Source organism: Somniosus microcephalus, chromosome 8 (genome assembly GCF_052327205.1).
Source record: "Somniosus microcephalus isolate GS21.2 chromosome 8, FLI_Smic_1.0, whole genome shotgun sequence".
NCBI lineage: Eukaryota > Metazoa > Chordata > Chondrichthyes > Squaliformes > Somniosidae > Somniosus > Somniosus microcephalus.
Window position 1 is genome coordinate 253,459,925 of NC_140994.1, and position 72,089 is coordinate 253,532,013.

The following is a 72,089-nucleotide window of genomic DNA, read 5'->3' on the forward strand; positions in this document are numbered from 1 at the left end:
TGCCACCACCTGCAGGGCACACTGCTTCCAGCCATGCTCAGATCAAGCAGCCTACGTCCGCACCCTCCAAGACCAGAGGTCGGCCAGGCCGTCCCTCAGGGGCTTCTGCGCTTCCACACAGTCAGCAGGCGTCCCCCAGCCTTGACCCCGCCACTGGGGTTCAATTACGTAGGAGCAGCAGGGAGGGAAGGGGCCGACCGCGAAAGAGAAGTCGTTCTCCATCAAGCGGCCAGCAGTAGAGGGAGGTGCAGAGACATTTCTTTGGTCAAATTCAAGGACTCCCTCACCTGTTGTGATTGTTGGAAATGGTTTGTTTAGTTTTGCGGCTTTGCCGAAGAGTTAACTGTTATTTTGTTAGTTATGGTTTCTGTTGACATGACGTTGTTATGCTGGAAGGAAGGACTTTTGTGACAATAAAGAAAAGTTTTAATTTGCAATGGTACACGTTACTATTTACAGTCATGCTGGCCTTCAGAGGCTTTCAAAGATCCGAAGTGCGCAGGACAAATGACACCCATCATTCTGCCAGAGGGGCCTCGAACCGAGTCCTGATGAGTCTCTGACGGATGGCCCTTCCACTTTCAGGAGCCCTCCCATCTTCCTCCTCCTCCTCCTGCTCCTCGTCCGCATGCTCCTCCTCCTCCTCCTCCTCCGCATGCTCCTCCTCCTCCTCCTCGTCCGCCTGCTCGTCCTCCTCCTCCTCCTCCTCGTCCGCCTGCTCTGCTGGACCTTGAGGGACAGCTGGCATTGGCTGGGTGCATCGAATCGCCAAGTTGTGGAGCATGCAGCAGACGACGACGATGTGACCCACTTGCTCCAGCAAGTACTGCAGGGCTCCCCCCGAATGGTCCAGACAGCGGAAACGCTGTTTGAGCACACCAATAGTGTGCTCTACAATGTTCCTGGTCGCCTGATGGCTGCTGTTGTACAGCTCTTCTGCTGGGGTGGTGGCCAAACGGAGTGGTGTCATGAGCCATGGGCAGAGAGGATAGCCCTTGTCCCCAAGAAGCCAGCCTCGTGGGCGAGCCGGCCCCTCAAAAAGGTCATAAACTGAGGTCTGCCGCAGGATGAAGGCATCGTGGCTGCTCCCTGGGAATTGGGCGTTGACTGCCATGATCATTTGACGGTGGTCACAGACCAGCTGCACATTGAGGGAGTGGAACCCCTTACGGTTGCGGAAGTCCTCAGGATTCAGTAATGGCGCCCTCAAAGCCACGTGTGTGCAATCAATCACCCCCTGCACCATGGGGAAGTCCGCAATAGCAGCGAAGCCCTGCGCGCGCTCCGCCTGCTTCTCCAGGGTCAGAGGGAAGGTGATGAATTGACGCCTTCGTCTATAAAGGGCAGCTGTAACTTGCCGGATGCAACAATGGATTGCCAACTGAGAGATATTCGCAATGTCCCCAGTGGCTGACTGAAAGGATCCGATGGCAACGATCACAATGAACAGGCCAAGTGGCTGCAGCTTTTATACTAGAGCTGTCCCCTTTAAATAGCGCCCCCCGACTCCGAGAAGGGCCTGGTAACGTTCCATCGAACTGTCGCTAATAGCGCTCGGCGCAAAGGTTCCGGGCACCACCGAATATCCGGTCAGGGGCGCCTAAAAGGCGTTGCACACTGAAATGACGTCATGATCTGCCTGCGCACGCGGGCGCGCGATAACACTTAGCGCAGGTGTTAAATGTATAGTCAATATGGGAGGTGTCGCTATCTTCATTGCGCCCGCCCGAACATTGGGTAACGCCCCAATTCTCGGGCTCGTTAGGCGCTAATCGCTGGTGCTACCAACCGAATTTCTAGGCCAAAGTTTTTAAATCTAAGGTAAACAGAAAAAGTGGATTTCTATTTCACTTCAGAGGTTTGCGGTCAGTCCACAGGCTCTGATTCCTTTAAGTTTCTTTTCATTTATTGCCCAGCCCTGAGAAGGTGCCGATGGGTCACCTCCTTGAATCGCTGTTGTTCCTGTGCCGATGATACTCCCCACAATGGTGCTTGATAGGAGAGTCCAGGCTTGCAGCGTGGTGATGGTGCAGGAATGGCACTGGATGTCCAAATCAGGATGGTGTGACATAGAGAGGAACTTGAAGATGATGGTGGCTTCAGTCTGTTTAGAAGGTCATTATAATACTTCACAGCAGAATGTTTAGCCTATGGAGTGAATTTCTAGAGGGATAGACTTGAAAAGCAGCGAAGTTATGTTAAACTTGTATCGAACCTTGTTTCGTCCACGCTTGGAGTTATTGTGAACAGTTCTGGTCTCCGTATTATAAAAAGGATATAGAGGCACCGGAGGAGGTGAAGAAAAAGAAAGATTTGTAAGGGTGATACCAGAACTGCAAGTTTATACATATCAGGAAAGACTGAACAGGCAGGAGCTCTTTTCTCCATAAAGGAGAAAGCTGAGAGTTGACCTGATAGAGGTCTTTAAGATTATGAAAGGGTTTGACAGGGTAGACGTAGAGAAGATGGCCTAGAAATTCCCTTGGGTTTGCGCCCATTTAGGGGCGCAAGAGTGGGTTGCGCCGGAAGTTGCGTCGCCGCTGAAATTAGGTGGGCCTTTAAATCGGCGTAAGCGGGTAGCGCTGCGCCGGCACCGATGACGTCATCGGTGTGCGCAGTGCCCCGGTACCGACCGAAACCACGCCGATCCCCATCTTCAGTAGCGGCCGCCTCTTCCCTGGCGGCCGCTAACAACGTTTTGAAAACCTGGCCGTGCTGCAGCCTTAGAGGCGCTATTTAAAGCGGAGGTGCGGCCGGCCGCTTTTTCGGCGGCCGCCTGTCCGCACCTCCTTCCCCGGCCTCCTCCACCCCCCCCCCCGCGGCATTGCCGGCTGGTTTCCGTGGAGCCCGGCACTTCGCCGTTGTGCCGGGCTCTTTTGCCGGCACTTTCAACGGGGCTCCGGCCGTTGCAGGCACCTCCCCCTTAAGAGAAGGGGGAGGCCTGCAGTACAGCAGCCTGCCGCACCGCATCGGGTGGCGCAGCGGGACCGGCAGCGCTGAAATTCACTTTCAGCGCCCCAAGCGGGGCGGGCACACCCTGTACCAGCGCCCGCTTCCGCTTTGGGGCGCTGAAAGTAAATTTGGGGCGGGCACAACTGGCTCGGCGGTGGGCGCTAAATTTCCGGCGCAAACGTGCTGGCGGGGCGTCACCGAATTTATAGGCCGATGTCTCCACTTGTGGGAGAGACCAAAACTAGGGCCCATTAATATAAGATAATCACTAGTCGAGCCAATAGTGAATTCAAGAGAAACTTCTTTACCCAGAGAGTGGTGAGAATGTGGAACTCGCTACCACAGGGAGTGGTTGAGGTGAATAGCACAGATGCATTCAAGGGGAAGCTAGATAAACACACGAGGAAGAAAGGAATACAAGTATTATGCTGATAGGGTGAGATGAAGATAGGTGGGAGGAGGATCATTTGTAGCATAAACACCGGCAATGGACCTGCTGAGCCGAATGGCTTGTTTCTCTGCTGTACATTCTATGGAAAAACAAGAAAGAACTTGCATTTCTATAGCGCATTTCACTACCTCAGGACGTCCCAAAGCGATTTACAGCCAATGAAGTACTTTTGAAGTGGAGTCACTGTTGTAATGTAGGAAACACAGCAGCCAATTTGCACACAGCAAGCTCCCACAAACAGCAATGTTACAATGGCCAGATAATCTGTTTTATTCATGATGTTGGTTGAGGGATAAATATTGGCCAGGGCATCGTGGAGAACTCCCCAGCTCTTTTTTGAAACAGTTTCTGCAGGGGTCTTCTACGTCCAATTGAGGGGGTAGATGGGGCCTCGGTATAATGTCTCATCCGAAGGGTGAGATGTGCCGGCATCTGGGAATTAGAGCACACAGCGATAGTTGAGTTACTCAATTAAACTGAAGTCTCTTATTCCTACCACCGAATCAGTGCAACCTCCTATATTAAAAACCATCAGTAGCTTGCTCAGTGCTCAAACCATTAAAAACACAAGGCACGTCTGAAGTTTAAATTAAGTATTTTGAATACAGGATTCTGTTGGGAATCAGTAACTCCCCACTCACCAACCAATCAGATAAAATTAGTTTAACAACAAATGAGATATAAATTATGAATGATTTGTTGCTATGAGCAGATTACACAGGTGAGCACTCAATGAAGATGGTGACAACTTCTAATTAAACACAGTGGATCTTCATCCAGCGAGTAGCTGAGTCCTAGCGACCACAAAGATGTTGGTTCAATCACCAATCTGTGCTGGGTGATCCTAGAGACTGCTAGAATGAGCCTCCGGAGCCCTTAGGTTCAACGGCAGAGGAAGATTTTCCAGGGTTGCTGCTCTTGATCACCATCTAGCAACCCCTGCTGGTGTGGACATCAGATGAAGACAGGATCGCGCTCAACTGTGTGAAGCCTCCCCTCAGTCAAAGAGCCTCCTGATTTTCACCTCAAAGGTTCATGCATGAACATAGGAACGTAGGAACAGGAGGAGGCCATCCAGCCCCGCGAGCCTGCTCCACCATTCAATGAGATCATGGCTGATCTGCGATCTAACTCCATATACCCGCCTTTGGCCCATATCCCTTAATATTTTTGGTTAACAAAAAGCTATCAGTCTCCGATTTAAAATTAACAATTGATCTAGCACCAATTGTCTTTTGCGGAAGAGTGTTCCAAACTTCTACCACCCTTTGTGTGTAGACGTATTTCCTAATTTCACTCTTGAAAGGTCTGGTTCTAATTTTTAGACTATGCCCCCTAGCCCTAGAATCCCCAAACAGCAGAAATAGTTTCTCTCTAATGAATGATGGAAAATAGGGCAAGGCCTCCATAGAATCATCGCCCAGCAGAGATTCAATGTCTTCAGGAGAGACGAAAGAAGTGGAAGCGGGTGGGGGAGAACATCTATATTATATTGAAAATCTTGTCTGCGCGTACATTTCCTGTCCAGGAACCACACTTCTCATCAGAATTTTTCATCACGCTTTTAATGTCAAGGTTTAGCATTGAAAATGCCTATATAATCTGATAAGATGGGAATTCCTTATGTAAACAGGTACCAGTGACACTGCAGTTGCAGGCTGCGGTCATGAGGTGGCGTTGCAGCACCACTGCATCCTCTGATACACCTCGAACAAGGCCACAGGGAAGCTACCAGTTGGCAACGAGAGGCTACTTTAATGAATGGTAACGGTGAGATTATTTTGTTGCCGCAGTCAAACATCAGTATTTTGTTCCTTTTTCACAAGCTGAAAGAGCATTGGATGTCCTGTAGTTGTTATGGTGAGGATAGCATAACATGACTCGCATAGAGATGTGGGCTCCTGCCCATTCGAAGCTGGACTGAGACCACCCAAGTTTATGACATGTAGGATCCCTCACAGGTCTTACATTTCATCAGCCTGAGTTGGAACCAGCGTTGAAAAGCCATCATGGGCAAATTATTTCTGTGATGTAATTTAATATTACAGTCCCGTCTTGGCTCCTGATAACTCCTTTTCTGCTGCAGTATCTTGCTTGTACTGCTGATAAATTACCTCCGCAGACGACCCAAAGCTACAGGAAATTCATGTAACTACTAGTCATTCAGAACAGGTAAGAGAGACCAGCAGCCTGGATAGGGCTGCCATCTCTGGCTGGGCATATTCTGGGGAGGTTTGATCACGTGACACCTGATCATGTTTTTTAAAATTTATTCCTGGGATGTGGGCGTCGCTGGCAAGGCCAGCATTTATTGCCCATCCCTAATTGCCCTTGAGGAGGTGGTGGTGAGCCGCCTTCTTGAACTGCTGCAGTCCGTGTGGTGAAGGTACTCCCACAGTGTTGTTAGGGAGGGAGTTCCAGGATTTTGACCCAGCGACGATGAAGGATCGGCGATATATTTCCAAGTCAGGATGGTGTGTGACTTGGAGGGGAACTTGGAGGTGGTGGTGTTCCCATGCACCTGCTGCCCTTGTCCTTCTAGGTGGAAGAGGTCACGGGTTTGGGAGGTGCTGCCGAAGAAGCCTTGGCGAGTTTCTGCAGTGCATCTTGTAGATGGTACACACTGCAGCCATGGTACGCCGGTGGTGGAGGGAGTGAATGTTTAAGGTGGTGGATGGGGTGCCATTCAAGTGCGCTGCTTTGTCCTGGATGGTGTTGCGCTTCTTGAGTGTTGTTGGTGCTGCACTCATCCAGGCAATGTGATGTCTGATCGTGCACCACTTTCCCGCAGTTTGCAAATGTTACTGCCTTTAGCTTATAAAGGTTGGGTCACCCGTGATTGGGTGTCTTTGCTTGTGATCGTGGCCATCAAAGGAGGAAAGAAAGACTTGCATTTATATAGCACCCTTCACAATCACCGGACGGCTCAAAGCATTTTACAGCCAATTAAGTGTTTTTGAAGTGTAGTCACTGTTGTAATGTAGGAAATGCAGCAGCCAATTTACGCACAACAAGATCCAACTAATGTGATAAGGACCAGATAATCTGTTTTTAGTGATGTTGATTGAGGGATAAATATTGGCCAGGCGGCCGGGGAGAACTCTTCTTCGAAATACTGCCATGGGATCTTTTACGTCCACCTGAGAGAGCAGACAGGGCCTTGGTTTGACGTCTCATCCGAAAGACGGCACCTCCGACAGTGCAGCGCTCCCACAGCACTGCACTGGAGTGTCAGCATAGATTTATGTGCTCAAGTCCCTAGAGTGGGATTATGAACCCACAACCTACATGACTCACAGGCGAGTGTGCTACCCACTGAGCCGCGGCTGACCAAGGTTCATTCAGGAAGTACCAAGAACCAGGAGGCCATCCGTGAGCAGGCAAAGGAAGTACGCAGGCGCCAACCACAGGCGCGAAGCTCGACTTTTCTCCTGGGTTGCTAGCAGCAAGGCCTGGGAGATTCATCTTCCATTCCGGAGACTCCTGGACAATCAGGGAAGGTTGTCAACTCTATTTCCTACTGAGGGATCATTTCATTGTTGGAGGTGCCGTCTTTCCAACATCTACAAGGCACAAGTCAGGAGTGTGATGGAATACTCTCCACTTGCCTGGATGAGTGCAGCTCAAACAACACTCAAGAAGCTCGACACCATCCAGGACAAAGCAGCCCACTTGATTGGCACCCCATCCACCACCTTAAACATTCACTCCCTCCACCACCGGCGTACCGTGGCTGCAGTGTGTACCATCTACAAGATGCACTGCAGCAACTCGCCAAGGCTTCTTCGGCAGCAACTCCCAAACCCGCAACCTCTTCCACCTAGAAGGACAAGGGTAGCAGGCACATGGGACCACCACCACCTCCAAGTTCCCCTCCAAGTCCCCATCCTGACTTGGAAGTATATCGGCTGATTCTTCATCATCGCTGGGTCAAAATCCTGGAACTCCCTCCCTAACAGCACTGTGGGAGTGTCCTCACCACACGGACATCAGCGGTTCAAGAAGGCGGCTCACCACCACCTTCTCAAGGGCAACTCAGGATGGGCAATAAATGCTGGCCTTGCCAGTGATGCCCACATCCCACAAATGAACGAATGAATAAAAAAAAAATTAAAGCAAGGCCTGTCTGCCTTTTCAGGTGGATGTAAAAGATCCCATGGCACTATGTGAAGCGGAGCAGAGGTTGTCACAGTGTCCTTCACAATAATTATCCCTCAACAAACACCATCGAAACAGATGATCTGGACATTTATCTCATTGCTGTTTGTGCGACTTTGCTGTCTGCAAATTGGCTGTGTGCTGCATCCGTAACCGCGACTGCACTTCAAAAATAATTCAAAAGACAGCCAAAGAGCTTTGGGATCTCCTGAGGGTATGAAAGGTGCTATATAAATGCAAGTTGTTTTATTTGTTCTTAAGTCTCTTACAAGTAAAAGATGTTGAAAGGCAGAGCTGAAGACCTTTATACCATAGCTAGTCTCTCCTCTAGTCAAGCTGTACCAAGACAGCTATAAAATGGCATCTACCTGACAATATGGAAGGCTACCCAGGTACATCTTATCCACAAGAAACAGGGTCAATCTAACCTGGCTAATTACTGCCGTATCAGCCTCTTCCCAATAAGAAAGAATTTGAGGGATATATATTGACGAGGACCCTGGGGTGAATGGTGGCAAGGCCGCACTTTTATTGCCCATATTCCAGTTACCCCGAGATGCTGTTGAGGGCAGAGGGCTCTCTCTTCTCCTCTGGCATTTGGCTAGCATGAGCGCGTCCGAAACAAGGCTGAGATGAAGTCCGCAATCCCCTGCTCTTCAACGAAATAGTGCCTGTGGGACCTTTAGCATCCACTGAGAGAGCAGGCGGGGCCTCGGTCTAACGTCTCATCTGAATGACGGCACCTCCGACAATGCAGCACTCCCTCAGTACTGCCCTTGGGAGTGTCAGCCTAGAGTTTGTGCGCTCAAGTCCCTGGAGTGGGACTGTGAACGCACAACCTTCTGACTCAGAGACGAGAGAACGCTACCCACTGAGCCACGGCTGACACCCATCACAAATGAAGTGATAAGTAAGAGTCTTCAATAATGACATCAAGGAACAACTAATCAATGATAAATTGCTCGCCGACACTTAGGGGGAAAAATTCAGTTGTTTGCGCCTCCTGTTAGCGCCTTAAGAGGGCGCTAATGGGGCGCAAAGCAATTAGCGCCCGGGCGCGGCGATGTTTGCACCACTCGCGAAATTAACTAGACATTGTCACGGGGCCGTGCATTCACGGGGCCGTTTTGCTAGGGTTTCGGTAGTAGACCCAAGTGCAGGAAACCTATCCAAGGACTCGAGACCAGGTAGAACTTGAAAGATGCTTCCTTGAGACTCGAGAACATAGAAACAGGGTAACACTCGAAAGGAGATTCACTTGAGACTCGAAAACACAGAGACATAGTAACACTCGAAAGGAGATTCAGTTGAGACTCGAGAACGCCAGAGACACAGCAAGAGCTGTTACTTGAAGACAGGCGAACCCAGGACTGAGCAAAGAGGACAGGAAACAGGAAGCTTAAATATAGGCCAGAGTGGTCACGTGACATAATCATTCAAATGAGACAGGAGACAAATACTTTAACAACACACAGGTGAGGCCAGAGGCACAGAGACAAAAAACCGAACAACTTTATTAACTAGCCTAATTACTCTGAAGAGATCAATTACTCGAGAAACAGGTGAGGAGAGGGGCCCAAAGGCACGGCAGCAGTGCACCGAGGCCTCAAAAAACACCCTCAGGCGGCGAGCAGAAGGAAGTGCCGCTGAAGCCGTTACAGACATTTTGCGGTGGCGCTAAACACTACCGCCACGATCTCCTGCGCCGGCAGATCGTGATGTCAGTCGAGTGCGCAACGCCCCGGACCGGATATTGAGTGGCGCCCCCCCCTGCCTTACCGCCTGCCGCTAGCAATGACAGGTTGAGGGGAATAACAACAGAAAATGCTGGAAAAACTCAGCAGGCCAGGCAACATCCGTGGAGAGAAAAATAGAGTCAACGTTTCAGGTCGATACCCTTCGTCGGGACTGAAGAAACACAGGAAATGAAACAGATTAAAAGGCCAGTTTGGGGGCTGGGGAATGGGGGAGGAAAGAACAAAAGACAGCTCAGATTAGGTGTGAACTGCGCTGGCAGAATGAGAGGCAGCTGCCATGTGGGAGAGAAAAAAAAGGGGGAAGGGCACAAAACAAAGGTGTGGATAAAAAATATATATAAAAATGTAATAGGGGCCGAGGTTATGATCTGAAATTATATGAGGTTATATTTTGCTATCGACAGGTTTAGGGGAGCGTTTTGCAGTCAGAAAGGGACTCAGGGAAGCGCTATTTAAAGGCGAACGCTTCATGCCTTTTTTTGTTGGTGATATTTTTACACCACGCATGCTGAGAGAGAGAGAGAGAGACTTCTGGAGAGATTCAACGCTGTGTGAAGGAGTTTTGGGTACTGAGCAGCACTTTGCAGGTCCATTTTGATTTGCCCTTCCTTGCTTTGCCAGCGCTCTGAGGTAGCGCCTCGCTCCTCGGCCTTTGCGCCTTAAGACAGGTGTGAAGCGCCTGATTGAGCGCTCCAATCACCTCCAGGGGCGATAAAAGCCAAGTTTGTCGTCTGAGGCGATAATTAGCGCCAGGCGCTAAACTTTGCACACGGCCGATAATGGCGCCCCAAACGAGGCGATACCGAATTTTTCCCCCTTAGTTTGCGTTCCACCCAAACCCTCAATTGCGGACTTCATCTCAGCCTTGTTTCAGACGCGCTCACGCTAGTCAAATGCCAGAGAAGAGAGAGCCCTGTGCTCTCAGCTGCAACTCGGGGTAACCAGGATATGGGCAATAAAAATGCAGCCTTGCCATCATTGTTCACAACCCAGGAGCAAATAAAAAGGGCCAACAATGTGAAAATAATACACAGAACTGCAGCGGGAAGCTGAAATCAATGGGACGTTAGTGCCCCTGGGCAACCCAAAACTTCTTACAGGTCCTGTACAAATATTTACACGACTGGTTAGTGTTCAGGATGAACAAGCAGCTCTAGTGGAGTGCCTGCTGTTAATTCTGACAAGTGATATTTATGTTTTCTATCTTACTCATGAATAAATAGCATCAAAGTAATGTCTATACATATTTCGAATATCAGTATGCCAACAATGTTTACCAAAGTCTTGCAAATTCTCCATTTTGTTTTTAACTCGTTCTTGGGATACGAGCATCACTGGCAAGGGTGGTGTTTATTGCCCATCCCTTGGCACGACATGAGTAATAGCTAGAGCATTTCATAATATCAATGGGGAGGCCTCAATACCATGTCCTGTGTCTGCAGTCATCATTTATCTTTCAAATAAATAAATGAATGAATTATTCTGCACCTTCTGAAATATTCATCGTGTAAAACAATCACAGTTTATGCATTGCTCAATGTCCACCATTGGCAGTAATGGTGTCAACCGTGGCTACGAAGGAAAGAAAGACTTGCATTTATATAGCGCCTTTCACGACCACCGGACGTCTCAAAGCGCTTTACAGCCAATGAAGTACTTTTGAAGTGTAGTCACTGTTGTAATGTGGGAAACGCGGCAGCCAATATGCGCACAGCAAGGTTCCACAAACAGCAATGTGATAATGACCAGATAATCTGTTTTTGTTATGTTGGTTGAGGGATAAATATTGGCCGGGACCAACACTACCTGTGCACAGGTATCAAAAGGGTAGAACTCTTGCCTGGGAGTCAGGAGGTTGTGTGGGTTCAAGCCCTTACTCCACAAGACTTGAGCACTCCACGAGGCTGACACTCCAGTGTAGTACTGAGGGAGTGCTGCACTGTTGGAGGTGCCGTCTTTCAGACGAGGAGATAAACTGTGGACTCATCTGCCTCTCAGGTGGATGTAAATGATTCCACAGCTCTATTTTGAAGAAGAGATGGGAAGTTCTTCCTGGTGTCCTAACCAATAGTTATCCATCAAACCAACATCATTAAAATAAAAAATATGTTCATTATCACATTGCTGTTTGTTGGAGCTTGCTGTGCGCAAATTGGCTGCCGTGTTTCCGACAAATGTGACGACACTTCAAAAGTACTTCATTGGCTGTAAAGCGCTTTGGGACATCCTGAGGATGAGAAAGGTGCTATAGAAATGCAAGCTGAGATGCTGCAATTGGCCTCTGTATTGCAGAGGGGGAAAAGTGGATTGAATGCCCAGTGGCTACTATTGGACAACGTGCACATGTGAACATCAGGTGACTGTTTTACTTCGATATCTTAAAGGGATCACAGGCTGTTTTTCAAATGAGAGGAACTTACATCACAGTTGGGTGTCTCACTAATTCCTCACCGGCTCCAAAATCACGGGTGCCGTAAACATGCACAGGTAAAGATAGGCTCAGCCCGTGCACAGGTAGTGCTGCTCCTAGAATCTATAGCTAAGCTATGGCCCAGAAATTAGGTTCGGGGGCTTGCCGCGCGTGCAAGCCCCCGATGTGCACTTACCCGACGCGCAGACATTTCAATCCAGGACCGCATTGCATTTCCTGTCACTGGCCCGCTTCAGGTCCTGCCGCGCTGTGCGTGCGTGACCCAGCGGCGTACTTAGTGCGATGAGCCAGCTGGGATCACGTGAGCACTGGGCAACCAATGGGAGGTTGCAAAAGTTCATTCATAAGTTTGACAGTAAGAACTGTCAAACTCATGAAAACTCCTGGCCCCAAAACATTACTTAAACTTGAAAGAAAATTTAAAAAAACATCGCACTACTTAAATAAACTATAAATAACTGTAAATAACTATTTTAAACAATAATTTTAAATTTTGAAAAAAATTATTATATAAAAAATCGGGGCTAAAAATACACTGACCTTACTGTAAAGTCTTCAAAAATAATGAACCTGTGGAAAAAAATTCTAATTTTACTTAATAGACCACTTACCTGTTAAAAGTAAGTGCTTATGGCTGCTTTTTCCACGCGTAAAAACCAGAGTCTTTTCCCCACGGGCAACTCTTCAAAAAAAAAGGGAAGTTCAGCCCGCACGCGCTACCTGAAACCTCGCACGTGTTCCGCCTCTTAACCCCTTGGGTCAGAGGAGAGGAAATGCCGGTTTTCCCCGCATACGCTGTGCATGCTGAAAACCGGCAACTCCTCCGGGCCCACGCATGAGTACCCTGTCTGTACTCACACGTTGGGACAGGAATTACTGGCCCATTAGCTGCATTAGCACATCAATTGGCTTTGCTACGAGAGGGACAGCAAGTAGCTTGGTGCCTTCCACAGTCAAACAGCCCAACTTCACTTTAAGGGCTGACACGTAAATCATAGAATGATACAGCACAGAAGCAGACCATTCGGCCCATCAATGCCTGTGTCAACTCTTTGATAGCTGTTCAATTATTTCCAATCCCCCTGCCCTTTTCCCACAGCCCTGCAAATTCCCCCCTTCAAGTATTTACCCCAATTCCCTTTTGAAAGTTATTATTGAATCTGCTTCCACCGCCCTTTCAGGCAGCGCCTTCCAGATCACAACAACTCGCTGTGTAAAAAAACATTATCCTCATCTCCCCCTGACGCAATAAAACTCACTACGCACTTAGTTTGAGCATAAAGCAAAGCTTTAATCAACTTGTTTCAGAACATGAAGGTCTAGTTGTACTTCACTAGTTCCTTGTTTTACAAAATGTCCCTGGAAAGCTGGGGCCGACACCCGAGTATTTATACTCCTTGGACGGCGCCACCAGCTGGCCGTCTAGCGTTATTTCACGAGTAGTTTCTTGATGAATGATGAGATTTATATCACCCCCTTAGTTCTTTTGCCAATTGCCTTAAATCTGTGTCCTCTGGTTACTGCCCCTTCAGCCACTAGAAACTGATTTCTCCTTATTTACTCTATCAAAGCCCTTTATAATTTTGAACACCTCTTTACCTTCTCTGCTCTGAGGAGAATAACCTCAGCTTCTCCAGTCTCTCCACGTAACTGAAGTCCCACATCAGTGGTACCATTCTGGGAATCCCCTCTGCACCCACTGTAAAGGTTTGACATTTTTCGTAAAAGTGTGTGGTGCCCAGAATTGGACACAATACTCCAGCTGTAGCCTAACCAGTGATTTATAAAGGTTTAGCATAACTCCCTTGCTTTTGTACTCTATGGGCTGGATTTTCATTGGGTCATGGAGTCGGGATTGGAGGCGTGTGGGGGATAAAATCCCGAAATCGGGGGTCCCAACCCCATCCCGCCCCAACCCGCCTCCATGCCAGTTTCAAAGGAGTGGGGTACCGAGGCGGGAAGGGGATTAGGGTCAAGTAACTGCCTGCTTACAGGTAGTTAACAGGCAGTTTTTAGCCTAATCCCTATTTTCATTGTTGAAATGTGGGATTCCCGACGGCTCCAAACCATGCCAAGTTAGCGAGGCGAGCCGTCGGGATGAAGGACTTGGAGGGGTCGAGATGTCCGGTGTTCAGGTGAGTGATGGGTGCATGAGTGCAGAGGTAAGTGTGTTTGGTCTGTGTAAAGTGTTTAAAGAAGTTCTACTAACCTTTACTTACCTTTACAGCCTTCCTTCCTTCAGGTCTTGGGAGTCCCTCATCTCACCAGCACAGAAAGCAGAATGGCCGCCAGCTGTCATAATCTGCAGCCTCTGCTTTCTGTTCCGGGGAGATCTCTAAATCATCCTGAGAGGAAGGAATTAACCTGGAGTACAGATTGTCAGTGTTTGACAGCTTCAAACAGCTGTGAAACGCTGATATTTCATCTGTCAAAAGGTCTTGATGGATGAAATGTCAATCTGTGACATCACCTGTTGCCGGGTGGCCCTTAATTGGCCTGCAACAAGGTCAATCAAGTCTAAATCACGTGGGTTGGCTAGAACTCGATGGAGGCGGGACTACAACCCCAAAATTTGTAGTCCCGCCTCCTACCCGCCTCCTCAATGAAAATCAACTTGTCCTGCCACCTTCAAAGACTTGTGTATGTACATCTCTCTGATCTCTCTGCTCCCGGACCATTTTTAAAACTGTACCATTTAGTTTATATTGCCATAAAAGAAAGACTTGTATTTATATAGCACCTTTCACAACCACTGGACGTCTCAAAGTGCTTTACAGCCAATGAAGTACTATTTGAAGTGCAGTCACTATTGTAATGTGGGAAACGCAGCTGCCAATTTGCACACAGCAAGCTCCCACAAACAGCGATGTGATAATGACCAGATAATCAGTTTTTGTTAAGAGGTAAATATTGGCCAGGACACCAGGGATAACTCCCCTGCTCTTCTTCGAATTAGTGCCACAGGATTGTTTACATCCACCTGAGAGAGCAGCCAGGGCCTCGGTTCAACATCTCATCCGAAAGACGGCACCTCCGACAGTGCAGCACTCCCTCAACACTGCACTGGAGCGTCAGCCTAGATATATGTGCTGACATCCCTGGAGTGGGACTTGAACCCACGACCTTCTGACTCAGAGGTGAGTAGTGCTACCAACTGAGCCCTGGCTGAACCTGATAAGCTAGCAGTAGTGTCCGTAGCACTTTCCCGTTGAATGAGTAATCATCCCCAGGAGAGAAGAAATGGGAAAATGAATGAGTGAATGTGGGGGAGAAAGAGAAATGGTGACAGACAGATGATGAAAACAAAAATAAACAATGCTTGATAACACAGGCAGACCATATTAGGGAACATACACTGAACTGACAGCACTGGCTGCATTTTATCTTCATGTGGCACTGAGGCAATAAATACAGAAGAACAGATTTGAGATGGTGAATAATATTACTCCAGAGCACTGCCAACATGATCAACTGACCACCAGAAACACCATTCATCACTGTAGAGGGAAGCGAATGGGGGCATGTTAAACGGCTCTGAATTGCAATAGTATGGATCTGAACTGACTTAGCACATTGTTACAAGTACAGGTTAGTTGTGTGTCAGCTGTGGCTCTGTGGGTAGCACTCTCACTTCTGAATCTAAAGGTTGATGGAGTTTGAGTCCCGCTCTAGAGACTTGAGCACAAAAATCTAGGCTGACACTCCAGGGGAGTGCTGCACTGTTGGAGGTGCTGTCTTTTGGATGAGACATTAAACTGAGGCCCCGGCTGCTCTCTCAGGTGGATGTAAAAGATCCCACGGCAGTATCTTGAAGAAGAGCAATGGAATTATCCCTGGTGTCCTGGGGCCAATATTTATCCCTCAACCAACATCGCTAAAGCAGATTATCTGGTCTTTATCTCATTGCTGTTTGTGGGAGCTTGCTGTGCGCAATAGGGCTTGATCGGGTGGATGCGGTGAGGATGTTTCCACTGATGGGTGAGACTAGAACTAGGGGGCATAATCTTAGAATAAGGGGCTGCCCTTTCAAAACTGAGATGAGGAGAAACTTCTTCACTCAGAGGGTAGTAAATCGATGGAATTTGCTACCCCAGAGAGCTGTGGAAGCTGCGACATTAAATAAATTAAAAATGGAGATAGTTTCCTAGCTGATAAGGGAATTAGGGGTTACGGGGAGAGGACAGGGAAGTGGATGTAAGTCTAGATTCGAATCAGCCATGATCCTATTGAATGGCGGAGCAGGCCGGAGGGGCCGTATGGCCTACTCCTGCTCCTACTTCTTATGTTCTTATGTATATTTCCTACATTACAACAGTGACTACACTTCAAAAGTACTTCATTGGCTGTAAAGCGCTTTGGAACGTCCTGAGGTCGTGAAAGGCGCTATATCATAGAAGTAGGCTCAGTAGTTGAGGGAATTGCAATGTCACAGAACGTTACAGCACAGAACGGGGCCATTCGGCCCATCATGCCTGTGCTGACTCGAATATGATGTAATGTCATTGTTTCCCCCTTGCCCCACCCCTGAAGTCATTATGGGAAAATAACTCTAAGTGTGGGCTTATGAAGGCAGCAGATCGTGTCAAAAAGCCAAGGCTCCAGACTGGATACGGGTAGCCTGTTCAGCCCCACTCAGCTGCTGCCCTGGGTCTGAAGTAGGGAGATAATTAGGACAACTTGCTCACGTTGTTTTGTCGGCTTTCATTGAAAGAAAGAATCATTCACAAGGCTGTCAGTAAACCCTCTCCCCATCGCACCGCTGCCCTCCCCACCACTACCCTGGGAGAATCTCAACCATGTGATTGTAGTGGAGAACTGTGCAGTAACGTCGGCTTGTTTGTGTCCACAGGACATTTTCCAGTATTAGTCAGTAAAGCTCATAGGGGTCTTTGGAGTGATTGCTCGATGGTTTGATTACTGATTCCTTCCCTGTTGCTCCAGTTCTTTCCCATATGGTGTCTGGTGTTAAAACCAGCAGATAGAAATTCCCACAGCGGCAAACCAGAGACAGACGGTGCAGGGGGGAGAAAAATAATCAACAACATACGGAGATCACTGCAGCCTGGTGTTCCTCTGCACACAATCACCATCCTGGGCATCTACTCAAATCTAATGCAACTGCCTGTTATTGCTGTAGCAAACATCAACAAATCATGATCCCCATCCACATATCTATTGTTAGTAACTAATTGTATGTTCATGAAAGCAAAATGCTGCGAATGCTGGAAACTGGAATAAAATAAACTGCAAATGCTGGAATCGCTCCGCAGGCCAGGCAGCTTCTTTGGAGAGGCGGCGAAATTGTCAGCGTTCGCCGTCACTGCCTCTCTGACACGGACCGTAACTTCAGGATTTAGCGCACGCGCAGAAAAACGCGACAATCCTGAAGTTGCGGGCAGTCATTCCCTGCTCCACCACAGGCTGCACTGTGGAACTCCCCATAGCCTGCAATCAGTTAAATCACTTGAACCGATGAAAACTTCCCCTTTTCCACTCTAATATCGCTGTTAAAAACCCAGTAAAAAGTTAAGCCATGTTGAAATAAGTCTAACTGGGGTTTTAATGGCGTATTGACCACTGAACAACCGTTATATTTGTGGAATGTCAAATTTCTCCATTATGATAAAAATTACTAGGTTTTTAAAATAATAAAAAAAACATTTTTTTAAATTAAAAAAAAAGTTGGTTAATGATATTTCAGCTTATACTTAAACCCCGTGTGTATGTCCCAATCTTTTTTTTGCTCTCTGTGAAATTTTTAAAAAGTGATTGATACTCAGTGCTTTTTATTTCCTGGTTTGCTGGCTGTGAGAATTCTTCAATGTGATTGGCTGCTTAAACAGCTTGATGAAATCACTGCTGTTGTACATCAGGGGATCACCTTTGAAAGCTCTACTATCATATTATGGTCGCTAAAGCTAAAGTTTTGCCATATAGACCGCGAGATCTTTGTGGACAGCTTTCTTCAAAGTCAGCGGCGATTGCCGTCGCTTTGCCAGCGACCGCAGATTCTGGGCCATTGTTTCAAGCTCGATGATCTTTTGTCAGAACTGGAATAAGTTAGAGATTTAACAGTTTTTAAGCAAATACAAAGCCAGTTAAAAGTTGGGGTGTGGGGGTTGTGGGGGGAGGGGGAGTGGGGGTGGGGAGAAGCACAAAAGGGAAGATCTGTGATAGGGCGGAGGGCAGCAGTGATTAAATGACAAAAGGAATGATGGTGAAAAGCAAAAAGAGTGTGGTAATGGGGCAAGTAAAGAAACAAAAGCTGGGATATAGGAGGTGTAAATGGCTACAGCAAAACCATTAATAGCACCTGCTGTCTGGAAAAAATGGGAGCGGTGGTTGTGTTCTAATAGCAGGAATGGTAGCAGTGTGGTTCTGTTACTTGGCTAGTAATTCTAGAGGCCTGAACCAGTGATCTAGAGACATAAATTCAAATTTGACCCACAGGCAGCTGGGGAATTTAAATTCAGTTAATTAATAAATCTGGAATAAAAAGGTAGTATCAGTAATGGTGTCCATGAAACTACCGGATTGTTGTAAAAACCATCTAGTTCACTAATTTCCTTTAGGGAAGGAAATCTGCCATCTGGCTTATATTCCCGGTTTAGCTTATATGTGACTCCAGGCCCACAGCAATGTCTCTTCTTCTTATGCAGTCCCTCGGAACCGAGGATGACTTGCTTCCACACTAAAAATGAGTTCTCAGGTGACTGATGAGCCCAATACGGGACCTACAGTCTCTGTCACAGGTGGGGCAGACATGGTTGAAGGGGTGGGTGTGGTGCTTGGGTTGACTTGCGCTTGGTTCCCACTTGCTCCCGGCGAAGAGACGCGAAGTGCTTGGCACCTTCCCGGATGCATCTCCTTCACTTTGTGTGGTCTTGGGCCAGGGATTCCCAGGTGTTGGTGGGGATGTTGCACTTTTTCAAGGAGGCTTTGAGGGTGTCTTTGAAGCGTTTCCTCTGCCCGCCTGGGGCTCTCTTGCTGTGTCAGAGCTCCGAGTAGAGCGCTTGCTTTGGGAGTTTCGTATCGGGAATGCAGACGATGTGGCCTGTCCATCGGAGCTGATCGAGCATGGTCAAAGCTTCGATGCTGGGGATGTTGGCCTGAGCGAGAACACTGACGTTGGTGCACCTATCCTGCCAATGGATTTGCAGGATCTTGCGGAGGCAGCATTGGTGGTACCGCTCCAGTGCTTTGAGGTGCCTGCTGCACATGGTCCATGTCTCTGAAGCATACAGGAGGGCGGGTATCACTATTGCTCTGTAGACCATGAGCTTGGTGCCTGGTTTGAGGTCCTAGTCTTCAAACACTCTCTTCCTCAGGCGACTGAAGGCTGCACTGGCACACTGAAGAAGATGTTGGACTTCGTCATCGACATCTGCCCTTGTTGACAGTAGGCTCCCGAGGTATGGAAAGTGGTCCACGTTGTCCAAGGCTTCGTCATGGATTTTGACAATCAGGGAGCAGTACTGTGTGGCGGGAGCAGGTTGGTAGAGGACCTTTGTCTTACGGATGTTTAGGGTAAGGCCCATGCTCTCGTACGCTTCGGTGAAGGTGTTGACGATGGTTTGGCATTCGGCCTCAGAGTGAGCGCAGACGCAAGCATTGTCTGCATGCTGTAATTCGATGGCAGAGGATGGGACGACCTTGGATCAGGACTAGAAGCTACGGATGTTGAACAGTTTCCCGTTTGTTCTGTAGATTAGCTCCACTCCAGCGGGGAGTTTACTGAGGGTGAAATGGAGCATTGCAACAAGGAAGATCGATAAGAGCGTTGGTGTGATGACACAGCCTTGCTTGACCCCAGTCCGTACATGAATTGTGTCTGTAGTGGATCTATTGGTCAGGATCACGGATTGCATGTCGTCGTGAAGCAGGCAGAGGATGGTGACAAACTTTTGAGGGCAGCCGAATTTGAGGAGGACACTCCATAATCCCTCATGGTTGACAGTGTCAAAGGCCTTTGTGAGGTCAAAGACGGCCATGTACAGCGGTTGGTGCTGTTCCCTGCATTTCTTGTGTAGTTGATGTGCGGTGAAGATCATGTCCATTGTGCCCCTCAGTGGGCAGAATCTGCATTGCGACTCTGGGAGGAGCTCTTCAGCCACTGGGATAAGGCGATTGAGGAGGATTCTTGCGATGACTTTCTCTGTGGCAGACAGCAGGGAGATTCCTCTGTAATTACTGCAATCGGACTTGTCACCTTTCTTGAAGATGGTCACGATTACAGTGTCTCTGAGATCCCCTGGCATGCTCTCCTCCTTCCAAATAAGAGAAATGAGTTCATGTATCACGCCAATAGTTCTTCTCCGCCATGTTTTAGCGCCTTGGCGGGGATTCCACCTGTTCCTGAGGCCTTGTTGTTCTTCTGTTGTCGGATGGCCTTTTGAACCAAGGCTGAGGTCAGAGTGGGTGTGGTCCAGCGAATTAAAGTGGCAAGCGGCTGAAGCTGAGAGACACGCTTGCACGTTTAACTAGGTGAAGGGTACAGTGATCAGTGGCAACCGTGATCAACCTCAGGGCACATATGCTTTGGATCAGATGGGAAGTGCACTATTGCTTATCAGTATGTCTGGGCACAATAGTGCAGTGGTTATGTTACAGGACTAGTAATCTGGTTCAAATCCCATCATTGCAGTTGGAGAACTTGAATTCAGTTTTTTTTTTAAATGAAGCCTTCAAATTGTCGTAAAAGCCAACTGTTCACTAATGTCAGAGGAAACCTGTTCTGATGAAGGGTCATTGACCTGAAACGTTAACTCTGTTTCTCTCTCCACAGATGCTGCCTGACCTGCTGAGTATTTCCAGCATTTTCTGTTTTTATCACGGGAAACCTGCTGGCCTTACCTGGTCCGGCCTATATATTTTAAAACATTTATTCATTCCTGGGATGTGAGCATCACTGGCAAGGCCAGCATTTATTTGCCCATCCCTAATTGCCCTTGAGAAGGTGGTGGTGGTGAGCCGCCTTCTACAACTGAGTGGCTTGCTGGGTCATTTCAGGGGGCAGTTAAGAGTCAAACACATTGCTGTGGGCCTGGAGACACGTATAGGCCAGACCGGGTAAGGACGGCAGATTTCCTTCCCTAAAGGGCAGCAGTGAGCCAGTTGGGTTTTTAGAATGATCCGGAAGTTTCATGGTCACCATTACTGATATTATTTTATTCCAGATTTTTTTTAAATTTAGTTAACTGAATTTAACTTCCCCAGCTGCTGTCGTGGGATTTAGAACTCATGTCTCTCACAGATCATTAGTCGAGGAATACTGGATTACTCGTCCAGTAACATAACCACTATGCTACCGTACCCAATCCCAAAACAACATATTATAAAAAGGATATAGAGACACTGGAGAACTTACAAAAGAATGATACCAGAATTGAGAGTTTATACCCACCAGGAAAGACTGAACAGGCTGGGTCTCCTTTCTCTGGAAAAGAGAGGCTGAGGGGTGACCTGATAAAATTATGAAGGGATTTGATAGGGGAGACGTAGAGAAGATGTTTCCGCGTCGGGAGACCAAAACTTGGGCCATAAAAATAAGATAGTCACCCATAAATCCAATAGGGAATTCAGGAGAAACTTCTTTACCCAGAGAGTGGTGAGAATGTGGAACTCGCTACCACAGGGAGTGGTTGAGGCGAATAGCACAGATGCATTAAGGGGCAGTTAGATAATCAAATGTGGGAGAAAGGAATAGAAGAATATGCTGATAGGATTAGATGAAGTGTGAAGGAATAAGCCATATAACCTATTCAGGAAAATACACCATTCTATGAAAGAGTTCTGGCCTTATTAAAACATGACAAACTGGGTTTGGAAATCTGGAAGCCTCAATAATCTAAAACTATAACAGCATACAGGCTATTGAGATAAGATAGTTGTTGACACTGAATCAATAACCTTATTGAAACAGAAGGTTAAAGGCTCCTGACATTCTGAATCTTTCGGAAGAAACAAAGGTTCACCCTGTATAAGGTGTTCGAATTTACACTTCGTAAAAAAGCACAAACAGAAGGCCTTAGTAAAAATGACATCAAATAGAAACACCTGCTGTCACACCGTTTTTCTGGTAAGCTCAGGACACCTAGGGTAGAGACATGATTGTTAATGCTACCAGCTGAGGTGACTAAGAATTGCAGTGGTCAGCAGAAAAATGACTAGAGATAATTAGCTTACAACAGCAGAAAACCTTAAAGGAATACCACTGGAAAAGGGTATAAATATTGAACTCTCAAATGAGATCGTAGATTTGCTGTAAAGGGGCAAAGCGATTCTCGGCTTCCGAGGCGGCTCTGTAAGTCTACAACTCTTTGTACCTCGGGGATCAACGGTACCGTTTTTGATTTTGGTGGATATCCTGAATAAAACTAAGAACTGTAAAACTGTAGCAAAGTTAAGATTTGAGAGTAGGTTCGCTGATAATAGAATGTAAGCTTTCTCCTTTTGTAGCTGTTAATGTTGCGATTGACTCACCAACTGTAAATTACATGTTGGTTCCTTAATAAATCTATATATTTTTAGAATTGTCTCACATAGTACTTCTGTATCAAATTCGCAAACTCAATCTCTACACTCTTTGGTGAGGAGTTGCAGAATTCTGGGGGAGTTTTCTGGACCCTCGTAATATCCGGAAGGTTACAGTCTAGTTAAACTTATTAAAAGTGCTATCTGGAGGACAGTAACATCTTCAGGTTGTTCTTTTCCTTTAGGGAGAAATAGTCCAGACCTTTAGACCCAATTAATCGTCTTTAGGATTTGGCTAGCACAAACTTTAGTTGAAAGTGAACGTCTGAGGAATATGCCTGATCTGGAGGTAGCCCTAAAGGGGCTAGGACTAGTAATTATCCCTTCAGAAGAGGGGCGAGATAAAATAGGTTGGGAGGAGGCTTGCGTGGAGCATAAACGCCAGCATGGACCAGCTGGGCTGAATGGTCTGTTGCTGTCTTACAAATTTTATGTGACATGGTTGGCTGATAACTGCCCTCTGAAATGGCCTAGCAAGCCAATGTTGTATCAAAATTTCAGGGCAACTAGGGATGGTCACCAAATACTGGCCTTGCCAGCGATGCCCACAGCCTGAGACTGAATTAAAAAAATTAAAAGATTATTCCTTACTGCATCAGCATGGCATGTCTATTAGCCAGGTGCTCCAAAATTTAGTTTCAAAAGTGTCATCTTGGGTCAAAAGGTAAAGGTCATGAGTTCAATCCCCATACCTGGACTTGAGACCACAATCCAGGCTGGCACCTCAGTGCAGCGCAGGGTTGCTGGATGATTGCAGGTGTTGTCTTCTGAGTGAGATGTTAAACTGAGGTCCTATCTGCCTGCTCAGGTGGACAGTTCTCCCAGTGTTCTGGCTAGCAGTTACTCCTTAACCAATACCAACAAGGCGGATTAACTAATCACTTATCACATTGCTCTCAGTAGGACTGCGCTGGATGCATTTTTCTACAAAACATCAGTGACTACAATTCAAAAGTAATTCGGTGGTTGTAAAGAGCTTTGGGACGACCTGAGCACGGTTAAAGTGCTACATAAAGGATATTCTTCCATTTTAAAACCTCTCATGAGAGTCAGACATTTTCTATCATGGCACTTTCAGACTTTGTTTCCAGTTTTATCTCCAGCAGGAACTAACTCATGCCGGGGTATGGTTCCATCAGTTCCTGTAGTCTCTCAGCTGGCTTCTCACCCGGCTAAGCCTGGTCAAGCTAGTCCTGTGTTTGCATCGGAATGTGATCGCGGGCAAGCGCCCTGGCTGAGTTTACTCCTCTCTAATCCAGCTGGCACTGAACCATATAGTAGTGACACGATACCCACCTGAGCTGAATCAGTGCAGTCCAAAGTCTGAAGAAGGTGTCTGTTTTAGGTCTGCATGACTTACCAGATTTCATGACAAGCTAAGTATACAACAACAAAAAATAGAAAACGGGAAATAAAACTTTTTAGCTGTTAAAACTATGGTGCTGAAATTATTTTAAAAGATTGATTAAGGATGTTAGAAAGGATTCACATTATGTTATTACAACGCACACTACACAATTTAGCATATAGCAGAGTGACACAGTGTTGGGTCCATAACCCAATGGATTGAAACCATCCTCTCCCAGTTTTGTTTTTCCAACATCACTAAAACAAGTAATCTGGTCATTATCTCATTGCTGTGCGCATATTGGCTGACGGGTTTTATACATGACTATAGTATCTACACTTCAAAAAGTACTTCATTGGTTGTAAACAGGTTTGGGACATCCTGAGGTTGTGAAAGGCACTATATATATCTATGTCCTTTCTTTCTTACTGAAGACATTAAGCTTGGTATTCTGGTTTAGCCTGATAATCCCCTTCAAGTCACACACCATCCTGACTTAGAAGTATATCGCCGTTCCTTCATCATCGCTGGGTCAAAATCCTGAAACTCCCTCCCTAACAGCACTGTGGGAGCACCTTCACCACACGGACTGCAGCAGTTCAAGAAGGCGGCTCACCACCACCTTCTCAAGGGCAATTAGGGATGGGCAATAAATGCTGGCCTTGCCAGCGACGCCCACATCCCATAAATGAATAAAAACATTTTTTTCTTTAAATCCTCAATTCTGCTTGGGCCAATTTTGTTTCTCCTTGGCCGCGTCGAGTTGCTTTAGAGTGAGTTATAGTGAAACTCAGTTTTGTTAATGGCCTATTTGAGGTAGGTGGTTGATGCAATGCTCACAATAGGGCTTTGCCAGCTAATACAGCCCTTTATGGTCAATCTCCTCTGTGTGGCGTTTTGACATATTCAGATAAAGTGCGTTCTATGCTCTTTTGCCGCAGTAATTAAGTTATTTATTTTAGATGGGCTAGCCATGGCTTTAAAAGAGTGCCATCATAAATTTATTTGAACGTGCCAACCAGGGAGTTTAATAGAGCGGAGAAAGCAAATGCGAAGCCCCTCTGTTGACTTTGTCTGGGGTTCACCAGCTCCTTCACTTGGGGTTCAGCCGCTACCAGCTGGGATTTGTGTGACAAGAAATGAATCTTTCCGTTTAGCAAAGCGGAGTCAACGCAGCTTCTGCCAACCGCCTGCTCTCGACACCATGAGCAAAATGGCAATGAGAAAAATGACACTCTGGGCCCCTCCCTGCCAAGAGAAGATTAAAGAGGCAGGTTTATTTTTTTTGAACCTTCACGTTAAATCGTTTTCGTGTCACTTAAGAGCACCGTGTGGTCTCCTGGGAGAGGCAGAAAAGCAGATAAAAACCCAGGCCAAATGGGGAAAATAAATAGAATTATAGAATCACACAGCACAGAAGGGCGCCATTCGGCCCATCACGCCGGTGCTCTTTGAAAGAGCTATCCAATTAGTGTCATTCCACTGCCCTTTCCCCGTAGCCATGCAAATTTGTCCCTTTCACCTATTCATCCAATTTCCTTGTGAAAGTTACTATTGAATCTGCTTCCACCGCCCTTTCAGGCAGCGCATTCCAGATCAAAGCAACTCAATGACTCCAAAAAATTCTCCTCATCTCGCCTCCGTTTCTTTTGCCACTTACTTTAAATCTGCGTCCTCTGGTTACCGACCCTTCTGCCGCTGGAAACAGTTCCTCCTTATTTACCCTATCAAAAAAAACCTTCATGATTTTGAGAACATCTATTAGCCTCCCCTTAACCTCCTCCGCTCTAATGAGAACAACCCCAGCTTCTTTAGTCTTTCCACACGACTGAAGTCCCGCATCCCCCTGGTACTATTCTAATAAGTCGCCCTTACCCCCTCTCTAAGGCGTTGACATCCTTCCTAAAGTGCGGTGCCCAGATTTGGATTTATAAAGGTTTAGCGTAACTTTTTTTTGCTTTTGTACTCTGTCTCCGTTTATAAATTCAAGGATCCCGTATGCTTTTTTAACAGCCTTCTCAACTCATCCTGTCACCTTCAAAGATTGGTGTACCTATATCCCCAGGTCTCTCTGTTCCTGCACCCCTTCAGAATTGGACCATGTTGCCCCTCCACATTTTTCCTACTAAAATGCATTACTTCACACTTCTCTGTGTTAAATTGCACCTGTCACGTGTCTGCCCATTTTACCAGTCTATGTCCTCCTGACGTCTGTTACTATCCTCCTCAATGTTTACCATATTTCCGAGTTTCGTGTCATCTGAAAACTTTGAAATTATGCCCTGTATACCCAAGTCAAGGTAATTGCTATCGATCAAAAAGAGCAGTTGTCCTAAAACTGACCCCTGGGGGCCACCACCAGACGAACGGGTTGCACCTCAACAGAGCTGGGACCAATATCCTCATGGCGGGGTTTGCTAGTGCTGTTGGGGAGGATTTAAACTAGCTTGGCAGGGGGATGGGAACCTAAGTATAGAGTCAATAGGGAGGGAAGAAAAACTGGAATTGGAAAACATAAACATAGAAAGTAAATTGGAAGGACATAGGAATCAAGAGGTAGATAGTAGACAACAAGGAGGTTTGCCTGTACTAAATGGTATATACTTCAATGCAAGGAGTATAGCGAACAAGGCAGATGAGCTGAGGTACAGGTAGATACTTGGGACGATGATATTATAGCTATTACAGAGACGTGGCTGAAAGAGGGGCAGGTATGGCAGCTGAACATTCCTGGTTACAGGATTTTCAGATGGGTTAGAGAGGGAGGTAAAAAGGGAGGGGGGTCACGATATTGATTAAAGAAACTATTACAGCTGTGAGGAGGGATGATATGTTGGAGGGTCATCAAACGGGGCCATATGGGTCGAATTGAAAAACAAAAAAGGGGCGATCACACTGCTGGGAGTGTACTGTAGACCCCTAAACAGTGAGAGGGAGATAGAAGAACAAATATGTAGACAAATTTCTGAGAAGTGCAAAAACTATAGGGCAGTAATAGTAGGGGATTTCAACTACCCCAATATTAACTGGGATAAAATTAGTATGAAGGGTATAGAGGATGCGGAATTCCTAAAATGCATCCAGGAGAACTTTTTTAGCCAGCATGTAGCAAGCCCAACAAAGGAGGGGCCGGTTCTGGACTTAGTTTTAGGGAATAAAGCTGGGTAGGTAGACCTATCAGTGGGGGAGCATTTTGGTGCTAGTGACCATAATTCAGTTAGATTTTAAGGTAGTTATGGAAAAGGACATGGATAGACCAGGAATAAAAATTCTAAATTGGGGAAAAGCAAATTTTGCTAAGCTCAGAGTGGATTTAGCCATAGCAGACTGGAAACAGCTACTTGAAGGTAAATCAGTGTTAGAGCACTGGGAGGCATTCAAGGAGGAGATCCGAAGGGTTCATAACAAATATGTGCCCTAAAAGAAAAAAGGTGGGACTAACAAATCTAGATCCCCTCGATGTCTAGGGACATACAGGGTATGATAAAGAAAAAAAGGGAGGCGTATGACAGATACCGAGGGCTAAATACTCCAAAATCTTTAGAGGAGTATGGAAAGTGCAGGGGTGCAATTAAAAAGGATATTTGGAAAGCAAAGAGAGAGCATGAAAAATTCTTGTCAAGTAAAATCAAGGAAAACCCAAAGATGTTTTATAAATATATTAAGAGTAAGAGGATAACTAAAGAAAGGGCAGGGCCTATTAGAGATCATGAGGGTAATGTGTGTGTGGAGGCGGGAGACGTCGGTAGGGTTTTTAATGAATACTTAGCGTCTGTTTTCACAAAGGAGAGGGGCGAAGCAGACATTGCTATCAGGGAGGAGGAGTGTGAAATATTAGATGAAATAAACATAGTGAGAGAGGAAGTATTAAGGAGTTTAGCAGCTTTAAAAGTGGATAAATTCCCAGGCCCGGATGAAATGTATCCCAGGCTGTTAAGCGAAGCAAAAGAGGAAATAGCAGAGGACCTGACCATCATTTTTCAATCATCTCTGGCTTCCGGAGGACTGGAGGACTGCTAATGTGATATCCTTGTTTAAAAAGGGAGAAAAGGATAGACCGAGTAATTACAGGCCAGTCAGCCTAACATCGGTGGTGGGAAATTTATTGGAACGAATTCTGAAGGACAGGCTAAATCTTCATTTAGAAAGAAACGGATTAATCAAGGATAGTCAGCACGGGTTTGTTCAGGGAAGGTCGTGTCTGACAAACTTGATTGAATTTTTTGAGGTGGTAACAAGGAGGGTAGATGAGGGTAGTGCATTTGATGTAGTGTATGTGGACTTTAGCAAGGCTTTTGATAAGGTTCCACATGGCAGACTGGTCACGATGTTAAAAGCCCATGGGATCCAGGGCAAAGTGTCAAGTTGGGTTCAAAACTGGCTCGGAGGTAGGAAGCAGATGGTAATGGTTGATGGGTGTTTTTGTGACTGGAAGGCTGGGCTCAGTACTAGGTCCCTTGCTTTTTGTGGTATATATCAATGATCTAGACTTGAATATAGGGGGTATGATTAAGAAGTTTGCAGCTGATTCTAAAATCGGCTGTGTGGTTGATACTGAAGAAGGAAGCTGTAGACTGCAGGAAGATATCAATAAATTGGTCAGGTGGGCAGAACAGTGGCAAATGGAATTCAATCCAGAGAAGTGTGAGGTAATGCATTTGGGGAGGGCTAACAAGGAAAGGGATATACACATTAAATGGTAGGACACTGAATAGTGTAGAGGAACAAAGGGACCTTGGAGTACATGTCCGCAGATCCCTGAAGGTAGCAGGCCAGGTAGATAAGGTGGTTAAGGAGGCATGCGGAATGCTTGCCTTTATTAGCCGTGGCATAGAATACAAGAGCAGGGGGATTATGCTTCAACTGTATAAAACATTAGTTAGGCCTCAGCTAGAGTACTGCGTGCAGTTCTGGTCACCACATTACAGGAAAGATGTGATTGCACTAGAGAGGGTACAGAGGAGATTTTCAAGGATGTTGCCGGGAGTAGAGAATCTTAGCTATGAGGAAAGATTGGATAGGCTGTGTTTGTTTTCCTTGGAACAGATGAGGCTGAAGGGAGACCTTATTGAGGTGTATAAAATTATGAGGGGCCTAGATAGCATGAATATTTCCCTTAGCAGAGGGGTCAAAAACCAGGGGGCACAGATTTAAAGTAATTGGTGGAAGGTTTAGAGGAGATTTGAGGGGAAATTTCTTTACCCAGAGAGTTGTGGGGGTCTGAAACTCACTGCCTGAAAGGGTGGTAGAGGCAGAAGCACTAACCACATTTAAAAAGTACTTGGATGTGCACTTGGGATGCTGTAACCTGCAGGGCTACGGACCAAGAGCTGGGAAGTGGGATTAGGCTGGATAGCTCTTTGTTGGCCGGACAAGATGGGCCAAAATGGCCTCCTTCCGTGCTGTAACTTTCTATGATTCAATGACCATTGTATACTTCTCTCCAGTCTGAAAAACAACCGTTCACCATACTGTCTGCTCTCTGTCCGTTAGCCAGCTTTGTATCCACGCTGCCACTGCCCCTTTAATCCCATGGGTTTTAATTTTTTTTTAAATGTACACTCTCGGGAGCCGCAAGCCCACATTTCGTTGTACTGCACTTGTGCACTAACAATGACAATAAAGTTTATTATTATTATTATTATTAAGGCTATTATGTGGCACTTTATCAAATGCCTTTTGAAAGTCCATAGACACAACATCAATAGCACTATCTTCATCAACTCTCTCCATTACTTCATCAAATAAGCTAAATTTAAAAAAAATGTTTTTATTCACTGATGGGATCTGGGTGTCGCTGGTGGTCAGCATTTATTGCCCATCCCTAGTTGCCCTTGAGAAGGTGGTGGTGAGCAGCCTTCTTGAACCGCTGCAGTCTGTGTGGTGAAGGTACTCCCACAGTGCTGTTAAGGAGGGAGTTGCAGGATTTTGACCCAGCGAAGATGAAGGATCGCCGATATACTTCTAAGTCAGGATGGTGTGTGACTTGGAGGGGAACTTGGAGGTGGTGGTGTTCCCATGTGCCTGCTGCCCTTGTCCTTCTAGGTGGAAGAGGTCGCGGGTTTGGGAGGTGCTGCCGAAGAAGACTTGGCGAGTTGCTGCAGTGCATCTTGTAGGTGGTACACACTGCAGCCACGGTACGTTGGAGGGAGTGAATGTTTAAGGTGATAGTCGGGATGACAATCAAATGGGCTGCTTTGTCATGGATGGTCTCGAGCTTCTTGAGTGTTATTGGAGCTGCACTCATCCAGGCAAGTGGAGAGTGTTCCATCACATTCTTTACTTGTGCCTTTTAGATGGTGGAAAGGCTTTGGGGAGTCAGGAGTTGAGACACTCGCCACAGAATACCCAGCACCTGACCTGCTCTTGTTGCCACTGTATTTATTTGGCTGGTCCAGTTAAGTTTCTGGTCAATGGTGACCCCCCAGGATGTTGATGGTGGGGGTTTCGACGATGGTTATTGTTGTGTATTTTGAATGTTGCATTTGAATTGTCCCACATAGCTTACCGTATTGGGGTGTGCAATGCACTATGGCAAATAGAGTGCATTGAGTGGAGAAGAATCTCTTGCAAGATGGCTGTTAACTGAACTCTGTCTCCTGCGTACTCTTTTAATTGTTATATACAAGCAAGGTTAATAAACTCTTGAGATATAACAGTAATGTCGTTGAATGTGAAGGGGAGGTGGTTAGACTCTCACTTGTTGGAGATAGTCATTGCCTGGCACTCCCGTGGCGCGAATGTTACCTGCCACTTATCAGTCCAAGCCTGAACGTTGTCCAGATCTTGTTGCATGCGGGCATAGACTGCTTTATTATCTCAGGAGTTGTGAATGGCACTGAACACTGTGCAGTCATCAGTGAACATCCCCATTTCTGACCTTATGTTGGAGGGAAGGTCATTGATGAAGCAGCTGAAGATGGTTGGGCCTAGGACACTGCCCTGAGGAACTCTGCAGCGATGTCCTGGGGCTGTGATGATTGACCTTCAACCAGAACAACCATCTTCCTTTGTGTTAGGTATGACTCCAGCCAGTGGAGCGTTTTCCCCCTGATTCCCATTGACTTCAGTTTTACTAGGGCTCTTTGATGCCACACTCAGTCAAATGCTGCCTTGATGTCAAGGGCAGTCACTCTCACCTCACCTCTGGAATTCAGCTCCTTTGTCCATGTTAGGACCAGGGCTGTAATGAGGTCGGGAGCCGAGTGGTCTTGGCGGAACCCAAACTGGGCCTCAGTGTGTAGGTTATTGATGAGTAAGTGCTGCTTGATAGCACTGTCGATGACATCTTCCATCACTTTGCTGATAATTGGGAGCAGACTGATGGGGCGGTAATTGGCCGGGTTGGATTTGTCCTGCATTTTGTGGACAGGACATACCTGGGCAGTTTTCCACATTGTCGGATAGATGCCAGTGTTGTAGCTGTACTGGAACAGCTTGGCTAGAGGCACAGCTAGTTCTGGAGCACAAGTCTTCAGCACGACAGCCAGGATGTTGTCGGGGCCCATAGCCTTTGCTGTATCCAGTGCGCTCAGCCATTTCTTGATATCACATGGAGTGAATCGAATTACATAAGAACATAAGAAGTAGGAGCAGGAGTAGGCCATACGGCCCCTCGGGCCTGCTCCGCCATTCAATAGGATCATGGCTGATCTGGATAGAATTGGCTGAAGACTGGCTTCTGTTATGGTGGTGACCTCGGGAGTAGGCCGACATGAATCATCCACTTGGCACTTCTGGCTGAAGATTGTTGCAGATGCTTCAGCCTTGTCTTTTGCACTCGCGTGCTGGGCTCCACCATCATTGAGGATGGGGATATTCATGGAGCCTCCTCCTCCCATTAGTTGTTCAATGGTCCACCACCATTCACGACTGGATGTGGCAGGACATAAGAACATAAGAACATAAGAAATAGGAGCAGGAGTAGGCCAATCGGCCCCTCGAGCCTGCTCCACCATTCAATAAGATCATGGCTGATCTGATCCTAACCTCAAATCTTCTATCACTCTGCATCCACCCGAACCCATGTGATCTCCCGGGAGAGGCGAAAAACCAGATAAAGACCCAATGGCCAATTTGGGAGAAAAAAATCTGGGAAATTCCTCTCCGACCCATCTAGGCGATCGAAATTCTTCCAGGAGATCACTCTGTCCCTATATTTTCTACAGTACTTACCTTCTGTAAAGGCGATCTCCACCCCAGCCAGGAACAGGAATAAAACCATCTCCTGAAATCTAACAGAATTAGAACACAGTAGGAGCAGAACAAGGCTACACGGCCCCTGGGCCCGCTCCACTACCCACAGGGCCATGACCATTCCGAACCCAGACTCATGTCCAATTTCCTGCCCGCTCCCCGTAACCCTTTATTCCCTTTACTTCTAGGAAACTATCTATTTCTGTTTTAAATTTATTTAATGATGTAGCTTCCACAGCTTTCTGGGGCAGCAAATTCCACAAACCTACCACCCTCTGAGTGAAGAAGTTTCTCCTCATCTCAGTTTTGAATGAGCAGCCCCTTATTTTAAGATTATGCCCCCTAGTTCTAGTTTCACCCATCATTGGGAACATCCTCACCGCATCCACCCGATCAAGCCCCTTCACAATCTTATATGTTTCAATAAGATCGCCTCTCATTCTTCTGAACTCCAATGAGTAGAGTCCCAATCTACTCAACCTCTCCTCATATGACCACCCCCTCATCCCCGGGATTAACCGAGTGAACCTTCTTTGTACTGACTCGAGAGCAAGTATGTCTTTTCTTAAGTATGGACACCAAAACTGTATGCAGTATTCCAGGTGCGGCCTCACCAATACCTTGTACAACTGCAGCAATACCTCCCTGTTTTTATATTCCATCCCCCTAGCAATAAAAGCCAACATTCCATTGGCCTTCTTGATCACTTGCTGCACCTGCATACTAACTTTTTGAGTTTCGTGCACCAGGACCCCCAGATCCCTTTGTACTACAGTACTTTCCAGTTTCTTGCCATTAAGATAATAACTTGCTCTATGATTTTTCCTGCCAAAGTGCATAACTTCACACTTTCCAGTATTGTATTCCATCTGCCAAATCTCTGCCCACTTACTTAGCCTGTCTATGTCCCTTTGCAGGTTTTTTATGTCCTCCTCACTCACTACTTTCCGTCCCATCTTTGTATCATCTGCAAACTTTGATATGTTACACTCGGTCCCCTCCTCCAAATCGTTAATATAGATTGTAAAGAGTTGGGGACCCAGCACTGACCCCTGCGGAACACCACTAGTTACTGGTTGCCAATCTGAGAACGAACCATTTATCCCAACTCTCTGCTTTCTGTTAGAGAGCCAATCCTCCACCCATGCCAGAATATTACCCCCAATCCCGTGATTTTTTATCTTGAGCAATAATCTTTTGTGTGGCACCTTGTCAAATGCTTTTGGAAGTCTAAATACACTACGTCCACTGGTTCCCCTTTATCCACCCTGTATGTTACTTCCTCAAAAAACTCAAGCAAATTTGTTAAACATGACTTCCCCTTCATGAAACCATGCTGAGTTTGCCCTATTAAATTGTGTTTATCCAAATGTCCCGTTACTGTCTCCTTAATAATGGACTCTAACATTTTACCAACCACAGATGTTAGGCTAACAGGTCTATAGTTTCCAGCCTTCTGCCTACTACCCTTTTTAAATAATGGTGTTACATTAGCAGTTTTCCAATCTGCCGGGACCTTTGCTGAGTCCAGTGAGTTTTGGAAAATTATTACCAATGCATCCACAATCCCTACCGCTACTTCCCTCAAGACCCTGGGATGCAAGCCATCAGGTCCAGGGGATTTATCCGCCTTGAGTCCCATTATTTTACCAAGTACCACTTCCTTAGTGATTTTAATTGTATTTAGTTCCTCCCCCCCTAGAGCCCCCTGTTTGTCCAGTGTTGGGGTATTCTTAGTGTCCTCTACTGTAAAGACTGATACAAAATAATTGTTCAGTGTTTTTGCCATCTCCATGTTTCCCACCATTAATTTCCCGGTCTCATCCTCTAAGGGACCAACATTTACTTTAGCCACCCTTTTTCTTTTTATATAACTATAGAAACTTTTACTGTCTGTTTTTATATTTTTTGCTAATTTACTTTCATAATCTATCTTCCCTTTCTTAATCAATCTTTTAGTTATTTTTTGCTGTCTTTTAAAGACTTCCCAATCTTCCATCCTCCCACTAGATTTGGCTACCTTATATGCCCTTGTTTTTAGTCGGATACTATCCTTAATTACTTTACTTAGCCACGGATGGCTATCTTTTCTTTTACACCCTTTTTTCCTCAGTGGAATATATTTTTTTTGGAAGTTGTAAAATAACTCCTTAAATGTACACCACTGGTCATGTACCGTCTTACCCTTTAATCTATTTTCCCAGTCCACTCTCATTAATTCCGCTCTCATACCTTCATAGTCTCCTTTATTCAAGCTCAGCACGCTTGTTTGAGATCCAACCTTCTCACCCTCTAATTGAATATGGAACTCAACCATGTTATGGTCACTCATTCCAAGGGGATCCTTTACTAGGACATTTTTAATTAATCCTGTCTCATTACACAGGACCAAATCTAAGGTTGCTTGCCCCCTGGTCGGTTCAGTTACATACTGCTCAAGAAACCCATCCCTAATACACTCAATGAACTCTTCCTCAAGGCTGCTCTGCCCAATTTGATTTGTCCAGTTAATATGATAATTAAAATCCCCCATAATTATAGCTGTTCCCTTATTACAAGCCTCAACTATTTCCTGATTAATACTCCGTCCAACAGAGTTGCAACTGTTCGGAGGCCTATAGACTACACCCACTAGTGTTTTTTTTCCCTTATTATTCCTTACCTCCACCCAAACTGTTTCACTATCGTGCTCCTTTGACCCAATATCATTTCTCTGTATTATAGTGATTCCTTCCTTTATTAACATAGCCACCCCACCTCCTCTCCCTTCCTGCCTGTCCTTCCTGATTGTTAAATAACCTGGTATGTTTAATTCCCAGTCATGGTCACCCTGCAGCCATGTTTCTGTAATGGCCACAAGATCATACTCATATGTCATTATTTGTGCCGTTAACTCATTCATTTTGTTACGAATGCTACGTGCATTCAGATAAAGAACTTTCAAATATGTTTTGTAACACTTAGTTCCTGTTTTTTCCCTTTTTAGTACTTTACTTTTTACTCCATACCTTCTGTCCCTTCCTGACACATTCTGTTTTTTAATTCCCCCACTGCTACCTAAGTCTATGACCTTCTCTGTTGTCATTTCTATGATTTGCTCTCTAGAAACCTCCCCCCCACTAATTAGTTTAAAGCCCTCTCTACAGCCCTAGTTATATGATTCGCCAGGACTCTAGTCCCAGCACTGGCCAAGTGGAGTCCGTCCCAACAGAACAGCTCCCTCCTGTCCCAGTACTGGTGCCAGTGTCCCAAGAAGCAAAACCCATTTCTCCCACACCAGTCTTTGAGCCACGCATTTAACTCTTTAATTTTATTTATCCTAGCCAAATTCGCTCGTGGCTCAGGTAATAACCCAGAGATTATTACCCTTGAGGTTCTGTTTTTTAATTTGACCCCTAGCTGCTCATACTCCTTTAACAGAACCGTCTTCCTTGTCCTATCTACGTCGTTTGTACCAACATGGACCACGACAACTGGATCCTCCCCCTCCCACTGCAAGTTTCTTTCCAGCCCAGAAGAGATGTCCTTAACCCTGGCACCAGGCAGGCAACACAGCCTTCGGGACTCCCGCTCTTGACTGCAGAGAACCCTATCTATCCCCCTAATGATACTATCCCCTACCACTACAACATTTCTTTTTACTCCCTCCACTTGAATGGCCCCCTGTACCACGGTGCTGTGGCCAGGTTGCTCATCCTCCCTGCAGTCCCCGCTCCCGCCCTCACAGGGAGTAAGAACCTCGATCCTGCTGGACAAGAACAAGGGCTGCGTCTCCTTCAACACTACATCCTGGATCCCTGTACCTTCCTCACTCGTAGTCACACCGTCCTGTCCCTGACCACGGACTACATCTGCAGTAATTAACTTCATAGGTGTGACCATCTCCTGAAACATAGAGTCCAGGAACTTCTCCCCCTCTCTGATGTGTCGCAGTGTCCGAAGCTCGGTCTCAAGCTCCATAACATGGAACTTGAGTTCCTCTAGCAGCAAACACTTGTCGCAGATGTAATCACCGTTAGCCTCAATGGGGTTCATCGGCTCCCACATCTCGCAACAGTAACACATCACCTGCTCCATTCTATATAATTAATTAAATTTCTTATTATTAGTTATGAAGACCCTGCCCGGATATATATGATAATATCACACCACTATTCAATAGGACTTACCAACTTAAAGGTATGAAAGAGAAGAGAAGGAAGAAAACCAACCAACCAGCTGATCACCAACTTCCTCCTTGAATACTGTCTGTGGAGCCTGTTTGGTTGACTCGTCTCGCTGCTCCGCCTCCGCAGTGCTATCTAAGGGAGTGGGGAATAAAACAGAGCAAAAAACACACCCTCACCTCCCACTTATCCGAACTCTCCCACTTAGCAAAACTCCAACAGCACTCAATGCATAAAGCACAAGTTAGTTAAACCTTGATTTTTCTTTAACCAATCCATGCTGGCTGTTATTTATTAACCCATATGTTTCCAAGTGACAATTGATTTTTTTATCAGATTATTGTCTCTACTAGCTTCCTCACCACCGACTTTGGGCTGACTTGCCTACAGTTGCTGAGGTTATTCCTCTTCCTTTTTTTAAACAGGGGTGTGTAACATTTGCAATCCTCCAGTCCTCTGGCACTGCCCCCATATCTAAGCAGGATTGGGAGATTGTATCCAGAGCCTCCGCTACCTCCACCCATTTTACCCTCAGCAACCTGGAATGCCTCCCATTCGGACCGGGTGACCTCGAGCTCTGCCCTCCGATTTAGCACCTCCTCTTTGTCTATTTTTATCCCATCCAATTTCTCTGCTGCCTCCTCCTTTATTGTGGCATTGGCCGCATCCTCTTCTTTAGTGAAGACAAATGCAAAGCGCTCATTTAGTACATCAGCCATGCCCTCTGCCTCCACAAAAAGAAATCTTTTTTGGGGGAAACTTCTCCCCGAGCCCCTCAGGCAGTAGAAACTAATCCCAAGCTGACGCCGGTAGTATAACTGCACCCTCGGTCTCACTCACAGAGATCAGAAGTGACTAGGATAGGCAGCCAGTACTCGTTTTTACACAATCGCGTGACACATGTTATAATCATTACTCGCTCTTTTAAGAAATTACATTCAGCAGTTTAACAGTTTCCATTTAAATATCTTTCTTAAAAAATCAATTAGACAGGTTTTGAATTTAACTTCGTTTGACAAGATTTATTAGTTTTCAGTAACATGAAAAATGATGAGAACAAACAGTTATTAACTTTCCCATTGATAAACTCCAAAAATATGACATAAAAATAGAAATGAATGCATAATTTAAAATGTTTTCAACCACTCGGCTTTATAATAGATTGTGAAGGTGCAATAGTTTAAAATTCACTATTTTTGACAAGATAGGTTATGAAAAACCTCTAAGGATATTAGGTAATCACTCAAAACTTCCCTTTATATTATGATCCCGTTTTGATTAAGGAAATATACAGTGCGGAGACTGTAATTACTGCAGATGATTTTTTTTTCCCAGAAAGATTTAGGTCATTGCCTTAGGTGCAGACGTTCTTCTCCGATCCGTCTCTGCTGTTCAAAGCAAAGAAAGAAACAAGAGCGAAATACTTGCATCTCTATAGTGCCTTTCACGTCGTCCCAAAGGGCTTTCAAGTCCCGCTCCGTAGACTTGAGCACAGAACCTAGACTGACACTCCAGCGCGGTACCGGGGGAGTGCTGCAGTGTCGGAGGTGCCGTCTTCCAGATGAGGCGTTAAATCAAGGCACCGTCCACCCTCTCAAGTGGACATAAAAGATTGCATGGCACGATTTTGAAGAAGAGCAGGAGAGTTCTCCGTGACGTTTTAGACAATAATTATCCCTTAATCAACATTACGAAAAGATATTGGGCAGGAATTTAACTCAGGAGTCGGGTTGGAGGCGGGACTACAACTTTCGGGGTTGTAGTCCCGCCTCCATCGAGATGCGGCCAATCCACACGATTTTAACTTGATTGACCTTGTTGAGCCCGCCCAGCGGGCTCAGCAGGCCAATTAAGGGCCACCCGGCAACAGGTGATGTCACAGACCGAAATTTCATCTGTTAAGAGCTTTTGACAGGTGAAATATCAGCGTTTCACAACTGTTTGAAGCTGTCAAACACTGAGAGTCTTACTTCTAACCTGAGTCCTTCTCCACAGACTCAGTTAGAAATCTCTCCTGCAGAGTAAGCTGCAGGCTGTCACTTTTGACAGTTCGCAGCCATTCTGCTTTCTGTGCCGGTGAGATGAGGGACTCCCGGAACCTAAAGTCTGAAAAGGTAAGAAAAGGTATGTAAAACTTATTTAATCACTTTAGACACACCAGCACACTTACCTTTGCACTCATGCACACATCACTCACCTGAACACCGACATCTCGACCCCTCCAAGTCCTTCAACCCAACGGCCTGACTCCTCTAACTTGGCGTGGTTTGGAGCCGTCGGGAATCCCACATTTCAACAATGAAAATAGGGATTAGGCTAAAAACTGCCTGCTAACGACCTGTTAACAGGCAGTTAATTGGCACTAATCCCTTCCTGCCTCAAGTAGGCGGGTCCCAATGCGGGGCGGGTACCCGCCTCCTTTGAAACTGGCATGGAGGCAGGTTTGGGTGCGGGATGGTGTTGGGACCCCTGATTTCAGGATTTTAACCCCCCGCATGCCTCCAATCCTGACTCCATGGCACAATGAAAATCCTGCCCATTATGTGGTCATTATGCCATTGCTGTTTGTGGGACCTTGCTGTGCACAAATTGGACGCTGCGTTTCCAACATTACAACAGTGATTCCACTTCAAAAGTACATCATTGGGCTGTAAACCGCTTATGGGAGGTCCTGAGATCATGAAAGGAGCAATATCATAGGATCATAGAAACCTCCAGCACAGAAGGAGGCCATTCGGCCCGTCGTGCCTGTGCTGGCTCTTTGAAAGAGCCGTCGCGCTCGGTCCCACACCCCCCGGCTTTTTGTCCGTAACCCTGTGAGTTCCTCATCCTCCAGTACCCGTCCAACTCCTTTTTAAAATGTGTGATGGAATCAGCTTCCACCATCTTTTCAGGTTCTGCGTTCCGGATACTAAGGGAATCAAGGCTCCCCACTGAGCCACAGCTGACATGAACTTTATGATTGAGCCCTCCCAGCACTCGTACTGAGCTGAAGCCAAGAAACTGCAAGCCACAGCCCGTGTCTTTCAGGCCATTAACTTTAATGGGTGGAGCGTCACTGACTTCGGGCCTGTGATTGCCCATCTGAGCTCCTTGAGGTCAATAGAAGGCAACTTGGACCGGGTTTATAATGAGTGGCAGATATGTTACCGCTGCCTCTCGTTCTACACCCCCACCAAAGTTAAATTTCACTCCCACCTCGTCTTATAAAACCGATCAACAACAATATAAAATAGCCATCAATGGGCCTTGAGGCCATATATCTATTTTTGGAGATAGGTGCTCTATTGCATAAGAACATACGAACATAATAATAATAATAATAATAAGGAGCAGGAGTCGGCCATTCGGCCCTTTGAGCCTGCTCCACCATTCAATAAGATCATGGCTGATCTTCGACCTCAACTCCACTTTCCGCCCGATCCACATATCCCTTGATTCCCTCAGTATCCAAAAATCTAACGATCTCCGGGAGAGAATTCCAGAGGTTAGAGCCTGGGCAGGTGAAGGCGCGGCCGCCAATGTTGGAGCGATTAAAATTGGGGCTGCTGAAGAAGCCAGAATCGGAGGAGCGCAGAGATCTCGAAGGGTTGTTGGAGAGAAGGGGGGTAGGGAAAAAGCAGGTAATTACAGACCTGTAAGCCTTACATCAGTTGTGGGCAAAATGCTGGAGTCCATCATTAAGGATGAAATAGCGGAGCACTTAGCAAATGGGGACAGGATAGGACAGAGTCAACATGGATTTACAAAGGGTAAATCGTGCTTGACTAATCTATTGGAATTTTTTGAGGGAGTAACTGGTAGAATAGATGGGGGAGAGCCAGTAGATGTGGTGTACCTGGACTTCCAAAAGGCCTTCGATAAGGTCCCACATAAAAGATTAGCATGGAAAATTGAGGCTCATGGGATAAAGGGGAAAGTTTTGGCGTGGATAGGGAACTGGCTGTCAGATAGAAAACAGAGAGTTGGAATAAACGGCTCATTTTCTGAATGGCAGGCAGTAACAAGTGGGGTACCACAGGGATCTGTCCTGGGCCCCCAGCTGTTCACAATTTACATTAATGACCTGGATCAGGGAGTCGGATGCAGCATTTCCAAATTTGCAGACGACACTAAACTAGGAGGTGGGGTGGGCTCAGAGGAAGAGACCAGGAAGCTCCAGAGCGATTTGGACAGACTGGGCGATTGGGCGGATAAATGGCAGATGCACTATAATGTGGACAAGTGCGAAGTTATCCACCTTGGGTGCAGGAACGGGAGGGCAAATTATTATTTAAATGGCAATAGATTGGGAGAGGGGGAAGTACAGAGAGACCTGGGTGTTCTTGTACACCAGTCACTGAAGGCGAGCATGCAGGTGCAACAGGCGGTCAAGAAGGCAAACGGTATGCTGGCCTTCATAGCAAAAGGGTTAGAATACAGGAACAGGGATACCTTGCTGCAGCTGTACAGGGCACTGGTGAGACCACACCTCGAGTACTGTGTACAGTTTTGGTCGCCTCATCTGAGGAAGGATGTTCTTGCCATGGAGGGGGTGCAGCGGCGATTCACCAGGCTGATACCAGGAATGGCGGGAATGACCTATGAGGAGAGACTATGTAGTTTAGGGATGTACACACTGGAGTTTAGAAGATTGAGAGGGGACCTCATAGAAGTGTATAAAATTCTGACAGGTCTAGACAGACTGGATGCAGAAGGAATGTTTCCCTTGGCGGGTGAGAACAGAACTAGAGGACATAATTTAAGGATAAGGGCTAAACCATTTAGGACAGAGATGAGGGGGAATTTCTTCACTCAGAGAGTGGTGAACCTGTGGAACTCATTGCCACAGAGGGCAGTGTACGCCAGCTCATTAAATATATTTAAGAGGGAATTAGATATATTTCTACGGGCAAAAGGGGTTAAGGGTTACGGAGAGAAGGCGGGGACGGGATACTGAATTAAAGGATCAGCCATGATCTCATTAAATGGCGGAGCAGGCACGAAGGGCCGAATGGCCTACTCCTGCTCCTATCTTCTATGTATCTATGTATCTATAAAACAACAACAACTTGTATTTATACAGCACCGCTAATGTAGTAAAACGTCCCAAGGTGCTTCGCGGGAGCATTGTCAGACAAAATTTGGTGAAACAGCGCGTTACTTGCACTCCTTTTAAGTTAGTATACCGCATTCACTGCTCACGATGCGGTGGCCTCTACACTGGGGAAAACAAACGCAGGTTGGGTGATCGCTTTGCTGAACACCTCCGTTCAGTCCGCAAGCATTTCCCTGAGCTTCCGGGGGTCGCCTGCCGTTTTAATCCTCCGTCCCACTCCCACTCTAACCCCTCCGCCCTCGGCCTCCTACACTGTTCTAATGAAGCTCACCAGAAGCTCGAGGAAAGCACCTCATCTTTCGATTGGGCACTTTACAATCTCAACAATTTCAGATCATAACCACTGCTCCCATTTTTTCAGACAACAGGTGCTGGTAATGTTTCTGCTGTTAAGGACATAATAAATAGGAGCTGGAGTCGGCCATACAGCCCATTGAGCCTGCTCCGCCATTCAATAAGATCATGGCTGAACTTCTATATCAGCTCCATTTTCCCACCTATCCCCGTATCCCTTGATTCATTTAACGCTCAAAAATCTATCGATCTCAGCCTTGAATATACTCAATGACTGAGCCTCCACGGTCCTCTGGGGTAGAGAATTCCAAAGGTTCACCACCCTCCGAGTGATGAAATTTCTCCTCATCTCAATCCAGAATGGCCGATCCCTTATCCAGAGACTATGCCCCCTAGTTCTAGACTCTCCAGCCAGGGGAAACAGCATCTACCCCATCAAGCCCGCGAAGAATTTTATACGTTTCAATGAGATTGCCTCTCATTCTTCTGAACGCCAGAGAATATAGGCTCATTCTACTCAATAATCTGTCCATTTAATCACTCTTGCCCTCTACTTTATTACAGACCTTGCCTTTTGTTCTTTCCTTCACTCCCACCTTTCTCTGCCTCTGTTATTGCTTTAAACCTGTTACATCTCAAATATTTCCAGTTCTGATGAAAGGTCGTCGACCTGGAACGTTAACTCTGGTTTTCTCCCCACAGATGCTGCCCGACCTGCTGAGTGTTCCCAGCATTTTCTGTTTACAGATATATGAACATAAGAAATAGGAGCAGGAATAGGCCACTTGGCCCCTCGAGCCTGCTCCGCCATTCAGTAAGATAATGGCTGATCTTGGGCTCAAAGCCACTTCCCCACCTGCTCCCCATAACCCTTCACTCCCTTATCTTGCAAAAATCTGTCCATCTCCACTTTAAATGTATTTAATGACCCAGCCTCCACGGCTCTCTGGGACAGAGAATTCCAAAGATTTACGACCCTCTGAGAGAAGAAATTCCTCCTCATCTCAGTTCTAAAAGGGCGACCCTTTATTCCCTCCGAGTTCTAGATTTCTCCACGAGGGGAAACATCCTCTCTGCATCTACCTTGTCGAGCCCCCTCAGTATCTTATGTGTTTCAATAAGATCACCTCTCATTCTTCTAAATTCCAATGAGTATAGGCCCAGCCTGCTCAACCTTTCTTCTTAAGTGAACCCCCTCATCTCTGGAATTAACCTAGTGAATCGTCTCTGAACTGCCTCCAATGCGAGTATATCCTTCCTTAAATAAGGAGACCAAAACTGTACGCAGTACTCAAGGTGTGATCTCAGCAATACCCTGTACAGTTGTAGCAGGACTTCCTTGCTTTTATACTCCAACCCCCTTGCAATAAAGGCCAACATTACCTTTGCCTTTTTGATTACTTGCTATACCTGCATGTTAAGTTTTTGTGTTTCATGCACTAGGACCCCCAGGTCCCTCTTAACTGTAGCATTTTGTAATCTCTCTCCATTTAAATTATAATTTGCTTTATTATTTTTCCTTCCAAAGTGGATAACCTCGCAATTTCCCACATTATACTCCATCTGCCAAATGTTTGCCCACTCACTTAGCCTGTCTATAACCCTTTGCAGATTCTTTGAGTCCTCTGCACAATTTGCTTTCCCACCCATCTTTGTATCATCTGCAAACTTGGCTACATTACACTTGGTCCCCTCATCCAAGTCATTAATGTCGATTGTAAATAGTTGAGGCCCCAGCACCGATCCTTGTAGCACAATTTAAAGGCTGTTCCTCGGCTTTTCTCCAGCAGTTGATTTATCTCAATGTCTCTCAATGTTTGGGGTGCCGTGCACTCTCAGCCGTGTCCCTTGACTTTGGGCCCTGGATATTAAAATAAGGCTACTTTCCCTCTACCTGTCAGATGACTGATCAAGAGAAGCGAAGCTTAAGTGGGAATGTCAGTCAGGATTTAAAGCTGGAACTCTGAGTAAGGGACCCGTAACTTCAGCACTCTGCCTGCCACAGTACCTCACCGTAGATTCATTTCAGATTAGCTAATGATTGATTAATGCTTTGCAGCAGTGTGATGTGGATGATTGCTGAAATAAGGAACAAGAATAAACATTTCAAACGTTAATTTAAATGATGTGTGCGTCAATTCACAAGTTTAATCAGCCAGAAAGCACAACAGAATGAGGTTGTAAGAGGTTTAACTTATCCTTTGAGAGCTCATTAGGCTCTTTTAGATATAATAATATTCCTGTGGGATTTATAACTTGTTGCATAACGCACAGGGTTTCTTCAGGGGGAAAATTACATAAGAATCATGCCTATGAATCATGGTTCATTCTGAGGAAGGTGCTCCGTGGGACATTCAGCTGGTCTTGGCAAGCATTCATACTCGTTGTTCTCACATGGTGCTGTCTGTCTGCGCCGACGGATCAGTAACTCGGCAACAAGCGAGCATTGATCTTCCCCAAGTCAGATCAATTGTCGGCAGTGGTAGGCAACACTCACAAACTGGCAGAAGACGCTACTGAATACATAATAGCGTCTGCATGGCCAGACGAAGAAGAAGAAGGAAGGGAAAGAAAGGAAGAAAGGGAAGGAAGGAAGGAAGGAAGGGAAGGGGAGGAAGGGAGGAAGGGAAGGAAGGAAGGAAGGGAAGGGAGGGAAGGGAAGGAAGGGAGGAAGGGAAGGAAAGCAGGGAGGAAAGATAGGAAGGAAGCAAAGGAAGGAAGGGAAGGAAGGTAGGAAGGAAGGGAGGAAGGAAAGGAAGTAAGGAATGAAGGAAAGGATGGAAGGAAGGTAGGAAGGAAAACAAAGATGTACATGTATATAGCGCCGTTCATGACCACCGGACGTCTCAAAAGCTTTGCAGCCAATGAAGTACTTTTTGAAGTGGAGTCACTGTTGTAATGTGGGAAACGCGGCAGCAAATTTGCGCACAAAAAGCAGTGTGATAATGAGCAGATAGTCAGTTTTTGAAAGAAAGGAAGGAAGATAGAAAGAAAGAAAGGTAGGAAAGAAAGGAAGGTAGGAAAGAAAGGAAGGTAGGAAAGAAAGAAAGGTAGGAAAAAAAGAAAGAAAGGAAGGTAGATAGATTAGATAGATAGATAGATAGATAGATAGAAAGGAAGATAGATAGCTCCCTTGAGTACAGATAGGAGGTTTAACATATAGGCCGCCATGAGTTCTGCCATGAGTTTGACACACACAGGGCATAGGTCTGTTCTGATGTGGTGTTTTGTACAGAAAACATTAAAGTAAAGTCTTAAAATACAATGCACCTTCTCCATCAAACATCTCTTGGGAGTTAACCAAACCAGATATTCTACAGACCAATTTTTGTTGGTCTCTTTTTTTTATCTTTTAAAATGGACTCTAGCATTTTCCCCACTACCGATGTCAGGCTTACCGGTCTATAATTCTTCATTTTCTCTCAACCACCTTTTTTAAATAGTGGGGTTATATGCTAGCGTCCATTATAAAAGATGTAATAGCAGAGCACTTGGAAAACAGTGACAGGATCGGACAAAGTCAACATGGATTTACAAAAGGTAAATCATGCTTGACTAATCAACTGGAATATTTTGAGGATGTAACTCATAGAATAGATAAGGGAGAACCAGTGGATGTGGTGTATTTGGACTTTCAGAAGGCTTTTGATAAGGTCCCGCATAAGAGATTAGCGTGCAAAGTTAAAGCACATGGGATTGGGGGTAAGGTTCTGACTTGGATAGAGAACTAGTTCACAGACAGGAAGCAAAGAGTTGGAATAAACGGGCAGGCAGTGACTAGTGGGGTACTGCAGGGACCGGTGCTAGGACCCCAGTTATTCACACCATATATATTAATGATCTAGACGAGGGAACTAGATGTAATAACTCCAAGTTTGCAGATGACACAAAGCTGGGTGGGGTTGTGTGCTGTGAGGAGGATGCCGAAAAACTCCAGTATGATTTGGACAGGTTGGGTGATTGGGCAGATGCATGGCAGATGCAGTATAATATGAATATATGCGAGGTTATCCACTTTGGTGGCAAAAACAGGAAGACAGATTATTATCTGAATGGCAATAGATTGGGAAAAGGGGAAGTGCAACGAGACCTGGGGGTCCTTGTGCACCAGTCACTGAAGGTAAGCATGCAGGTGCAGCAGGCGGTTAAGAAGGCAAATGGTAGGTTGGCCTTCATAGCGAGAGGATTCGAGTACAGGAGCAAGGATGTCTTGCTGCAGTTGTACAGGGCCTTGGTGAGACCATACCTTGAGTATTGTGTGCAGTTTTGGTCACCTTAGCTGAGGAAGGATGTTCTTGCCATGGAGGGAGTGCAGTGAAGATTCACCAGACTGATACCTGGGATGGCAGGAATGATGTATGAGGAGAGATTGGGTCGATTGGGCTTATATTCGCTAGAGATTAGAAGAATGAGAGGGGATCTCATTGAAACTTATAAAATTCTAACAGGACTAGACAGACTAGATGCAGGAAGAATGTTCCCGATGGTGGGGGAGCCCAGAACCAGGGGTCATAGTCTAAGGATAAGGGGTAGGCCATTTAGGACTGAGATGAGGAGGAATTTCTTCACCCAGAGAGTGATGAACCTGTGGAATTCTCTACCACAGAAGGCAGTTGAGGCCAATTCATTAAATATATTCAAGAAGGAGTTAGATATATTTCTTAAGGCTAAAGGGATCACGGGATATGGGGAAAATGCAGGGACAGGGTACTGAATTTGGATGATCAGCCATGATCTCATTAAATGGCAGAACAGGCTCGAGGGGTCAAATGGCCTACTCCTGCTCCTATCTTCTATGTTTCTATGTTTCTGTTAGTTTAATGCTGCTCTGTATAAAATAGTCTTGTGATAGATTACGTCAAAGCGAAAAAAAGTTTTGTGTTTATATGTCTGAACTCATTATTATGTACAACTATATAAGAACATAAGAAACAGGAGCAGGAGTAGGCCATACGGCCCCTCGAGCCTGCTCCACCTTTCAATAAGATCATGGCTGAACTTTTACATCAACTTCACTTTCCTCCCCTATCCCCATATAAAAATAAAGAAGGGAAAGAAAAAAGCGAAAGAATGAAAGAAAGAAAGCGATGTATAACGGGCGACTAAATCGATATCGCCCATTTTCCACTATCGGCCAAAGTCAAATCAGAAAGTTGAGCAGAGATTCATTAGATCCAATCTGTGCTTACATTGCTCCTGAAACAAGTCTCTGATCACTTTTTGAAATAGCGCAGGTAACACACAGTGGGTGAATATGAGTAGGTTAGTGCCAAATAATGTCATAGCATTGTCTGCACAATTTTCTATAATTTCCACCCATTTCATCATTTTTCCTTTCCCTGCCTGTATAAACTAGGGGGATTATTTTGGCCAAAGGGTGAAAACAGGTGCGAAATGGGTGCTGAACTACTGTAATAAGAAACGCCTGTTTGAAAGTTTGGATTTAAGCACGCATTTTTCGGGCTAATTGATGATTATCAGGATTTGAACGTGCCTGCAGGTGCTGAAACCGACAACTGAAGGTTTAGCACTCAAGTGCTGATTAGATGCAATTTTCCTGGAGCTGTACATGTGGGCTCCACTCACCCACTTCCACTGAAGGTGTGGAGTGCTCTGACTCACACACAGCGGCAGGTTTCAGGATGGCTCAGGGACCGAGGGAGACGGCGCACCGGTTCTCGGACGTGGCACTGGAGGTCCTGGTGGAGGAGGTCCAGAGGAGGAGAGATGTCCTATTCCCTCAGTGGTGAAGGAGCCCTCCTGTCCCTCCTGTTCCTCTCTCTTGCAGCATCGGGTGCTGCTCTGCCTGGCCTCATGTCCTCCTCCCATTCCTCTTGCAGACCAAGGGGGATCCCTAGCAAGATGCCGATGAACAAGGACTCCCTTTCTCCTGGTGTGTCCTATAAGCTGTCCAATAAAGTAGAGTAGTACAGCTCTCACTCTTTTTCATTGAAGTCCTCAGAGAAATTCCAGAATAAATGTTGCTCGAGTGTTGGTGAAGTCATGACAACGTGTCCCAAAAAATCTTCCGATCTGTTACCAAATTCCACTTCACACCTCAAGCAACACATCCTCCTGCTCACTGATGACCAGTTTGGGTTTCACCAAGACCACTCGGCTCCTGACCTCATTACAGCCTTGGTCCAAACATGGACAAAGGAGCTGAATTTCAGGGGTGAGGTGAGAGTGACTGCCCTTGGCATCAAGGCAGCATTTGAACGAGTGTGGCGTAAAGGAGCCTTAGTAAAATTGAAATCAATGGGAATCGGGGGGAAAACTCTCCACTGGCTGGAGTCATACCTAGCACAAAGGAAGAAGGTTGTGGTGGTTGAAGGTCAATCACCACAGCCCCAGGACACTGCTGCAGGAGTTCCTCAGGGTAGTGTCCTAGGCCCAATCATCTTCAGCTGTTTCATCAATGGCCTTCCCTCCAATGTAAGGTCAGAAATGGGGATGTTCGCTGATAGAGTCATAGGCCTAGAAATTCAGTTGGGCGCGCCAGCCGTTAGCGCCTTAGGGGGAGTAGATCTCGAGCGCTAGGCGCTTATCGCCCGGGCGTAGCGCGATCTGCGCCTCTCCCCAACTTCAGGACACATTTAGCGCTGGCGCAAAGTCTTAGCGCGCGCCCTGCTGCGCGCGCAGATCATGACGTCATTTAATAGTGCAACGCCCTTTGTGCGCCCCAAATCGGAACTTCACTCGCGCCGGCCCATTGTGCGCCGGGCGTCCCGAGCGACTGTGAAGTGGAACGGTACACAGGCCAGCCGGGCCGGGGGGAGCGCTAATTAAAGGGCACTTACCCAGCAGTATAAAGGCCAGCCATTTTGCAGCATTCACTCTTGTGCAACGGTTTTTTGGACAGAGACCAAGGAGGAGAGTTTACTGCTTTGGACCAACACTTGGACAGGTATTTTTGGCTCAGGCCAGAGCTTACCAATTATCTTAGCCTTCATTCAGAGCTCAGTGTTTGCCAGCGTATAATGGGGGCTGCATTGGGTGGCAACGCTGAATTTCAGCCTTATGCCAGAAGGGCTTACAGACGCCGTGAGAGAGTGGCAGCCCTGGCTAGACGCAGAGGGGGCAACAGGCGTCACCAACTGAGGCCTTACCCACGCAGGGTATACCGCCAGCAGACCTCCTATCTGACCATGTCTGCCGCGATGTGTGTTAGGAGGCTGCGATTCCGAAGGGAGGTGGTTACAGACATCTGCCGGCTGCTTCAGTGAGATCTGCAGCCACAGCTGATGCGCAGGACGTCTCTGTCGGTGGCAGTGAAGGTGATGGTGGCTCTCAACTTCTATGCCTCCGGCTCCTTCCAATCCGCAACTGGGGACATCGCTAACATTTCCCAGTTCGCCGTGCATTGCTGCATCCGCCAGGTGACCGAAGCCCTTTTCAGAAGGAGACATCAATTCATCTCCTTCCCCATGACCCTGGACAAGCAGCAGCAGCGTGCAGTGGGGTTTGCAAGAATAGCGGGCTTCCCCATGGTGCAGGGCGCCATTGACTGCACGCATGTGGCTTTGCGGGCACCTCTTGAGCATGCCGAGGATTACCGCAACCGGAAGGGCTACCATTCCCTCAATGTACAGCTGGTGTGTGGCCACAGGCAGCGCATCCTAGCTGTCAAAGCCCGCTTTCCAGGCAGCAGCCACGATGCCTTTATCCTGCGACAGACAACTGTGGCTGACATGTTCCAGGCACAGCCTCCCCCAAGAGGATGGCTTATCGGGGACAAAGGCTATCCTTTGTGTACCTGGCTCATGACCCCGCTCCGCGCGCCCACAACCCCTGCTGAAGAGGCATACAACGAGAGCCATCAAGTGACGAGGAGCCTCATAGAACAAACAATCGGCGTGCTCAAGCAACGGTTCCGCTGTCTCGACCGCTCCGGGGGAGTCCTCCAGTATTCGCAGGATCGAGTCTCCCAATTCGTCGTCGTTTGCTGCATGCTGCACAACCTGGCTATCCGCAGGACTCAGGCACTGCCACCTCACGTTGGACCACCGCCTCAGGAGGAGGAGCAGGAGGAGCATGAGGACGACGAGGACGAGGAGTACCAGCCCAGGAGGGACGCACAAGGTCCAAGGGCCGCCCGTCGTCGGCTTATTGAACATCACTTCTAGGCCCCCTGTCAGGGAATGGCTTGTGCCAATGATAGAACATGATTGCAGCCGCTCCACAAGCCCTCAGCCGGTTAAGGCAACAAACACTTCAAAGATCAAACATGGACAATGTGAATAAATAAAATGCTTTATTGTACAAACTCTGGGCCCTTCCCACATGAAAACCAAAAACAGAGGAAACCCCCAAAAAACACTCAAACACATTACTCGCTCCCACAACCTGGGGAGGATTAACAATATAGGGCAACTAAAATGGCCGTCATTCTCGGCCTTCGTCCAAAACAAACATCACATCATCGGCCTTCAAAAAACAAACATCCAATTCTCGGCCTCAAGAAACAAACACAAATGGCCACACATTCGACTATTTGGCCCGCTAGGGCGATGCCTTGGCCATCTTTGGGTGGCCCCTGCCCGCCCTGCTGCTCCGCCTCAAAGTAAGGCCATTGGCTGCTGCAAGGCTGGGGGCAGGCTCCTGAGGGGCACATGTCGTGACGGCAGATGCCCTTGGGGGTCGGCCTAGTCGAGGTCTGGGCGTCGAGCGGCCGGCTGTTGATTGCTGCAGCTGTGGCTGGCCAGCATCAGTCGCTGCAGCAGCTCCTGGCAGCTCCACTGGGGGACTGGCAGTGGCGGCTGGAGGAATGGCGGCAAGCTGGCGGATGGCAGGCGCTCGCTGGTCGCCTGAGACACTGGCACTCGCCCGGGCCAGCACTGCAGCATGCGCACCAATCTGCCGAGGGACAGACCGATGTGCTGCTGCAGCGCGCCGGGTGCCCTGGCGATGCCTGGCTGACACAGCGAGTGTGGCAGCAGTGAGTGCCCGTGTTGACCTGTTCACTGACCGCAGCAGAGCAGCCAGTGACTGGACGGCACCACTGATCACCTGGCCAGTCGCTGAAAGATCTGCCCGGTATTCCGCCCGACTGGTGGCCTCTAAGGGCCCGAACTCGGCCACACTCCGAGAGAGGGAATCGATGGACTCAGGCAACCGTGCCACTGCCGCCATGAGCTCCGTGTGCCGGTGCTCCGAGTCCGCGGACAAGTCTTCGAGGCATTCCATCTCCTCGGCGAAGAGCATCTCCTGACTGGAGGCCGGACTCTCCCTCTGGGGAGAAGGCCGCCGAGCTGGCCGACCCTTCCTGCGTTGCTGGAGGCCGCTGGGCCCAGCAATTGGACTCCCCTCCGACGCATCCCCCCTCTGGGGAGAAGGCCACCGAGCTTCCACCCCCCTCCCGCCTTTCTGCAGCACGCAGGTCCCAGGAGCTCCCCTCCCCTTCGACACTTCCGCCACGCTGCCCTCCAGGGAAGACGTGTCCCATACATTGGCCTGGGTGGCCGCGGCTGAGGGTTCCCCTGATGGGCCGCCTTCCTCTTGCTCCTCCTCCTGCTCCTCCTCGGAGGGTCTGTCACTGGCAAGTTGAGGGACCTCATCTTGACCATCTGAAAGCAGGAAGGCACAAGAGTAGCTTTAGAGTGAGGAGAGGGCGTCAGTGCGGGATGCATGAGTGGTGGCATTCAGCGCATTGGTCGGACAGTGGCAAAGGATGTAGATCTGATGCGCAAGTGGGACGAGAGAGCTGCAAAAGGTGATGTCCTTACCATTGCTTCCCAGAACAGGGTCGGCATCTCCACATGCAACGGGCCCAATCACCCGGCGACCCATGAGGCGCTCCACGCGATGTTGCAGGTCGGTGAGTGGCTGGATATGGGGGTCGTCCTCCCCCGGTCGCAGTCCGGCTCTTGCGATTATTCGCCAGCTTGGCCTGCAAGAGAAAGGACGGCCTCTAAGTACAGTGTGTCGCCGTGATCTTGTGTGCACTGCCTCCCATGGTGGAATAGCGTGGCTAGTGTGTCGCCATGATCTGGTGTGCACTGCCTCCCATGGTGGAATAGCCTGGCCAGTGTGTCACCATGATCTGGTGTGCACTGCCTCCCATGGTGGAATAGCCTGGCCAGTGTGTCGCCATGATCTGCTGTGCACTGCCTCCCATGGTGGAATAGCTTGGCCAGTGTGTTCAGTGCAGAATGTGCAATTGATGCTCATGCCTGTGCCATAGCTGCTGGATGAAGGCTGGCCATTAGAGCTTTCAGGTCCCTTTGCCCATAATGTGAGGTGCACATGCAAGGATGAGGAGGTCATTGGAAAGGGTACTCACCCTGACAATGCGTGTGAGGTCATTTAACTTTTTGCGGCATTGGGCACCGGTCCTGGGGACGTCGCTGTTGGCTGACAGCTTGCTGGCGACATGCCTCCAGGCTCTCCTGTAGACGCGGACCGTCGCCTTCTTGCCATTGTCCGGGTACAAAACATGGTGCCTCTTCTCCACAGCAGCAAGCAGCACACTCAGATCACGCTCTGAGAAGCGCTGCGCACGTTCACGGGCCTTCTCCATGTCTTCAGGCGCTACTTGGGTCCAGCAGCAGTGTTCAGGCCTAGCTGGAGGGCTCCACTATCCAGGGCGTGGCAGCAGACACAGTCAACCCTTCCCCCTTAAGAGCTGGCCGGCGCCAGGGTGTCTGCTGTCAGTCACGAGATGGCCGCACCTGCGCTGCGCCCGGCCTCGGCGCTATCGATCACCACCTCCGGCTTAGCGCCCAAAGAGAGGCGTCCAACAGCAGTTTTAGCGCTCGCCCGAACTAGTAGGGCGAAGCTAATGAATATCGGAGAAGTGGCCTAGATTTGGCGACGGCCGCAAACTTTAGCGGACGCCCCACTTTAGCGCCCCAAAAGTGGCGTCAATGAATTTCTAGGCCATAGAGTTATATAGCACAGAAAGAGGCCCTTCGGCCCATCGTGTCCACGCTGGCCATCAAGCCCTCTCTATTCTAATCCCATTTTCCAGCACTTGGTCCGTAGCCTTGTATGCTATGGCATTTCAAGTGCTCATCTAAATGCTTCTTGAATGTTGTGAGGGTTCCTGCCTCTACCACCCTTTCAGGCAGTGAGTTCCAGGTTCTAACCACCCTCTGGGTGAAATTTTTTTCCTCAAATCCCCTCTAAACCTCCTGCCCCTTCCCTTGAAACTATGCCCCCTGGTTCTTGACCCCTCTACTAAGGGGAAACATTCCTTTCTATCTACCCTATCTATGCCCCTCATAATTTTGTACACCTCAGTCAGGTCCCCACTCAGCCTTCTCTGCTCCAGGGAAACAACCCCAGCCTGTCCAGTCTCTCTTCATAGCTGAAGCGCTCCAGCCCAGGTAACAACTGAAAGGATTATTACTAGTCCTAGCCCCTTTAGGGCTACCTCGACATTCACTTTCAACTAAAGTTTGATGTAGCCTAATCCTAAAGACGATTAATTGGGCCTAAAGGTCCAGACTATCTCTCCCTAAAGGAGAGGAACAACCTGAAGATGCTACCATCCTCCAGATAGCACTTTTAATAAGTTTAACCAGACTGTAACGTTCTGGATATTATGAGGGTCCGGAAAACTCCCCCAGAATTCTGCAACTCATAAGAACATAAGAACATAAGAAATAGGAGCAGGAGTAGGCCAATCGGCCCCTCGAGCCTGCTCTGCCATTCAATAAGATCATGGCTGATCTGATCCTAACCGCCAATCCACTATCACAGAACCATCTCCTGAATCTAACAGAATTAGACACACGAAATAGGAGCAGGATCAGGCTACACGGCCCCTGGGCCTGCTCCACTACCCACAGGGCCATGACCGATCCGAACCTAGACGCATGTCCAAATTCCTGCCCGCTCCCCGTAACCCTTAATTCCCTTTACTTCTAGGAAACTGTCTATTTCTGTTTTAAATTTATGTAATGATGTAGCTTCTACAGCTTTTTGGGGCAGCATATTCCATGGACCTACCACCCTCTGAGTGAAGTAGTTCCTCCTCCTCTCAGTTTTGAAAGAGCAGCCCCTTATTCTAAGACTATGCCCCCTAGTTTTAGTTTCACCCATCATCGGGAACATCTTCCCCGCATCCACCCAATCCAACCCCTTCACAATCTTATATGTTTCAATAAGATCGCCTCTCATTCTTCTGAACTCCAATGAGTAGAGTCCCAATCTACTCAACCTCTCCTCATATGTCCATCCCCTCATCCCCAGGATTAACCGAGTGAACCTTCTTTGTACTGACTCGAGAGCAAGTATGTCCTTTCTTAAGTATGGGCACCAAAACTGTACGCAGTATTCCAGGTGCGGCCTCACCAATACCTTGTACAACTGAAGCAATACCTCCCTATTTTTATATTCTATCCCCCTAGCAATGAAAGCCTCACCAAAGAGCGCACAGAGATTGAGTTTGCGAGTTTGATACAGAAGTATTATGTGAGACAATTCTAAAAATATATAGATTTATTAAAGAACCGACATGTAAGTACAGTAGGTGTTTCAATCGCAACATTAACAGTTCCAAAAGCAGAAAGCTTACAATTCTATTATCTCAAATCTTAACTTTGCTACATTTTTACAGTTCTCAGTCTTTATTCCAGGATATCCACCAAAATCAAATACAGTACAATACCTTGAACCCCGAGGTACAAAGTGTTGGAGACTTACAGAGCCTGCCTCTGAAGCCTGAGAATCGCTTTGCCCCTTTACAGCGAATCTATCATCCCATTTGAAAGTTCAATATTTATATCCTTTCTTAGTGGTATTTCCTTTGAAGTTTTCTGCTGAGGTAAGCTAATTATCTCTAGTCATTTTTCTGCTGACTTCGCTATTCTTACAGTTAGTTCAGTTGGTAGCATTAGGAATTATGTCTCTACCCTCGGTGTTCAAAGCTCACCATAAAAAATGGTGTAATCAGCAGGTGCATATATTTGATATCATTTTTACCAAGGTCTTCTGTTTGTGTCTTTTTATGACGTGTAAATTAAAACATCTCAACCAGGGTGATCTATGCAATTCTTATTTACCTCAGCTGGTTGCAACACACAATCGTATCTGCTGTGTTTCATTTGATGTCATTTTTACGAAGGCATATGTTTCTTAATTTTCTGTGTTTCTTTCCGAAGTGTAATTTAGGGCACCTTAACAGGCTGCACCATTGTGTTCTTTCCAAAGCTGCAGACCTCAGGAGCCTCCAACCTCCTGTTTCCATAAGGTTATTGATTCAGTGCCAACAACTTATCTTATCTCAATAGCTTGTATGCTGTTAATAATACAGCTTTCCATAGCCAGGTTTCTAGATTTCCAGACCTAGTTTGTCATGTTTTAATCAGGCCAGAATTTTTCTGAATAGGTGTATTGCTTATTCCTTCACACATCTTGGTGAATCTCCTCTGCACCCTCTCCAATGCAATCACATCCTTCCTATAGTGTGGCGACCAGAACTGCACACAGTATTCCAGCTGTGGCCTAACTAACGTTTTGTACAGCTCCATCATAACCTCCCCGCTCTTATATTCTATGCCGCGGCTAATGAAGGCAAGTATCCCATATGCCTTTTTAACCACCTTGTTTACCTGTCCTGCTGCCTTCAGGGATCTATGTACATGCACACCAAGATCCCTCTGATCCTCTGTCCTTCCTAGGGTCCTACCATTCATTGTATATTCCCTTGCCCTGTTAGTCCTACAAAATGCATCACCTCACACTTTTCAGGGTTAAATTCCATTTGCCACTGTTCTGCCCATCTGACCAACCCGTCTATATCGTCCTGTAGCCTGAGGCTTCCCTCCTCACTATTTACCACTCCACCAATTTTCATATCATCTGCGAACTTACTGATCGTACCTCCTACATTCATATCTAAATCATTAATGTACACTACAAACTGCAAGGGACCCAGCACCGATCCCTGCGGTACACCACTGGACACAGGCTTCCAGTCACAAAAACAGCCTTCAACCATCACCCTCTGCCTCCTGCCACGAAGCCAATTTTGGATCCAATGTGCCAAATTGCCCTGGATCCCCTGGGCTCTTACCTTCTTGACCAGTCTCCCATGCGGGACTTTGTCAAAGCCTTACTGAAGTCCATGTAGAGTACATCAACTGCACTACCCTCATCCACACACTTAGTCAACCCCTCGAAAAATTCAATCAAATTGGTTAGACATGATCTCCCCCTGACAAAGCCATGCTGACTATCCTTGATTAATCCTTGCCTCTCCAAGTGGAGACTAATTCTGACCCTCATAATTTTTTCCTTTAATTTCCCTACCACTGATGTCAGTCTCACTGGCCTGTATTTCCCTGGTTTATCCCTGCTACCCTCCTTGAATAATGGTACTACGTTATCTGTCCTCCAGTCCTCTGGCAGCTCCCCCGTAGCCAGAGAGGTTCTGAAAATTTGTGTCAGAGCCCCTGTAATCTCCTCCCTTGCCTCACATAGCACCCTGGGATACGTTTCGTCTGGGCCTGGGGATTTTGTCCACTTTTATGCCGGCTAAAACCCCTAGTACCTCCTCCCTCTCAATACTAATTTGTTCAAGTATATCACAATCCCCCTGCCTGATTTCTATGCCTATATCCTCCTTCTCCATAGTGAACACAGATGCAAAATATTCATTTAAAAACTCACCTACATCATTCGGCTCTACACACAGGTTGCCACTTTTTCCCTAATGGGCCCTACTCTTTCCCTGGTTGTCCTCTTGCCCTTAATATACTTATAAAACACCTTGGGATTTTCCTTTATTTTGCCCGCCAGTGTTTTTTCATGCCCCCTCTTTGATCTCCTAATTTCTTTTTTAAGTACCCCCCTGCACGTTCTAAACTCCTCTGGGGCTTCCACTGTTTTTAGTCCTTTGTATCTGCCAAAATCCTCCCTTTTTTTCCTTATCCATTTTTGTATATCCCTTGACATCCAGGGTTCCCTGGACTTGTTGGTCCCACCCCGACCTTTACGGGAACAAGTTGGCGTTGTACTCTCTCTACTTCCTTTCTGAATAACTCCCACTGCTCTGATGTGGATTTTCCTACAAGTAGCTGATTCCAGTCCACTTTGGCCAGATCCTGCCTTATATCATATTAAAATCGGCCTTCCCCCAATTTAGAACCTTTATTTCCAGTCCATCTTTGTCCTTTTCCATGACTACCTTAAATCTCACCGAATTATGGTCACTGTCACCAAAGTGCTCACCTACTAACACTTCTACCACTTGCCCGGCCACATTCCCTAGAATTAGTTCCAGTACCGCCCCCTCTCTTGTAGGACTTTCTACATGCTGGCTCAAAAAGCTCTCCTGGATGCACTTTAAGAATTCCGCACCCTCTAAGCTTTTCACACTCTGATTATCCCAGTTAATATTGGGGAAGTTGAAATCCCCTACTATTATTACCCTATTATTTCTACACTTCTCTGAGATTTGTGTACATATCTGTTCCTCTCTCTCCCCCTGACTGTTTGTGGGCCTATAGTACAGTCCCAGCAAAGTGCTTGCCCCCTTTTTGTTTTTAAGTTCTAGCCATATGGCCTGCTAAGATATCATCCCTCCTTACTGCATTAATTGACTCCTTGATTAATATTGCGACACCCCCTCCTCTTTTACACCCCCCTCTGTCTCACCTGAAGATTCTATGCCCCGGAATATTGAGCTGCCAGTCCTGTCCCTCCCTCAACCATGTCTCTGTGATAGCAGCAATATCATACTCCCATGTGTTCATCAACACCTTCAATTCATCTGCCTTACTCGCATGACTCCTTGCATTAAACTAAATGCCATCCAACCTTGTTATACTCCCTTGTGCCATTACATGTTTGCTCTGCCTTCCAGACAGACTTGTTTTTTTCCTCTATATTTGGCTGTGCACCACCCCTACTATAGTTCCACTCCATATCCCATCCTCCTGTCAAGTTAGTTTAATCCCCCCCCAAAGCACTAGCAAACCTCCCCGCAAGGATGTTGGTCCCGTTCCGGTTCAGGTGCAACCCGTCTGACTTGTACAGGTCCCACCTTCCCCAGAAACAGACCCAGTGATCCAGGAAACTAAAGCCCTCGCTCCTGTACCAACTCTTTAGCCAAACATTCATCTGCTCTATCCTCCTATTCCTATACTCACCAGCACGTGGCACCGGGAGTAATCCAGAGATTTCAACCTTTGAGGTCTTGCTTTTTAATCTGCTACCTAGCTTCCTAAATTCTTGTTGCAGGACCTCATCCCTCTTTCTACCTATGTCATTGGTACCAATGTGAACCATGACCTCTGACTGTTCGTCCTCCCCCTTCAGAATGCCCTGCAGCCGTTCAGTGACATCCTTGACCCTGGCACCAGGGAGTCAACATACCATACTGGAGTCACCTCTGCGGCCGCAGAAACGCCTGTCTGCACCCCTCACTATTGAGTCTCCTACCACTATTGCCCTTCCACTCTTACTCCTCCCCCCTTGTGCAGCTGAGTCACCCACAGTGCCGTGAACTTGGCTCTGGCTGCATTCCCCAGAGGAACCGTCACTTTCACCATTTTCCATCACAGAAAAACGGTTGTTGAGTGAGATGCACTCTGGGGCTTTCCTGACTACCTGCCTGCCCCCTTCTTCTGACTGGTGGTCTCCCATTCCCTCTCTGACTGCACTTTCTTAAGCTGTGGGATGATCACATCTAAAAATGTGCTATCCACTTAAATCTCAGCCTCGCAGATACACCGCAGTGCCTCCAGCTGACGTTCGAGCTCCGAAAACCGGATCTCAAGTTGGCCAAACCATTGGCACTTACTGCACATGTGGTCATCCTGACTGCAAGAAGCATCTAGGAGTTCCCACATGCTGCAGGCCATGCAACGCACGGGACTGAGGTCCCCTGCCATGCTTTTAATTAAAAAACTCTTACCTCAAATTTATACTCTTGGATTCTCGCTCTCCCGAACTACCTTAACTATGAACTACCTTAAAAGAAATAAACTTAAAATGGAAGAAAGAAAAAGCACTCACCCACTACTCACCAATCAGCTTCCTCCCCTGTGCCGGGGTCACTTTGGAACACGTATCTCTTTCAATCTACACCAAGGCACTTAAATTTAGACGCCCAAGTTTGGAGAAAAGCAAAAAATAGAGAAATACTCACCAACCAATCATTACCTGCTTTCTGGTGACGTCACACTTCGATTACTTTTTACTTCTTTACTCTCAGCCGCTCCCACTGTTGTTTACTGCCGGCGAAGTCTCGCGCTCTCCAGCCTGCACAGTGTTCACAGCCATTCACAACTCCTGAGATAATAAACCAGTCCATGCCCGCATGCAACAAGATCTGGACGATGTTCAGTCTTGGGCTGATAAGTGGCAGGTAACATTTGCACCACAGAAGGGCCAGGCACTGACTAACTCCAACAAGCAAGACTCTAACCACCTCCCCTTGACATTCAACAGCATTCCCATCGCCAAATCCCCCACCATCAACATCCTGGGTGTCGGCATTAACCAGAAACATAATGGGACCAGCCACATAAATACTGTGGCAACAAGAGCAGGTCAGAGGCTAGGTATTCTGCGGCGAGTGTCTCACCTCCTGACTCCCCAAAGCCTTTCTACCATCTACAAGGCACAAGTAAGGATTGTGATGGAATACTGTCCACGTGCCTGGATGAGTACAGCTCCAACAACACTCAAGAAGCTCGACACCATCCAGGACAAAGCAGCCTGCTTGATTGTCACCCCATCCACCACCTTAAACATTCACTCCCTCCACCACCGGCGTACCATGGTTGCAGTGTGTACCATCTACAAGATGCACTGCAGCAACTCGCCAAGGCTTCTTCGGCAACACCTCCCAAACCCGTGACTTCTTCCTCCTAGAAGGACAAGGACAGGAGGAGCATGGGAACTCCACCACCTCCGAGTTCCCCTCCAAGTCACGCACCATCCTGACTTAGAAGTATATCGCCGATCCTTCATCGTCGCTGGGTCAAAATCCTGGAACTCCCTCCCTAACAGCACAGTGGGAGTACCTTCACCACACGGACTGCAGCGGTTCAAGGCGGCGGCTGACCACCACCTTCTCAAGGGCAACTAGGGATGGGCAATAAATGCCGGCCTTGCCAGCAACGGCCACATCCCATAAACAAATGAAAAAAATACAGCAGAAAAAAGTGATATACCTTTAAGTAGCGCTCGAAATCTTCTGCAACTACTTGTTTACCCCCAAACAGTCTTTGTTAGGAGAGGCCATTAGGCCAAGCTATGGCCATCAAAATGGAGTGCCACCACTTTAATGAGCACTAGCAGGCTATTTAATTATCAATCAGCCCCTTCAATGATCCACTGTCTTGCGTTAAACACAAGCTGGACTTGTGTTGCAGCTTAAGACCCATCTTGGCATCCTCGGAGGCTTTTCATATCACGCCTTTTATGACATCATTGTGATAAATGACTAGATCAGCTGGTTTTTTTTTCCAGTGATGTTGGCTGAGAGATTAATATTGGCAGAACTCCCCATCTCTTCTTTGAAATAGTGCCAGGAGATTTTTATATCCACCTGAGAGAGAGAGCAGACGGGGCCTCGGTTTAACGTCTCATCTGAAAGACGGCTCCTCCGACAGTGCAGCGGAGGCTCCCTCAGTACTGCGCTGGGAGTGACAGCCTAGATTTTTGTGCTCAAGTCTCCTGGAGTGGCACTTGAGAGCCCACAACCTTCTGAAGCCGAATTTATTTTTAATGAGGAATTATTCAACATTAAAAACATTTACAACATCGTGATCATTCCATTGTATCATACAAATCCATTCCGCCACTCAACACAGCCGTTCCTCCATCACATATTAACATCAATACCTGAAGGTTAATTTGTCTCCCGTAACATATATTAATGGAGGCGACTGCTACCAACCAAGTTAAATAGTTGCGCCTGCGCAGTTCCATTGGTTTTTTTGGTTGTTCTTATTGGACTTACCACAGATTGGCGAGAGAGGAAGGTGGGGAGGGAGTGGAGAAAAGAGATCGCTGCTGCCGAACTGTAGAAAATAAAAATGAAAAGTTCGCTCGCTGCTGCCGAACTGAGCCGCGTCTGGAGAAGAAAATAAAAATTGAGGGGGAAAAATTGGGTTGGTTAGCGCCTCCCGTTAGCGCCTCTGGGGGGCGCTAACGGGGCACTAGCAACTTACCGCCCGAGCATGACGAATTTACCACCGCCGGCGAAATTGACCTGCCACTTTGCTGTGGCGGTAAACACTCCCGCCACGATCTCCTGCGCCCTGGAGATCGTGGCATTATCCAAGCGTGCAACACCCCGGTAGCGCCCCGGACCGGAAATTGATTCTCAGCCCCTGCCTTTGCGACTGCAGCTAGGAACGACAGGTAGAGGGGAACGTTTTGCAGTTGGCAAGAAGCTGGGGGAGCGCTGTTTAAAGGCGGGCGCTTCCTGCTTTTCCTTGTCGGCAAAATTTTTGACATATGCAGGTTGAAGGGAAAGAGATGTCTGGAGAGATTTAACCCTGTCCTAAGGAGTTCTGGTCCTGAGCAACACTTTTCAGGTTCCTGTTTCTCTGAGCTTCATACTTACCACATTTAGAAGTTTAAATGGGAGCTGTACTAACTCGGGGCCTCGTCCTCCTGCTTCACCTTCAGAGGCAGCAGAGACGCAGAGAGAGAGAGTGACAAATGTGGCCAAAGGGAGGAGGGCCAACAGGCCTCTGCACAGGAGACCTTACCCTCCCAGGGTATTCCGCGAGCAATTCTCCTACATTCATTTGTCTGAGGAGCAGTGTTTGCGCAGGCTGCGTTTCAGCAAGGAGGTGGTCACTGAGCTCTGCCACCTCCTGAAACCAGATCTGCAGCCTCAGCTCAGGACCAGGACGTCTCTGTCGATGGCAGTGAAGGTGACGGTGGCTCTGAATTTCTACGCCACCGGCTCCTTCCAGGCTTCAACTGGGGACATAACGAACATCTCCCAGTTCGCCGTCCATTGCTGCATCCGGGAGGTCACAAATGTTTTGTACAAAAGGAGAAGGGAGTACATCTCTTTCCCCATGACCTGGGACAAGCAGCGTGAACGCGCATGTGGCTTCGCTGGGATAGCGGGCATCCCCGTGGTTCAGGGCGCCTTTGACTGCACACATGTGGCATTGTGGGCACCTCATGAAAATGCAGAGGTGTTCTGCAACCGCAAAGGCTTCAGCTCTCTGAACGTCCAGCTGGTGTGCGACCACAGACAGCGCATCCTCATCGTCAATGGTCGCTATCCTGGCAGCAGCCACGATGCATTCATCCTGCGCCAGACTGGTGTCCCAGCCCTCTTCCAACCATCGCGTCAACCTCATGGCTGGCTCCTCGGGGACAAGGGTTATCCACTCTGCACCTGGATGATGACACCGCTCCATAACCCCAACACTCCTATTGAGCTCGCATACAATTAGAGCCATAGCGCCACCAGGAACCTCATTGAGCAGACGATCGGCATGCTGAAGCAACGCTTCCGGTGCCTTGACCACTCTGGAGAAGCCCTGCAGTACTCCCCTGAACGAGTATCGGTTTTCATTGTTGTGTGCTGCATGACTCACAACCTCGCAATTATGAGGACACAGTCATTGCCACCAGGGATTGGTTTACCAGCTCAGGAGGAGGAGGAGGCAGAGGAGGAGGATGAGGAGGAGGAGCAGCATCACCAACGTGGGAGGGAGGCGCTCAATGTTGCTTCTGCAAGGGCCATCTGTGAACGCTTGATAAGACACCACTTCTGATGAATGACAGAAGATGAACAAGCACATCATCGCAAGCATCCCACAGCCCCTATTGCCAGGCAAAGCTCCAATGAGTCAAATCAGCAAAGTTGCAAAGTTCCAATAAAATGTTTTATTTATATGACAAACTATTATTCAGGACAAACAATTACAAACAAACACAACAATTCATAAACTAACAAAACTCATTCTTACTACATGGAGATAAGTGTCAACACAGTGAACAATATATTAAGATGAACATCAAACTTTGCCAGAAACATTCCCCCCATTTATTGCATAATTTTAACTTTTTGCCCTTCGAGGGTGACCTCCGTCCCTTGCGCACATCCCTTCTTCCCACCCTACTGCTCCTCCGTATTGTGGCCCCAGTGGCTGCAGCTAGGCTGGCGGAAGGCTACTAAATGCTGGATCCAGAGACTACAGATGGCCTTGCAGGACGCCCTCGACCAGCTCTGGGCCTGGAAGGCCCGGCTGCAGACAGCACCAACACTGCATGGGCGGCAGCGGTCTGGGCTGGCTAGATGACAGGCCGTGGCAAGTGCAATGGGGAAGTGGCAGTGGTGGGAGCAGGAATGCTGTCATCCTGAGAGAGGACAGCACCTTCCTGCTCGACCGACACACGGCCACTCTCACGGGGCAGTACCTCGGCATCCGGAGGAATCTGCTTGAGCACAGACTGCTGGCCTGCTGCGGCACCGTGAGATCCCCGGTGGACTGTGGGCGACCCAGCGAGGATGGCAACGGTCAGCGCTTGCGTGGCATCAATCTGAGACTGCATGAGAGCAGTCTGAGACTGGATTGCACCAGCCAATAACTCGATTGCAGCACTAAGCCGTTGCATTGCATCGGCCTGTGCTGCAATAGATCCTGCCACCTCACCCATTACACGCGGCATGGGCTCTGGGTCCCCACGGTCTCCCTGCAATTCAACCATCCTCTGCAAGGAGGCAAGGATGAGTTCAAGGGCTTGCACACAGATGACAGCTGTGCTGGCGGCGGACTCCTAGCCAGTGCATCCATGCTGTCGGGCACCCTTGCCATTGCACCCATGAGCTCCGTATGCATGCTCATTGCCTGAGTATTCATGGCCGCTATTTCAAGGTCCTCATCTGAGTCCTGTGCAGCAGAACATGTGCACGCACTCACCCTCCGGGGTGATGGCCTTCCCCATGGCGTTGCTGCAGGCTGCTGGGTCCCGGAGCTTCACCCACATCAGATGCCAACCCTCTGCTCCCCTCCAGTGAACGCGTGGCCCCAGTGTCGGAAGTGTCACCCTCGGGAGACGCAGGAGGTGAGGCTCCGGCTTCCTCTTCCTCTTCCTCTGGCGCGTCGCTGCCACTGGGAGGCTGAGGGACAGGCTGCTCAGCTGTTGTTTCTCTATCTGAAAGCAGGAAGGTGTAAGAGTGGCTTTAACATGAGGGCAGGGGGGCAGGGAGCAAGGACTGGAGACAGTTAGTTAGATTGAAAGTGTAAAAGGCTGGTGTTGTGAAGGGGAAGTGGTCTAAGAGAGGAGTGAAAGCTGATGAACATACCGTTGCTGTCCCCAAGGGGGTCGACCTCGCCACCGACCATGGCACCTACGACCTGGCTTGCAATCAGCCTGTGCACTCTCTCCTCCAATTCTATGAGGGGGTGCAGCTCTGCCTGTCCTTCTCCCATCTGCTATTGCTCTTGGCAGTTATGTGAAAGCTTAGCCTGCAAGAAAAAGGACAGCGTATGAGTGAGTTTGGCAGATGTGCCTACTATAGTTGAATAGCCGTTAATATGTGCAAGGTGTGGGATATGCATGTGACTTTTCTGAGATGATCATAGTTGTTGAGTGTGTGTTGGGCATTTGGGTATTTACACCATCTGTGCACAGAGTGAGGTTGAGATGGTGGGATGTAGAGGTTTTGAAAAGCAGGCACTCACCCTGACGTCGTTGAACTTCTTACAACACTGTGTATACGTCCTTTGGACCAGGCTCCTCGATGGCATGTGCTTGGCAACCTCCCTCCAGACTCTTGTTTGTCGCGGGCCAATGGCCTCCTGCCAGTCTCTGGAAGCAGCACTGCCCGTCGCCATTCAACAGCGCCCACCAGAGCCACCAATGCCTGGTCCCAAAAGCGTTGAGCTCTCTCCCTGGGCCTCTGAGTATCCATCACAATTGTTGGAGCAATATCTGTAGGTGTTTGCAGGCCGAGATCAAACGCTGAAATGAACAGGGTGAGGCTGTGCAGCAGGACGGCCCCTCCCCTTTAGGAACTGGACGACGACAGTCTGTCTGGGTACAAGATAATTGACATCGCCTGAGCTACGGTAGCGCTCTGAGGTAGCGCCCTGCTCCCCGACATTAGCGTCCGAAGAGAGGCGGCTGATTTAGCGCTCCAATCACCTCCAGGGGCGCTGGAGACTAAGGGGTCGATTTTCATTGATGCGTGGAGTCGGGATTGGAGGTGTGCGGGGGGTTAAAGTTCCGAATTCGGAGGTCCCGACGCCATGCAAGTTTCAAAGGAGGCGGGTACCCGCCCTGCACTGGGACCCGCCTATCTGAGGCGGGAAGGGATTAGTGCCAATTAACTGCCTGTTAACAGGTAGTTAACAGGCAGTTTTTAGCCTAATCCCTATTTTCATTGTGGAAGTGTGGGATTCCCGACGGTTCCACACCACGCCAAGTTAGGAGTCGGGCCGTCGGGTTGAAGGACTTCTGAATGAAAATCACCCCCTAATTTCACGGTCAGCAGCGATAATTAGCGGCGGCCGCTAAACTTTGCGCCCGGCCGATGTTAACGCCCCCCAAAGTGGGCGATACCCAATTTTTCACCCTAAAAGTTGAATTAACGTTTAGGCGCTACCGAACTGAGCCAAGAGAGAAAGGAGGGGAAGGGGGTGGGGAAAGGAGATCGCTGTTGCTGAATTGAGCCGAGAGAGAAAGTTAACATTTATGGGTCAGGGGGGAAAGTGATCTGCTGCTGAACTGAAGAAATAAATATTAAGAGTTGAATTGTTTTTTAACATTTTTGCGCAGAATTGATCTGCGCAGCTGCCGGAAGCAGTCGCTCCGTATATTAATCTATTGCGCTTTAAAAATTGATCATAAAGTACGATCTTTAAATTCCTTTCTAAATAAAACATCCGTAGAGTCTTATAATGATCTTTCAGCTTATAAGAGTGCTACCATAGAAACATAGAAAAATAGGAAAAGGAGTATGCCATTCGGCCCTTCGAGCCTGCTCTGCCATTCAATATGATCATGACTGATCCTCTATCTCATTACCATATTCCCGCTCTCTTCCCATATCCCTTGACACCTTTTGCGTCTAGAAATCTAGCTATCTCCTTCTTAAATATATTCAGTGACTTGGCCTCCACAGCCTTCTGTGGGAGAGAATTCCACAGGTTCGCCACCCTCTGAGTGAAGAAATTTCTCTTCATCTCAGTCCTAAATGTCCTACCCCGTATCCTGAGACTGTGACCCCTCGTTCCAGACCCCCAAATGAGCCACGGCTGACAAGTGACTATGCAGTATACTTCCTGCCAAGGGTCAAATATCCTGCCAAGGGTCAGGATAATTGACCCTGCAAGCCTGCAATGGTGCTTCCTCAGTGTCAGCTGTGGCTCAGTTGGTAGCACACTCGCCTCTGAGTCAGAAGGTTGTGAGTTCAAGGGAGCACATAAAGCTAGGTTGATACTCCAGTGCAGTGCTGAGGGAGCGCTGCACTGTTGGAGGTGCCGTCTTTCAGATGAGACGTTAAACCGAGGCCCCGCCTGCCCTCTCACAGGTGGATGTAAAAGATCCCATGGCACTATTTCGAAGAAGAGCAGGGGGAGTTATCCCTGGTGTCCTGGCCAATATTGATCCCTCAATCGACATAACAAAAGCAGATTATCTGCTCATTATCACATTGCTGTTTGTGGGAGGTTGCTATGCGCAAATTGGCTGCCGCGTTTCCCACATTACAACAGTGACTCCACTTCAAAAAGTACTTCATTGGCTGTAAAGCGCTTTGAGACGTCCGGTGGTCGTGCAAGGCGCTATATAAATGCAAGTCTTTCTTAGTGTCAATGTGCAAAGGGTGTCCTTTCAACTCCAATCCAGTGCTTTGTCTGGATGCTGCTTCGGTGGAACTGGCGAGCTCTGAACTTCCATCGGGAGCCTCTAGCGATAGAGGCGGCTCTCTTCACTCCCTGCAGCTGGCTTGACACGGACTTTCTGCTACTAGGTTGAGCAGCCTGTGAGCCGGCATTCTCTTCCGGCACTCGTGCAGGTAATTTCAAACTTACCCCCTGTTTTTCGGTTCTCTCCGTCTGTACCGCCAAGGAAAACTGGGTGGAGCGCATGCTCCGCCCTGGTTGCCCCCCAAAATGTCAATCGGGGTCCTGTGTACCTCATCGGAACCCAATTTGAATATTAAAAGGTGCCACTGCCTGAACCGGTCTGGCGCGCCAGCAGGGTGGCCAAGTCTCCAGGATTGCCCTGGAGTCCCCAGGAAATAGAGATTAATCTCCTGGACACGGCTTCCATCAAACCGTTTGAAAAATCTTACAGTACAGAAGGAGGCCATTTGGCACATCATGCCTGTGCCAGCTCTTTGAAAGAGCTCTCCAATTAATCCCGCTCCCTAACTGCTCTTTCAACATAGTCCTGCAAAATTTTCCTTTTCAAGTATTTATCCAATTCTCTTTTGAAAGTTACTACTGAATCTGCTTCCGCCGCCCTTTCAGGCTGTGCATTCCAGATCACAACAACTCACTGAGTAAAATCATTTCTCCTCATCTCCCCCTCTGGTTCTTTTGTCAATTAACTTAAATCTGTGCCCTCTGGTTACCGACGCTCCTGCCAGTGGAAACAGTTTCTCCTTGTTTATTCAATCAAAACCCCTCAATATTGTGAACACCTCTATTAAATCTCCCCATAAACCTCTCTGCTCAAAGGAGAACAATCCTAGCTTCTCTAATCTCTCCACATAACAATAGTCTTTCATCCCTGGTATCATTCTAGTAAATCTCTTCTGCTCCCACGCTAAGGCCTTGACATCCTTCCTAAAGTGTGGTGCCCAGAACTGGACACAATTCAGCTGGGACCTAACCAGTGTTTTACAAATGTTTAACGTACCTTCCTTGTTTTTGTACTCTACGGGCTGGATTTTACGAGCCCTGAGGAGGTGGGTGTGGAGGCGGGACTGCTGGGAAAATCCCCCAAAATGGCAGCGGGTCCCAAACCCGCTCCAACCAATCTTCCCGGGAGTTGGCTTCCCGATTTGTGCAGGGTCCCGACTCCTAGAGGCGGGAAGAGGATTGCAGCCACTTAACTGCCTGTTAACAGGTAGTTAACAGACAGTTAAGAGGCTTTTTCCTATTTTTCCACTGCTGCTGCGGGCTTCCCGACATTGGGAAACCCCGCCAGGGTAAGTGAGGCGTGACGTGGGTCTACTGTAATTTTTGTGTATACATGACAGCTGTAGAAGTGGTTTAAAGGATTCAATGGGACACTGGTGAGTATCAGAGGTAAGGAAAGGTTATGAAAGTAATGTTTAATGTGTTTAGATGTTTCTGCAGGTGACAAGCTGTGAAGTGTTTGTGTAGACTCATCTCATCGGGAGAAGTGACAGGTGGCTTCTGCAATCTCAGCTGCAGCTGCCATCTGTTTTATCCTAAGGACAAAGTAATTGGTGAGCCTGGATGCAAGGGCTCACCTTTGGACAGTGATTGACAGTGTTTGACAGCACCTCAATGCTGTCAAACACTGTCAAATCATCTGTCAAACAAGTGTGGTGCATATGCCTTTAAGAAAACCGACAGATGAAGCATCATTAACTGACGTCATCTGATGCCAGCTTCCCCTTAATTGGCTGGCAAGCCAGCAGGGCGGGGATTAATGAGTCCAATCAGGGGAAAATAGCGTCTGTTTGTCAGATATCGCTGGGGATGGGTCTAGAACCCGAAAGGCAGCAGTCCCAACCCCAACGTGCCTCTTCAGGTAAGATCCTGGCCTATGCCTCTATTAAATATCCTCTTCTGTTATGTGGAAAGGTTCGAGAAGTGGGAACGATAGCATAGTGGCTATGTTACTGGACTCATAATCTAGAGGCCTGGAATAATGATCTCATGAATTCATAATTCCACTAGGGTAGCTGGGGAATTTATAATTCAGATAATTAAATAAATCTGGAATTAAAAAAGCTAGTATCAGTAATGGTGACCATATAACTAGCAGATTGTCATAAAAGCCCATTTGGTTCACTGATGTCCTTTAGGGAAGGAAATCTGCTGTCCTTATGTGGTCTGCCCTATATGTGACTCCAGACCTACAGCAATGTGGTTGATGCTTAACTGCCCTCTGAAATGGCCCAGCAAGCCACTCAGTTGTATAGCGATTGGCATGGCATGGGCTTGATGGGCCGAATGGCCTTCGTCCGTGCTGTAACCATTCTATGATTCCATGGGCAATAAATGCCAGGCTTGCCAGCAATGCCCACATCTTGTGAATTAGTTTTTAAAAATGCCAAGGACCCCATATGCTGGAAATACTCAGCAGGTCCGGCAGCATCTGTGGAGAGAGAAACAGAGTAAATGTTTCAGGTTGAAGACCTTTCGTCAGAACTGGAAAAAGCTAGAGGTGTAACAGGTTTTAAGCAAGTGCAGGGGCTGGGACAGGCGGGAGGGGAGGAAAGAACAAAAGGGAAGGTCTTTGATAGGATGGAAGGCAGGAGAGATTAAAAGACAAAAGGGATGATTGTACAAAGCAATAGGAGATGGTAATGGGACAAGTAAAGAAACAAAAGATGGGTCTAGAAGAGGTGTAAATGAGAATGGCAGAATCATCAACAGCTGCCATGTGAAAAAAAAAAGGGGCAGAGGTTATGGTCTGAAATTGTTGAGCTCTATATTGAGTCCAGAAGGCTGTAAAGTGCCCAATCGAAAGATGAGGTGCTGTTCCTTGAGCTTATGTTGAGCTTCATTGGAACAGTGTAAGAGGCCGAGGATGGAGAGGTCAGAGTGGGAGTGGAGTGAAGAATTAAAGTGACAGGTGACCGGAAGCTCGTGGTCACCCTTACGGACTGAACGGAGGTGTTCCGCAAAGCAGTATCCCAATCTGCGTTTGGTCTCCCCAGTGTAGAGGAGACCGCATATGCTTTTTTAACATCCTGCCACTGTCATAGACTTGTGTACGTGGACCCCCAGGTCTTTCTGTGCCCGCACCCCCTTTAAAATCATTCATATAGGAGCATTAAAAAAAATGCATTAAAAAAAAAAATTCTTTGAACGCTTTTGTTTATTTGTTGTAGAAATATTGGAAATGGGGTAAAGAAGGCTGTCTGACTGGACGGGGTGGTTGGAGGCGGGAAGTCATGTGATGAAACCTCCATGGCGATGTCCAACCAAATTTGGCAAAACTCATCTCCAGCCTTCCACAGATTGGCCGCTTTTACCACCGAGCCAGCCAGATCGGGAATGTGGGGGGTGGGGTAGGGGGAGTAGGAGGTGTAAGATTTTAGCCTCATGATCCTCGGGTTGCTACCGCCCCCTCAGCCCCTTCCCCCCCTCTCACTGTGTCTCCTGGCTGAAGAAAGCGGAATCCTTTCCCCAACCGCCCTCCCCCCGCCCACTGTGAAGGAATAGCCATGATCAGAGAAATACACGATACCATGAACAGATTTCTAATATTATTAATGAAAGACATACTGGGTTTAAAAGACACAAGTCTCAGCAGACAGGCGGTAAACAGAATACAGGCTTCTGAGAAAAGATCAGTTGATAACAAAGTTGCAAACAAGCTTTGAAATGGGAATTAGTTAAATATACTAAAACAATGAAAGATTGAAGCAAACCATTGGCGGTTTCGAAAGGTCTACGGTTTGCAACGAACACAATGAGAGACACATTTTAAAGTGTGAAAAACTAACACGATAAAACAGAAATACAAACATTAAAAGAGGCATGTGCCTTTGAAAACATGGCATCAAGTAAAGAAACATCTGCTGGTCAAATAGTTTTATGTTAAACTTGGATGACAGGAAACACGATTAAATGTGCAACCAAATGAGATAGCTAGAAAACAAGTAAACACACAGTTAAAGTGGTTTTGATTTACATATAGTAAAAACCATACCAACAAGACTTTGAAGATATAACTTCAATAGATGACACCAAGCAATTGCATTGTGTTTGTATTAAATTTGAAGCAGAATGGAGTCAAAATGTCTGCTAAAAAGCAGTTAAGACAATATTAAGAAATTAATGAAGAATCTTCGGTAAGAATGACATCAAACAAAAACCATAGCTGTCATTGTTTTTATGATGGTTTTTGGAACACCTAAAAGTAGAGAAATAATTATGCATGCAATAGTTGAATTGATAGTAACATAGAAAGCATTCAAAGGAAGCATTCAAACAGAGGGATCAATAAAGACAATTAGCTGACATCAGCAGAAAACATCAAAGAAGAAACCAATGCCAAAAGGGTAAAAAAATAAGAACTTTTTAACAGAAAGTTAGAACACGCTGAACGGGCAGGGCGTTTCTCAACCTTCCAGAGGCATCTCTGTAAGTTTTTAACTATGTGTCTCGGGTATATCAAAGTGATTGATTTTTGGTGGAGGTTCTGGATTTAGAAATAAGAAACAAGAAATATTCTGGATTTAGAAATATGTAAGAAATAAGAAATATAACGAAGTAAAGATTTGAGAATAAGGATCTCTGAGAAATAAGGAATGTAAGCTAATTGTACTTTGAATTGTTAATGTTGCGACTGATTCAACAGATGTTAACTGAATACCGGCTCTTAAATAAAACTATATGGGCTAGATTTTCAGTATAGGCAGTTTTGGGGCGCTAGCTTTAGCGCCCGCCCGAAGTTAGCGCCCGCCCCAAAGTAGCGCCCCGTTGCCGGGAATTCAGTGGCTTCGCCCTAAGAGGTTGGTGGAGCGCTAAAAGAGGCGTTCCACTACTCTCTTTAGGCGCTAAGCCGGCGGTCCAGAGGGATAGCGCCCAGGCGGGGCGCAGCACGGGTGCGGTCATTTTTGCACTGACAGCAGACCCCGTGGTGCCGACCAGCTCTTAAAGGGGGAAGGGACGAATTGGTCTGCTGCCACGCCCTGCACACTGCAGCCTTGCAAAGAGGCCTCAACACTGCTGCTCAGCCCCAGGGAGTCATGGCAACGCCAGAGAAGGCCCGTCAGCGTGCCCTGCGCTTCTCAGAGGGTGATCTGGACATAATGGTCACAGCTCTGGAGGTGAGGCGCAAGATCTTGTTTCCAGAGAGTGGGAGGAATCCAACCCACCACGACTACACCAAAGCCTGGAAGCAGATCGCCCAGAGGGTGACGTTCACCGGCGAGGCCCCCAGGACCCACAAACAATGCCGTAAGAAATACAACGATCTGACCAGGATTGTGAGGGTGAGTAGCCTTTCCAGTCTCCTCCTCATTCTTGCATGTACACCTGACATGATGGGCAAAGGGACCTGAAAGTCCTTTTGGCCAGCCCTCAGCCAGCAGCATTGGGACAGTCATGAGCATCAAATGGCCATTCGGCACTCTACACTTTGGCCAAGCTATTCCACCATGGGAGGCAGTGGACAGTACATCAGGGCTTCACTCTGTCCAAGCTATTCCACCATGGGAGGCAGTGCACACTACATCAGGGCTTCACTCTGTCCAAGCTATTCCACCATGGGAGGCAGTGCACACTACATCAGGGCTTCACTGCGCACTTACAGCCCGTCCTTTCTCTTGCAGGCTAAAGTAGCGTTTAATCGCCAGGCCCGTGCCAGGGGTGGCCGCACCAAGCTGCAGAAGCTCACTCGGCTGGAGGAGCGCGTGTGTGTGCTCATGGGAGCCCGTGTGATTGTCCCCACAGCGTGCGGTGTATCCGACCCTCCACTGCCCGGCAATGGTAAGGACCTCGCCTTTTGGCCCTCTCGCGTCGCACTGGCCCATCCGAGCTACCTCCTTTGCCACTGTCCCACCAATGCGCTGAATCCCACCAGTCCTAACTCCCTCGCTGACGCCGTCTC